This window comes from Pongo abelii, chromosome 5 (assembly GCF_028885655.2).
Source record: "Pongo abelii isolate AG06213 chromosome 5, NHGRI_mPonAbe1-v2.0_pri, whole genome shotgun sequence".
Taxonomy (NCBI): Eukaryota; Metazoa; Chordata; class Mammalia; order Primates; family Hominidae; genus Pongo; species Pongo abelii.
In genome coordinates, this window is record NC_071990.2 from 122130936 (window position 1) to 122203024 (window position 72089).

The window sequence follows — 72089 nt, forward strand, 5'->3', positions numbered from 1 at the left end:
TTAATTACTGGGATGAGAGGGAGAACACAGGCCATCTGCATATGCTAGTTAGCTTTACCCAAAGGAAAAGTAAACTTGTTTGTATCTTCATAAAAAGAGGTAGTTTTACAACTTAGAGCAAGTACCCTCAGAAGTTAGGCTCCTACCCTCTCACAGAAACTGGGAGATAGATAAAACTGACAAGTGACTATTAAAAAGATTTACGTAAGTAAATTCATGTCATGGGGTTTAGCTGTACAGATTATTTCGTCACCCAGGTATTGAGCACATTATTATCCATTAGTTATTTTTCCTGATTTACATATATATCAAAGGGGCAGAGAAAGAATTTGCAATTAAAAGTTTACTAAAGTAAATGCTCTGAGAAAATGGAGGTCAGAGCCTCGAGTTGGGAAGAAGACTGTCTAAAGTTTAGCCAGGCTAAGGGAAATGCTTATACTGTCTTGGTAAGTCCTAGAGCTAGGGACTCTGGCATAAAATGTAAGACCTAAGGAGATAAATTTGTATCATTGGTCTTTGACCAGGGAGACACCTTAACAAACCCAAGTACTTTCCAAGAACAAGCCCGTAAGTCTCTAAGAAGGTAATGATGATATATTGTGGGCAACTATGACTCAAAGTTTCCTGAGTATGTTTTGAATTTGGGGTTTGGCCAACAGCTAAGAAACGCATTTTTCAAGAAGTGGCCAGTTACCAAAGGCACTATGTGTGCTTCAGTTATACCTTTAACTTTATTTTCTGTTCCTTACCCTACTTTTGTAAGCCAGTTCCCCGATTCTTCATCATTAACTGCTCTAGCTTTGGCATTTGCATTTTTGCATTTGGATCCCTTGACCTGGGATATGACTAATTACAGAGCACTTCCTTTCTTCCTTTCCTTTCCCCACCCCCACAATAAACCATATGACTCAGTGAATTCTTTCTAAGGTTTGGCCATTACACCAAGGCTACAATCAGTGCAAATGATCTCCACAGAAATATGAAATTAGAAATTAGTTTTCTGGGTTGACAGACAAGTAAAATTGGTGAACAGAAGGATAAGCAATTTGGGCTGACACTACCAAATGCATTATGGCTATGGCTAGGTGTCCCAGAAATTAAAACGTCGATTTGGAATTGATAGCATTAATGCTAACTGAGAGAAAAAATAAAAAGCTTTTAGCAACGCATTGATGTTCCATTGATGTCAAAATGCATAGATACTACCTGGAATGTTGATATAATCGTAATAACATTACAAAATAAGCATATTTTCAAACTGAAATAGTTTTAGTTAAGTGACTAAAGTTGATGGCAAATGCACAGCCTCATTATCCCCCTTATCATGTTTCCCTATTTTCACTCTACCTTTATTTGTGTCATCTAGTGTCAGAGACCATAATCTCATTCCACATATTTGAGGTAAATACCAAAATCTTTTCTGTCACACTGCTCCAATTTATTTACTCCTTAGTGACTTGTTCCAGTCTCTTTCCTTTTCGTCTACCAATATATTCAGGATTCTTTTATCTTTAAAACCTTAACTTAAGGTTGTTACCTACCCTGTTACCTACCCACAAACTAATATCCTGTTTATTTTCTTCATTTCACAATGAAAATTCTTAAAATGTATACCACCCTCACCACCCCACCCCTAACCTTTTTCCCACCCTGCAGACTCTTTAATCTGCTATGTTAGAAATGTGTTCTAATTCCTCTACCAAACTGGTTTTTGTAGAGATCACCAGTGACTTCCTGATCTTGAAATGCAATGAGCTTTTCTTATATCTTATCTTGTTGAGCTCTCTGTAGCATTTGGCATATCAGCCACCTCCTTCCTTATAAAAACACACCGGGCCTGTCATCGGGTGGGGGGACAGGGGAGGGATAGCATTAGGAGATATACCTAATGTAAATGACAAGTTAATGGGTGCAGCACACCAACATGGCACATGTATACATATGTAACAAACCTGCACATTTTGCAAATGTACCCTAGAATTTAAAGTATAATTTTTAAAAAATCAAAAAACAACAAAAACAACAAAAAACTTCTATTAAAACAAAACATTTTCTTATGTAGAGTTTTATCACTTTGCAGTATTTAGTTTCATCCTATTTTTAATAGCAAGCTTACAAAAACACAGGATTAATATGTGTGCCTGTTGATCGTTGATCCAGTGCTTTTGTCACAATTCCATGCTGTTGAGATAGTATGGTTCAGTAGATAGGACCTCAGCTTTGTAATTAGACCCAATTTCTCATTCTAATATCCAATTTTACCTTAAATTCTCTGCCTTTCAGTTTCCTTATGTGTGGAATGTGAGTGGCTTTGCTCACATTCCGAGATTATGCTTGAGATTACAATATGACATAAGTAAAGCCCCTAGCTAAATTATTTAATATATGGCACGTAGTAGGCATGGCTACTTCCATCCCCAAACATTTGCCACATATTCAACAACTTAGTAAGTAGTAACTGGGTGTCTGAATCCACAGAGAAAAAACAGAGATGAAGTAGAAATAGAGCTTTTAGAAGTTTGCACTCTGTCAACTCCTTCCTCTTCTCTTCACTTTTTTGCCACTATACCACCCATATTCTCTCCCACTGTTTAGTTAGTTCATTGCATTTATACTTTTCTCTTTTTTTTTCCTCCTTCTTCTATTCGTCCATAGCCCAGAGTCAGTTCTCAGATATCTGTTATTCTTTAAGCAATCTCTCCAATAGGGGTGCAAAACTTCTCATGGTCCAGCTGTAATTATAGCTTCGTACCCTTTCCTAAATTCCAATTTTATTGCACAAACTGCTTGCTGTAAATCTTTGTCAATCAAAACCATTCACCTTCACCTCTAACCAAATTCATCTTAAAAACTTGCTTATGTTTATGTTTCTGCCAGCCCTGATGCCCTAGAGAAATTTCAAACTCAGCATTTATCAGTCATCCTACCTTCTCATAAGTCTGAATATCTTTTTATATTCCCTATTAGTGAGACCACCATCCCACCAAACTTCTAAAGCCAAAACCATGTTGTTACTGCCCCACCTGTCCGTGACTTACATGTTACTTTCTTGATATCAATTTCATCCATCCCCAAACCTTAATTTAGGTGTTCATTATCTTACACCTGAAATACCAAATAAACAAAAAGCAAAACAAAAAAACTCCCTAAAAGCCTTCTTGTCTTATACTCATTCTCTTAAACCTCTCTTGCTCCTGGTATGCACTCAAATGCACTCAATTCATGCCAAAAAAAAAAAAAAATCATGTTTGTATATTTCACAGCAGTGTCCAGAAAAAAAAACTCATAATTATCTCTTCCTTGCCTCACAGATGGAGCAAGGCATTGAACATGTGTTTAAGAACACCCTTCATGAGCATTGTCCCTTCTCCAAAATAAACTTCAGGCAACCAGACTCCCCTGCCATTTGTTTCCAGCCTTACCCTGTGCAGACAGTGCCACACACCCTGTGTACCTTTCATATCTCTGTGCCTTCACACATGCTGTTCATCTGCTCAGCATGTTCTTCCTCACTGGTGTGCCTAGAAAAGTCCTAAGATTCCTTCAAAATCCTGTTAGTTAAATATTTATGTAAATATTTAGCATATATGTGAATAAATAAAATATAAAAAAGAAACATAAGTATTTACTAAATTGGATATCGTTGTTCAATGGCTCCTATTTTTTGAAGCACTCACTGTGGGTTCAGTACTGTGAGCACTCACTAACCAGTTAAAGTCTCAGCAAAATCTGTTCAAATAGGAGCTGTTATTATTTCCATTTTATAGATATGGAAACTTCGGCATGGAGAGGCTAAGTCACTCACTAAATATTGGCGGAGTTGAGATTTAAAACAAGTCTATTTCATCCCAAAGTTATAATAAGCTATGCTGACCCCACACTATTTATTGCCTCCTTAATGAGGCCTTTCCTTTTCCTCCCTCCTGTCATTGCCCAGTTCTAATCATTTATGATTTTCTCTTCTGGGGGCTTCTATACCTTGTCTGCACTCTCATTTTCTGTATTTTAATAAAAATAAAAGCTACAAACACACACACACACACACACACACACATATATTTGGCACTGTACAATGTGCTTTTGTAGTATAATTTATTTAATCTTTGCCATAACCCTATGAGAAAGAGTTTTTCATCATCCTGATTTTGCTGATGGGGAAACTGAGGCATAGAGAAGTAATTTGTTCTGGGGGACACATAATTACAATTCCACAAGCATTTTGAGAAGAAAGCCATCTTTTCCACGATCTTTCCTTTATGATCTAGAAAGCACAAGTCTCCTGGAAAGGACTTCACAAATATTTACTAAATTGGCTTCCATGTTCATTCCTGGCCACTAACCCTTCCATGACATTTAGACAGTCTACAAATCTGAATTTGCTTTTGGTACTTGTTGCTCATTCCCCCAGCTGCCACCCTTGTCCATGTTCTCATCTCAATAGTATTGTTTACTGTAATCCAACTAAACAACAGTATTTGTCCCTGATACCTGTATTTTACATACCCACTCCTCAATCAAAAAATTATCAAGGCATTCTATTTCCTAAAGAATACAATTGAAACTCTAGAGCTTTGCTATCCCTAGTAAACTCCAAAATTCTCTCTATAACGTTTTTTATACTATAGAAAATAAGCCATGTATTAAACACTTACTCTGTACTCAGTACTCTTAAGCACATCACATACATTATCTAATTTAACACTTTAAAAAGCCACTTTATTTTATAATAAGGAAGCACAGACTCGAAGGAGCTTTTTATATCAGTCAAAGTGGTTCTTGATCCCCCAAATTTCCATATCTGTTTCTGGGCTGGAATGTCCTCCAATGACTTAAGATATCTCAGATCCAGAAATCTTTCAAGGATTATTTTCTAATTTCTTTCTTCTTGTGACCCATTCTTCAATTTTCCACAAACAAAAGATTAATGCCTATTAAAGTTATTCTAACATTTGTTATTTGTTGATCACCTATCATATTACCATAGGAGATGTCCTTTATTGTTATGTTGCTTGTTTATTTATGTTTTGCTTCTGGAAACCAAGTTTAAGCCTGCTTAATGCAGGAATCTTGTATAAACATCATTTTATCCATATAACTTTTACAATGCCTTGTAAATATAATATTTATAAGGACCAGACATCAGATATAGAGGTTGGTTCAAAGTTTTTATTCTCTGTTAATTACAATGTACATTGGGAATATTATGTAATTTAAATATTCACATCAGGAAAGAAATTGCAAATAGATGTAATTAATTCACAAGTCTCTCATGAGAGGAAAAGTAAATAAGAATGTTTGACAGAGAACAAAGTTTAGTGGAGATGGGTTGCCAATTTAAATAACTTATTTTTTTCTTTTTTTGATCTCACCCTGTTGTAATCCCACAGATATTTCTGATGAGTTTTTTATTCTCTGAAATTTTTAGACAATTTTTGAGATGTCAATTAGTACATAAGTTTTCAGTGAATACAGGTCTGGTAAATAAACATGTTCATTTTATTACATTTCAAATTTTCAATGAACAAAGTATTTTCTTTCTGTGTACTTTCTTAGGTCATCATTTCAAGGGCAGGAGAGAGGAGTGAATTGTCTAATCCAACCTCAGCAATTTCCATCATCTGAGAAACGAAAATAATAATCTTAACAAAATATAAGTGAATTAGAAGATATGTCATTGAAACTATCAAAACTTCAAGTGGTCAAGTGATGTCAAGCCACATGGGCCTCATCTTATAACAGAAGATGAGGGCAGGATAAGAATAACCTTTCTTTATTCTTAATTTTAAAATCAAGAAGAATGGGTCAATTATCATAAGAAACAAAAGGGTTTCTAGCATGTATAGATTAGAAAAAACCTCCTCTGGAAAACTAAAATCTCTTTAAGAATTCAATCAAAAAGAAAAACTGAATTGTAAGTAACCATAAATTTGCATTTATGCTTTTGATTCAAGAAAAAAACTTGGTCCATAAGAAATACTTCAATACTCCAAGTGATATAAAAGCAATCCACCTTTTTTTTAAGTAGCATTTTCTTTTTGTATAATTGTAAAAATGTGTGCTGAATTAGCCCATCTATAAGGTGGACATTTAATTTTTTAAATTGAAATTAATAAATTTTAATCATTGACCAGAATACTTGCATTTGAAATATGACCATCCAAAATTATGAAGCACTATCTAATGAAGACATTATATCATTAAAAACAATAGTTTGCATTTTCAACAAATAATATGAATCTTAGAATTTTAACCTGGGAAGAATGCATAAATAAAGTAGGTAGTCAGACCGAGTGATGTGGCTTATGCCTGTAAGCCCACTACTTTGGGAGGCCGAGGCAGGAAGACTGCTTGAACCCAGAAGTTTAAGACCAGCCTCAGCAACACAGTCATACCCCATCTCCACAAAACCACATAAAAAATGTTTTTTCCAAAAAAATTAGCCAAGCATGGCAGTGTGCACCTGCAATCCCAGTGACTTGGGAGGCTCAAGGGGGAGGATTGCTTGAGCCTGGGAGGCAGAGGCTGCAGTAAGCTGAGATCACTCTACTGCACTCCAGCCTGGGTGATAAAGTGAGATTCTGTCAAGAAAAGGAAGGGGAGGGGAGGGGAGGGGAAGGGAAGGGAGACAAGGGGAGGGGAGGGGAGGGGAGGGAAGGGGAGGGGAGGGGAGGGAAGAGAAGGGAAGGGGAGGGAAAAATGAAAGAAAGAAAGAAGAAAGAAAGAAAGAAAAAGAGAGAGAGAAAAAGAAAGAGAAAGGAAAGAAAGAAACAAACAAACAAAGAAAGAGCGAGAGAAAGAATGAAAGAAAGTCACATAAGAGAAACTCCATGATATCAAACTTTGGTCGGCTAGTACTTTGTGCACTTTTCACAAATATGTGAGATATCCTATTCAAACTTTTGTTATTTCAGCTATTTTTTATCTTGTTTTTATAATGCTGATATACAAAAACAAGTAATTCTTTGAGGTTTTTTACTTGTTATTTTGGGGAATTTGAGTTGTTTTTTAATCTAAAGTAAATAAAATATGTGATATTGATTGGATTTGGGGATAAGAAGGGAAACATATTTATTTGATGATATATAGCATATGGAAATGTGCTCTTCATTTGAAAAATTTATTGAAGCTTGTCAGTAGCTTACTTCCATTGTTTATAGCCTGCCTAACCTATTGGGAAAGGGGCTTGATGGCCAGTCTGAGCAGATAAAGAATACACAAAAGTTCAGCATGAGTGAAGCTTAGTTATAACTCAGTTCCAGCACACCACAATGTCCTTATGACATTGGGAGTAAAAATTTATTTTCCATAGTAGACTATAAAAAAAATTATCTTCATAAATTTCTAGAACATTTTGAAATGCCATCAACATGTTCATTTGCACTTTTTTGACCTTCTTTCTTTAGATACTGCTCCCTTAAGGGCTGACTGTTGGGCCTCCGAGCAAATTGTTCAATCTCCGTACTTAACATTAAATTTTCAATACGTATTTCAGATAGCAAGTCAGTCAACTAAATGCTTTCTCAGGATGTTAGTTTAAACCAATTAATAAGTTTCTGTCACAATTTTTTAAGTCAGATATGATTTTCTTAACCCAAGTAATATTTTCTTAGCCTACGTGAATGAAAAGAATAAATAGCAATATATTAAATAAAAACAGGATTGTTAATATTAAATAAGTTTGAATTTGCCTTTTAATTTTGACTTAAAAATAGAAAAGAAATGTAGAAAACATTTTGTGAGAGTTTAGAATAATGTATGAGAAAATTGTTTGAAAAAAAAAAAAGGCTGTGTTTCTTTAAACCTTCCAGCATCTTTTCTGCAATTTAAAACACTGCTCACCTATAGTCCACTTTTGTCAAATCATAGAATATCTCTGAACCCATAATAACTTATCAAAACTTACAACTTAAAGTGTAACCTTTCAAATTACTATTTAAATGGCACATAAGATGAATGGATTCAAAGAACAGCATAAAAAGATAATATTTCTTTTAGTGGAACCTCATTTTTCAGTCCTTGTTTTGCTATAAATTGTTATCTTTAAACCAAGAAAAATTTGCCTGCACCATGACACACTGCACATCCTTTTGTCCTCAAAATGTCCCATAGAAATTTCATGTGAAACTTTCATTAAACATTTAGCTCCATATAAGTAAATTATGACTAACAGATACACTTTGAATTAGTGATCCTCTGGGAAATTATAAAAATAAATTTTGGATGCAATTTATTTTCTTTCTCCTTGATAATTTACTAACACTGAGTTTTCAAAGGTTTGTCACACACTTCCTTATATTCAGCTTGATGGCAATCCTTCCTTATATCAAAATAACTCTGTTGAATTGCCTTTATAGTTAATGATACATACAATGGAATCTACACTCATATTGACTGTAGAAAAGTATAAATACAGTGACATTTATATTAACTTTAGACACACAGGTTCTTCAACCTGAAAATACTTTGAGAGTTTAGTAGCACTTTCATGGATATACCATCGTGAGGGGGACTCTAAGCTGGAAGGATTTTAAACATTAATGATTTAATTTAAACAATGCCCGATCAACAAACTCTTTTATTAACTGTAAGCACACCTGGACAATTTTGGTGCCACTTATAAATGGTTCAAGACTGAATGTGACCTATTTAAATCAGTTCCCTTTTGAGAAAAGTGTTCTGGCAATTTTAGAGCATAGCCATCATCTAATAACTAGGCAGCAATTATTAGCAAGTTAAAATACAGTAATGCTGAACCAGGAGCACAGCTGTGCCTGTGCTTTGCATTGGGCACAGGGGTTAACAGAGACATGGATGCAAAACAAGAGTTGGGAAGAAAAGAAATCAAACTTCATCTACATGTTTTTGTTTCAAGATTTAATGGCATATATATGTTTACCTTTATGCTGAGGTATTTGCCATGTTCTCTTTAAGAATTATGTTAAAGAATAATTAATTTTAATGATTTTATTACAATATAAAAATATACATTCTTTGCTAAATTTGGAGCAGCAAAGTAAATTATAAAAAAAGTGGGCATTAGAGAAATATCATTCTATACACCTCCTTATACATATAAAGAGACAAAATAATTAAATATATAAGCCATAAAAATGTGTAAGCAGTATCATGTTATAAAGGCTATTAATTTTGTCTGAGTTTCATAGAATAAAAATTTAAGAAAACTGCTAAACTTAAGAAAATAGTTTGGATAGCATTAATAATAATTCTTTCTTGATCAAGGAGTTTTCTCCTAAAAGATATTTGTTAAGTTTGTATAAAACATGAATATATGGAATGTTTGTGTTAACACTATTCATCAGTTTTAGACAGTATTGGTTGGCCCTCTACTGAGAAAAAAAATATGAAGAAATGCATCCCCCACTCAAATATCTTCTATTTTTGTTTTCACTGTACTTGGTCTCCAAATGTTCTTCCTACATTTTTTTTTCTTAAATTTACTCCAGTTACACTTTTACTCTCATCAGTGCACTGAAACTACTTTGTCAATAACCTTTGCATTGCTAAATTCCATAGTCAATTATTTGTTTTTATTTTACATGAACCATCAGCAGCATTTAATACAATTGATCCCTCCTTCCTCTTGGAAACACTTTCTTCACTTGGCTTTCAAGACACTAGATTTCAGCCATCTTTGTTTCTACCTTCACTTTGAAATTTTAGTATTGTAGAGCACCAAGGCTTAAGTCTTTGGACCTCTCCTATAATTTCATTCACATCCACTTACATGGATTTAAAACCAAGTATGTGTTGAGAATGCCCTGATAACTCAGGCCCTGTGCTCTTGCCTGAAATTCCAACTCACATATCAAATTATATGTTGATATCTAATAGACGCTTCAAATCTAACATGTGCAAAACAAAACATTTGATTGACTTTTAATCAGCCAAAAATCAAAACAATAAAACCTTTTGTTTTATTTGCTCCATTCACTGCCTTTTACATTTCAGATGATGATAATAACATCCATTCAGAAACTCAGGCAAAAAACAAACAAACAAACAAACAAAACCTGGGGTTTGTTTAACCCTTTAACCCTTTTCTCTCATGGCCAATATCCACTCCATGAGAAAAGTCACGCTAGCTCCACATTCGCAGTATCTCTAGAATTTGACTTATTCCATCATCTTCACTCTTACCACCTTGATCTAAATTACTATTATTCCTTGCCTGAATTACTACAGACACTTCCACTTATTTTTTCAAAAAGATGTCATGGATGTTTGCTGATTCTTTCATAGTTTGAATTGTCTTATATCTTTATAATTGAACAAAAAATAAGTACTATTTCTCTCAAAACTGAAATTGCTCGTTGTCTTCTTGTTTTGACTATATTGTACCTATTAATGTTCTTATTAATTGACTTGCTTTACTAAACCTGAATGCCTGAAGGGTTCTTTATCATTATGGTTCAATAACTTAAGAATATGTCTTAGAGGTGGAGCCAAGATGGCCGAATAGGAACAGCTCCAGTCTACAGCTCCCAGCGTGAGTGACGCAGAAGACGGGTGATTTCTCCATTTCCAACGGAGGTAGCAGGTTCATCTCACTGGGGAGTGCCAGACAGTCGGTGCAGGACACTGGGTGCAGTGCACTGTGCATGAGCTGAAGCAGGGCGAGGCACTGCCTCACCTGGGAAGTGCAAGGGGTCAGGGAATTCCCTTTCATAGTCAAAGAAAGGGGGGACAGACGGCACCTGGAAAATCGAGTCACTCCCACTCTAACACTGCGCTTTTCCAACTGGCTTAACAAACGGCACACCAGGAGATTATATCCCACACCTGGCTCAGAGGGTCCTACGCACACGGAGCCTTGCTCATTGCTAGCACAGCAGTCTGAGATCAAACTGCAAGGCGGTAGCGAGGCTAGGGGAGGGGATCCCGCCATTGCCCAGGCTTGAGTAGGTAAACAAAGTGGCCATGGCCAGGAAGCTCTAACTGGGTGGAGCCCACCACAGCTCAAGGAGGCCTGCCTGCCTCTGTAGGCTCCACCTCTGGGGTCAGGGCACAGACAAACAGAAGGCAGCAGTAACCTCTGCAGACTTAAATGTCCCTCTCTGACAGCTTTGAAGAGAGTAGTAGTTCTCCCAGCACGCAGCTTGAGATCTGAGAATGAGCAGACTGCCTCCTCAAGTGGGTCCCTGACCCCAAGTCACCTAACTGGGAGGCACCCCCCAGTAGGGGTGGACTGACACCTCATATGGCCGGGTACTCATCTGAGATAAAACTACCAGAGAAACGATCAGGCAGAAGCATTTGCTGTTCAATATCTGCTGTTCTGCAGCCACCACTGCTGATACCCAGGCAAACAGCATCTGGAGTGGACCTCCAGCAAACTCCAACAGACCTGCAGCTGAGGGTCCTGACTGTTAGAAGGAAAACTAACAAACAGAAAGGGCATCCACACCAAAACCCCATCTGTACATCACCATCATCAAAGACCAAAGGTAGATAAAACCACAAAGATGGGGAAAAAACAGAGCAGAAAAACTGGAAACTCTGAAAAGCAGAGCGCCTCTCCTCCTCCAAAGGAATGCAGCTCCTCACCAGCAATGGAACAAAGCTGGACAGAGAATGACTTTGACTAATTGAGAGAAGAAGGCTTCAGAAGATCAAACTACTCCGAGTTAAAGGAGAAAGTTGGAACCAATGGCAAAGAAGTTAAAAATCTTGAAAAAAAATTAGACGAATGGCTAACTAGAATAACCAATGCAGAGAAGTCTTTAAAGGACCTGATGGAGCTGAAAACCATGGCACAAGAACTATGTGATGAATGCACAAGCCTCAGTAGCTGATGCGATTAACTGGAAGAAAGGGTATCAGCGATGGAAGACAAAATGAATGAAATGAAGAGAGAAGAGAAGTTTAGAGAAAAAGAGAAAAAAAGAAAAGAACAAAGCCTCCAAGAAATATGGGACTACGTGAGAAGACAAAATCTAGGTCTAATTGGTATACCTGAAAGTGACAGGGAGAATGGAACCAACTTGGAAAACACTCTGCAGGATATTATCCAGGAGAACTTCCCCAACCTAGCAAGGCAGGCCAACATTCAAATTCAGGAAATACAGAGAACGCCACAAAGATATTCCTCAAGAAGAGCAACTGCAAGACACATAATTCTCAGATTTACCAAAGTTGAAATGAAGGAAAAAATGCTAAGGGCAGCCAGAGAGAAAGGTCAGGTTACCCACAAAGGGAAGCCCATCAGACTAACAGCGGATCTCTCGGCAGAAACTCCACAAGCCAGAAGAGAGTGGGGGCCAATATTCAACGTTCTTAAAGAAAAGAATTTTCAACCCAGAATTTCATATCCAGCCAAAGTAAGCTTCATAAGTGAAGGAGGAATAAAATACTTTACAGACAAGCAAATGCTGAGAGACCTTGTCACCACCAGGCCTCCCCAAAAAGAGCTCCTGAAGGAAGCACTAAACATGGAAAGGAACAACCTGTACCAGCCACTGCAAAAACATGCCAAATTGTAAAGACCATTGAGGCTAGGAAGAAACTGCATCAACTAAAGAGCAAAATAACCAGCTAACATGATAATGAAAGGATCGAATTGACACATAACAATATTAACTTTAAATATAAATGGGCTAAATGCTCCAATTAAAAGGCACAGACTGGCAAACTGGATAAAGAGTCAAGACCCATCAGTGTGCTGTATTCAGGAAACCCATCTTATGTGCAGAGACACACATAGGCTCAAAATAAAGGGATGGAGGAAGATCTACCAAGCAAATGGAAAACAAAAAAAGGCAGGGGTTGCAATCCTAGTCTCCGATAAAACAGACTTTAAACCAACAAAGATCAAAAGAGACAAAGAAGGACATTACCTAATGGTAAAGGGATCAAGGCAACAAGAAGAGCTAACTACCCTAAATATATATGCACCCAATACAGGAGCACCCAGATTCATAAAGCAAGTCCTTAGTGACCTACAAAGAGACCTAGACTCCCACAAATAATAATGGGAGACTTTAACACCTCACTGTCAAAATTAGACAGATCAACGAGACAGAAAGTTAACAAGGATATCCAGGAATTGAACTCAGCTCTGCACCAAGTGGACCTAATAGACATCTGCAGAACTCGCTACCCCAAATCAACAGAATATACATTCTTTTCAGCACCACACCACACCTATTCCAAAATTGACCACATAGTTGGAAGCAAAGCACTCCTCAGCAAATGTAAAAGAACAGAAATTATAACAAACTGTCTTTCAGACCACAGTGCAATCAAACTAGAACTCAGGATTAAAAAACTCACTCAAAACCACTCAACTACATGGAAACTGAACAACCTGCTCCTGAATGACTACTGGGTACATAAAGAAATGAAGGCAGAAATAAAGATGTTCTTTGAAACCAACGAGAACAAAGACACAACATACCAGAATCTCTGGGACACATTCAAAGCAGTATGTAGAGGGAAATTTATAGCACTAAATGCCCACAAGAGAAAGAGGGAAAGATCTAAAATTGACACCCTAACATCACAATTAAAAGAACTAGAGAAGCAAGAGCAAACACATTCAAAAGCTAGCAGAAGGTAAGAAATAACTAACATCAGAGCAGAACTGAAGGAAATAAACACACAAAAAACCCTTCAAAAAATCAATGAATCCAGGAGCTGGTTTTCTGAAAAGATCAACAAAATTGATAGACTGCTAGCAAGACTAATCAAGAAGAAAAGAAAGAAGAATCAAATAGACGCAATAAAAAATGACAAAGGGGATATCACCACCGATCCAACAGAAATACAAAATACCATCAGAGAAGACTATAAACACCTCTATGCAAATAAACTAGAAAATCTAGAAGAAATGGATAAATTCCTCAACACATACACCCTCCCAAGACTAAACCAGGAAGAAGTTGAATCTCTGAATAGACCAATCACAGGATCTGAAATTGAGGCAATAATTAATAGCTTACCAACCAAAAAAAGTCCAGGACCAGGTGGATTCACAGCCGAATTCTACCAGAGGTACAAGGAGGAACTGGTACCATTCCTTCTGAAACTATTCCAATCAATAGAAAAAGAGGGAGTCCTCCCTAACTCATTTTATGAGGCCAGCATCATCCTGATACCAAAGCTGGGCAGAGACACAACCAAAAAAAGAGAAATTTAGACCAATATCCTTGATGAATATTGATGCAAAAAACCTCAATAAAATACTGGCAAACTGAATCCAGCAGCACATCAAAAAGCTTATCCACCATGATCACGTGGGATTCATCCCTGGGATGCAAGGCTGGTTCAACATACGAAAATCAATAAACATCATCCAGCATATAAACAGAACTAAAGACGAAACCCACATGATTATCTCAATAGATGCAGAAAAGGCCTTTGACAAAATTCAACAACTCTTCATGCTAAACACTCTCAATAAATTAGGTATTGATGGAACATATCTCAAAATAATAAGAGCTATCTATGACAAACCCACAGCCAATATCATACTGAATGGACAAAAACTGGAAGCATTCCCTTTGAAAACTGGCACGAGAGAGGGATGCCCTCTCTCACCACTCCTATTCAACATAGTGTTGGAAGTTCTGGCCAGGGCAATCAGGCAGGAGAAGGAAATAAAGGGCACACAATTAGGAAAAGAGGAAGTCAAATTGTCCCTGTTTGCAGATGACATGATTGTATATCTAGAAAACCCCATCATCTCAGCCCAAAATCTCCTTAAGCTGATAAGCAACTTCAGCAAAGTCTCAGGATACAAAATCAATGTACAAAAATCACAAGCATTCTTATACACCAATAACAGATGAACAGAGAGCCAAATCATGAGTGAACTCCCACTCACAATTGCTTCAAAGAGAATAAAATACTTAGGAATCCAACTTACAAGGGATATGAAGGACCTCTTTAAGGAGAACGACAAACCACTGCTCAAGGAAGTAAAAGAGGATACAAAAAAATGGAAGAACTTTCCATGCTCATGGGTAGGAAGAATCAATATCGTGAAAATGGCCATACTACCCAAGGTAATTTATAGATTCAATGCCATCCCCATCAAGCTACCAATGACTTTCTTCACAGAATTGGAAAAAACTACTTTAAAGTTCATATGGAACCAAAAAAGAGCCCGCATTGCCAAGACAATCCTAAGCCAAAAGAGCAAAGCTGGAGACATCCCGCTACCTGACTTCAAACTATACTACAATGCTACAGTTAACCAAAAGAGCATGGTACTGGTACCAAAACAGAGATATAGACCAATGGAACAGAACAAAGCCCTCAGAAATAATGCCGCATATCTACAACTATCTGATCTTTGACAATCCTGACAAAAACAAGCAATGGGGAAAGGATTCCCTATTTAATAAATGGTGCTGGGAAAACTGGCTAGCCATATGGAGAAAGCTGAAACTGGATCCCTTCCTTACACCTTATACAAAAATCAATTCAAGATGGATTAAAGACTTAAATGTTAGACCTAAAACCATAAAAACCCTAAAAGAAAACTTAGGCAATACCATTCAGGACATAGGCATGGGCAAGGACTTCATGACTAAAACACCAAAAGCAATGGCAACAAAAGCCAAAATTGACAAATGGGATCTAATTAAACTAAAGAGCTTCTGCACAGCAAAAGAAACTACCATCAGAGTGAACAGGCAACCTACAGAATGGGAGAAAATTTTTGCAATCTACTCATCTGACAAAGGGCTAATATCCAGAATCTACAATGAACTCCAACAAATTTACAAGAAAAAAACAAACAACCCCATCACAAAGTGGGCGAAGGAGATGAACAGACACTTCTCAAAAGAAGACATTTATGCAGCCAAAAAACACATGAAAAAATGCTCATCATCCCTGGCCATCAGAGAAATGCAAATCAAAACCATAATGAGATACTATCTCACACCAGTTAGAATGGCGATCATTAAAAAGTCAGGAAACAACAGGGGCTGGAGAGGATGTGGAGAAATAGGAACACTTTTACACTGTTGGTGGGACTATAAACTAGTTCAACCATTGTGGAAGTCAGTGTGGCGATTCCTCAGGGATCTAGAAATACCATTTGACCCAGCCATCCCATTATTGGGTATATACCCAAAGGATTATAAATCATGCTGCTATAAAGACACATGCATATGTATGTTTATTGCGGCACTACTCACAATAGCAAAGACTTGGAACCAAGCCAAATGTCCAACAATGATAGACTGGATTAAGAAAATGTGGCACATATACACCACGGAATACTATGCAGCCATAAAAAATGATGAATTCATGTCCTTTGTAGGGACATGGATGAAGCTGGAAACCATCATTCTCAGCAAATTATTGCAAGGACAAAAAACCAAACACTGCATGTTCTCACTCATAGGTGGGAATTGAACAATGAGAAGATATGGACACAGGAAGGGGAACAGGAAGGCTGGGGGGATGGGGGAGGGATAGCATTAGGAGATATACCTAATGCTACATGACGAGTTAATGGGTGCAGCACACCAACATGGCACAGGTATACATACGTAACAAACCTGCATGTTGTGCACATGTACCCTAAAACTTAAAGTATAATAATAATAAAATTTTAAAAAAAGAGTATGTCTTAATATTGATGATTTTATACCAAGATTTCATAGCATAATACAAGTTCCTTTGATTTTCAAGCTCAGCTCTCCTTTTACTTCAGGGAACTTTTAAAATTACATTTTTGTTCATAGTTTTTCTTAATTTGGGGGGATTTTCTACCTTGGGGACTCTGATAATCATTATTTGCCTGCTCTGTTTTCTTTCTAACTTCTTTAATCACTTCACCTCTTTCTTCTTAATTTATTCTCGATATTCATGGCTTTCCTGCAAATTAGGGATTCAGTTTTGAGCAATATGTAATCTATTCTATCATACGTCAAATGTGTTTGTCAGATCTATAATTAGGCCATTCTATAATATTATTACATCACTGAGTTATTATATTAAGAAGAGTTTTATAACTTTTTCTTTTTTTTTAAGACAGGGACTTGCTCTGTCGCCCAGTCCAGAGTGCGGTGGTGATCACGGCTCACTGCAACCTTGACCTCCTGGGCTCAAGTGATCCTCTAGCCTCAGCCTCCCAAGTAGCTGGGACTACAGGCACAGACCACCACACCGGGCTAATTTTTGTATTTTTTGTAGCGATGGGGTTTTGCCATGTTGTGCAGGCTGGTCTTGAACTCCTGGGCTCAAGCCATCCTCCCGCCTTGGCCTCCCAAAGTGCTAGGATTACAGGCGTGAGCCACTGTACCCAAGCAAGCTTTATAAGTTCTAAGCAGAAATAACCTACACATATGTATTTTACTTTTCTTTGGGTAATGCTCACTTGCACTCTGGGATCTCTGTGTTTTTCTTTTCCTCATTTTTCTGTAGGAAGTTTGGGCCAGGCGCGGTGGCTCATGCTTGTTATCCCAGCACTTTGGGAGGTCGAGACAGGCAGATCACGAGGTCAGGAGATCGAGACCATCCTTGCTAACATGGTGAAACCCCGTCTTTACTAAAAATACAAAAAATTAGCCAGGCACGGTGGCGGGCGCCTGTAGTCCCAGCTACTCGGAGAGGCTGAGGCAGGAGAATGGCGTGAACCCGGGAGGCGGAGCTTGCAGTGAGCCGACATAGCGCCACTGCTGTACTCCAGCCTGGGCGACAGAGCTAGACTACGTCTCAAAAAAAAAAAAAAAAAAAAAAAAAAAAAAAAAAAGTAAGTTTGTTTAGTTGCTAGGCTACGTATTTTCTTCTTCAATGCTTAATATTAGCAGCTTTATCCAGGATTTCTATTTTCCCCTGCAAAATGTGGTGAATTTTTCTTGTCACTGCTCAGGCTTACATGATATCTGGGTGGCACTCTCTCTGAACTACAGTTTGAGAACTGGGGTTTTGCTATTACATGTACTTTTTAGATTTTTTAGGTTGAGCAGTTTACAGAAAAAAAGCTCTATTTGTTTGAGTGCAGTCATTTTCGGATAGCCAGGTCTCTGCTCTCTCTGCTGAGATTGTGTTAAGTGTCTTTTAGTAGAATTGATTTCACTGAGTTCAGGTGTATATTATTCCTACGGAAGATTCCATTTATGGTTTTGACTATTCTCCTGGAACACAGTGACCCCTGGTGGTTTCTCCTGCCTTGGCTAAGAACCTGAGATCTGCTGTTGGCATAGAGAACTGTCTGTTTTTAAGGGGCTTTTCAGAAATTTTCTCCAGGCTACTTAATTGCCTTATTAATCTGCATTTCTCTAAATTGAGAAATATTAATAAGAATTCTCAGAATGTTTTCAATTCATCCTCTTTCCACTTTATGGCATTGGAGAGGTACAGAAGGAAATAAGGATTAAACTGCAACATACCAGAACCAGTTACTTTTCAAAATGTGTATTATGTGGTTGAATATCTTTCCATGTTTGGATGCTGCCAGAGAGTTCATTGCTTGGTTGTATCAGAGAATAGTGGTTGTCTACACTCATTATATCTTCTTTCTTTCTTCCGTAGATATTTGTTCTATCGCTGTGTACACGGCTGCTCAGAATAAAAATTCCATTTGCCAGTATCTGTTGTAAGCAGGTGTGTGCATGTCACTAAGTTTGGCCATTAAAATGTGGGCAGAAATATTTTCTGGCATTTTCTACTAAATATCCTTAAAAGATAGCAGGCATGTTCCATTTGCTCTTTTCTCCTCTTCATTCTGCTGCTGGCTTAATATAAAAAGGTAATGGATAGAACTCCAACCACCATCTTGGAAAATGAGAACAAGAATTTTACTACAGGAATAAAGGAGTCAAAATCTGGGATAAGCCTAGGTCACTGACAGGGTGACCTTTTACTTCCTAGGTCAAGGAAGTAAAAGAGGATCATGACAGCTACATGATGCCACCAGGATTCCTTTATTTGGAAGAAAAAAAGCAGCATATTCTTAAACTTACTACTCTTTGGGGATTATCACATGGAGTTAAACTTGACCCAAATGGATACTCTAGTTTTAATAATTTCTGCTCACTGTGTTAAGTATTGGATGAGGTAAGAGTCTATGATTCAAACTTTTCCCTACACTATATCCAGTGCCTATTTTTAGCTAATACTTTAGTGGCGACTGGTCACTTAAAAAGTATTTTCATATATAGAGATGTAGATTTAAATTACACATATGTAAATATAATTTTGGTACATTTTCAAGAGATTTATCATAAAGTTGGTCATAATATTCCTTTATTATGCTCCAATCTCTTCTATATCTGTACATCTATCTCTTTTTTCATCCTTAATATTTCAGTTGCACCTAGTCTCTTTTTCTTTTCAGCAATGTCACAAAATTTGTCTATTTTTATGTTTTTCAAAGAAACAGCTTTTGGTTTTTTACAAAGTATTTTAGCTCTCTTTTATTTTATTAATTTTAGTTCTTGTCTTATCCCTTTCTTCTATTTCCTCTGCATTTATTTAGCTGTTCACCTTTCTTAATTTAGATGCTTAGCACATTAATTTTTAGCTCTTTCCTTTCTAATTTTACTACTTATGTTCAGAATTTTTCTCTAAGGTATTAACTTTGCTGTCTCCCACATATTTTGATATGGTCTATATTCTTTATTAGTTATAATTGCTTTAAATTTTATTATAATTTATTCTTTTACCTATGAGCAGTTTAAAAATGTGTTTTAATGCCCAATTTCCAAACTAATGACTGTGCTCAGAAAACACCCCATAGTCTAGTGTTATATAATAATGCTTTCTAAAAATACATTGATGCTTGACTGTGGCCAAGTAAATGGTCATTTTTTAAAAAATGTCCTGTGTGTGTGTTTGAGAGGATTGTTTCTTCTATAATTATTAGAGAGCAAGTTCTATAAAGGTAAGGGTTTCCATGTGATTAGTTGCCCTACATTAATCCCCAGTTTATGCTTACTGTCCCAACATAAGAAATTGTGGCACTCCTCTTGCTCACAAAAGTATGCCATAAATTATTTTGCCTTAAGCATTACATTATTACTAAGTCAAATATTAACTCATGCTTGGTAATTGCATAACTCAAGTGGTCTCTATCCTAACTCATGTTTTGATCATTTGATCTCTTGATTAATGAGAAAAACCTGCTGAAATATCCCACAGTGATGGTACATTCATAAATTCCTTTCTGCAGTTTCATTAATTTAATTTATACTAAAAGTATTTTATTAGGTATATATATGTTTACAATTGCTATAGTTTCTAAGTGAATTGAATCTTTTTTTCCAGTGACTTATTTATTTATTTTTACTAATTCTTTGTCTTTGTTAGCTATTTTAACTTAACCAAACAAACAAAAAAACTAGTCACATAGCTTTCTTTGAGTTTGTATTTTCCGGGTCAACATTTTTGTTTTCTCTTTTACTTTTTAAACTTTTTGCTTTATGGCTTACATGAGAAAGCCAAGGCAAATCTGAAAGGGGCACTTATCTCTCAAGGTCACCAAATTAGCAAGATACAGAGCCAGAACTCAAAATCAGGTCACCTATTCAAAATGTCCTATTGTGAAGGATAAGCACAGACATCGACTCAATGCCTACCACATCTGTGCCAAGTGCTTTATATGCCTTATCTCCGCTATTTCTATTAAACTCTAGTGCCTCTTCAGGTCGTATATGACGTAGTATGCCAGGAATGTTCTAACATATATTAAATAATAAAAAGAATAACAAGGGAATCATTTGAAGGTATTTTGTTTTTTGTACTAGATAAATGGTGCACTATGAAAGCAGAACAGCTTTGAAATTGAAGGAAAAATTAATGGTTTTAAATCTAGGTTAGACGTGCATGTGATTTCTTCCCTTTCCAGCTGTTGTTAATGAACACTTCAGGTCAGCCTGTCTGCACTTTGGCTCCTCTTAGATGGAAGTAACATGTGTGTGTTGCTATTTTTGAAACCTCAAAGAGTGGTAGGCACAGTCCCCTGATGTGAAACTCATCAGAAATGAACTCCTTTATTTAACCTACAATCTCACCATTTATGAAACTGCTGATTTGATATCAGAGCCTCAAGTGATACTTCTCAGGAACCTGCTCCAAAGGCCAGATCCCGTGGAAGTAGAAGGGCTCTTTACTTCTTTCTTTCTTTCTTTTTTGAATTCTCTGTTTAGATTAAACCTGATTGTAATTGCAAGATGCCCAAGTCTCTTAGATTGACTCTTTTCAACAGTTACACAGAATACCACAGCTCAGGGTCCCTTTGAATAACCTTGACACTTATTTACCTTGACTTTCTGTTGGCAGCCTCTCAAGCCTAGTTTTGATCGGGACTACTGCGAAAAAAAGAAAGGGGAAAAATTCCGTGCTGCAGAAGAGAATTGCATCCTTGTTTAGCTTAGTTTATTTCTCTCTGGAAAACAGTCATCACATTTATTTTTTTAATGGCACAGCAGGTGTTACCTCACATGGCTACTGGGTGACAAGCTCCCGGTACAGGCCCATTGTACCCCAGAACCTGAGACTTCACCTGCCCAAGACAAGGAGGCTACAGGAGTTTTTCGCTAGCTTATCACTGAGGTTGTTTTGTTAGGATTCTACTTTGACCTTGCTAACTCATTCATTTATTCAATAGACTTTATTTATTGAGCACCTTCTATGGGCTAAGCACTGATCATAATCTACTAAAAAGACAAGGAATCGTAATGATTAAAAAAATAGAGAAGCATAATATCATAGGCAACACTGGGAAATTTAAAACACACAGTGAATCCTCTAAGTTTCTCCCTAATATATCAGTTCCCGTATATATGAATATCCCCTAATATATGAGTTTCCTTCCTATTATTGTTCATGCTCATTTCTGGTACCCCCATTGCAGAAATTGCACTACCAATTTTTGCATGTTCCCATTTACCTTGCTGGATCTGAACTGATATTCTCCATCACCCTTACTCTAAGATGTTCTTGACAGTAATCTCTATTAGGGGAACAACCAAGTCTGTCTTTTTTAACACAGTCCTCAGCAGTTAGCAAAGTACCTAGTACATAGTTACATGTTTAATAAATATCTACCAAGTATATAAATTAAAGGACAATTTTGCAACTGGTATGAACCATTGCTAGGTATTCAAAACCCACCTATTTCCCAGCCCACGCCTCCGTGTCTGCAAGTCACAAATCTCTACAGCTGGAATACCATTCCCTGACACACTTCCTCCTTTCCACTCCCTGAATCAATTGTTCCTCTGGAATTCCCATATCTCTGCTTCCTTGGTTTGCTCCATCCTGCTCTTACCCCATTTCTGACTCTCACAGCTTTACCTGACTCTGACTTCTTCCTTAAAGATTCAAAGCTTTAAGAACACAAAGCATGCTATGGAAGATAGCCAGATCTTCTCGGAAGAAAATAGCATACTTGTGGGTATTTGACAGTGATGCCTTCGTAAATAATAAGTTATTTGACATTTAAGACCATTTAAGGAGGTGTGTGTGTGGAAGAAGAGTCAGCTGCCAGGGAGGTTGAATTAGTACAAAGGTCACGGTTGTGCTGCACATATTTTTGTAAGATACCATATCTAATTGTAAGGCAGTTAGACTGTGCTTATTTCAGACTGTCTGGGTTTTTGGTTTAATGAGACAGTGCATTGTGTCTTCACAGATCGCTGACCATTGTTTGAAGCATTGTGATGATAACTGCATTTAAAGTTATTGAGCTTGGGTTTAAATAAATTACACAGAGGTCAAAGAGCATGTATTTGGTGTTCTATAAAGAGGCAGAATCAGTGAATCGCAGCTTCTGACGGAAATTAAAATCTTTATTTTAAAAATCACACCCCACATCTCTCTACTAGGAGTTTTTTAGACATTCCATATTTTGGAGAGTATAAATGACTCTGAAATTTCTCTATAGGTTATGTAACAAATTTGCAGATGTCTTATGTAACTAGATTAAAACTAAGTAACATGCACTAAAACTCAGCTGGTTATGTACTTTGAACTTATGGCTAAACATTAAGAGTTTTGAATTTATTTTCAAATAGATGGAGAGGGAAGTCTTTTTTGAAACAAACACACATGTTGTTGGTTTCTGTGGATTTTATAAAAAATCTGTAGTTTTGTGAAAATCATTAGTGTCATTTTTGTAAACCTTGTTTTGGTATCGTCTGAATTTTGATAGTAAGCACATTTAAAATAAATACAGATTTTATATTTAGATGAAATAATATATTAGATAATAAATTTAAATAAACAGTACTTTAATGAAAGAAAAATAGATAAGCGGGTAAGTGAACTCAAGCTATTTGCCAGGGTTTATTTTAAGAGCTTCCATATATTATCATATCTACTCTGTGCCACAACTTTACTGTACATGGGCTACCATCCCTATTTTAAATATGAGGGAACTGAAGCACAAAGAAATTAAGCAACATGCCTCAAATTATACAGCTAATAAAAGAGAGTTCCATGATTTAAATTACAAAATGTATACCACTACTTTATCCCATTGTCTAAATTTTCAAGTTTTACTTAACATTACATTTAGGAACTACTTAGATATGTCCACTTAAACAAGATATAGTTCAATTATTTACAGTAATACAAATACTGTGATAATCAATGGCACAATATAGTCTGTTATTTTACAGGATAAAGAATATATAGGCTGGGCATGGTGGCTCACACCTGTAATCCCAGTATTTGGAGAGGCCAAGGTGAGACAATCACTTGAACCCAGGAGTTTGAGAACAGCCTGAGAAACATGGCGAGACCCTGTCTCTACAAAAATTTAAAGATTAGTCAGGCATAGTAGTGTGTGCCTGTGGTCTCAGCTACTGAGGAGGCTGAGGGGAGAGGGTCGCTTGAGCTCAGGAGGTAAAGGCTACGGTGAGCTGTGTTAATGCCACTGTACTCCAGCCTGGGTGATAGGATGAGACCTTGTCTCGTTAAAAAAAAAAAAAAAAATCTATATATATAATAGGCTTAACAAAATGTTACATACAAATTTGTGGCAGATTCTGTAAATTCTTTCATTAAAAATCTGTTTCAATTCCTTTTCCCCATGTCCTCTATAATACAACTGGCTAAAACATTAAAATATTTAACTTCATGGTGTCCTTTTCTGGTAGAAATAGTCATGTGATTCAGTTCTTGCCAAAGAAACATAAGCACAAGTGTGAGGGTCCTGCAGTTTCTGCATCCTTTACCTTCTTGCCTGGGAGAGAGGCATGAGACTGAGTTGCAGCCATCACCACCAAGAACAGTAACCCTGTGAGAGAGAAGGGGCTTACTTCCAAAATGGCATTGGTGAACTCTACCTACCATAGAGGGCTACCCTACACCTCTAGATCCATAATATAAATAAACTTCTATATCTTTAGATGGTTGGAATTGAAATAATAAGACAAGTGTCATCTATTGTTTTATGTATTTTATATAGCATCTTAAGGACGTGGGTTAAAAGATTTCTTTTTCTTTAATGGGCAGAAATGTAAAAAATTCAAACAATAGTATGACCCAGTCTTTCAGTATGTGTCTCAGTTCAAGTGTCTGGACAGTCTCAAGTCTCTGAAGAATATTAGATTGCTAGGAAGACAGTTAAAAAATCAGATATATTTCTACCTGGGGAGTTAGAAAGAAAAATATTTTTGTATTGTTTCTAAGTGCTTTTCATAATAAAAAAGTAGCTACGTTGATAATAGATTACCTTTGTTATTAATTACAGATTATATTAAAAATATGCATGATTACTAAAAACTCTAGAAGATAACACTGCTCTAACCACATTAATCAATAAGAGATTATTGGTTAAGGATTAATCTAATACTTTGGATAGCTAGATTTTAACTGAAAGATATAAGTAAATTAAATCTACTGCTATCTACTTTGAATGTACTTTTAAAAATCTGTATGATTCAAGAATATTCTCTATTGCTGTTATTGATTATTAATAAGAACCACATCACTAACTCCATATATTACTATTTTTCATTTCATATTAAAAACAAAAAATAGCTGGAGTAGCAGCCTGTGTTCTTCTTGGCTTGCCTTTCCTGGAAAGGAACCTCCACTATATAAGTGAATGAAGGTGAGAGCAATAGGGCACCAGTGTTCTTGGCTTTCTCAGCCTGGAGCAGCACTTCAACCCTACATGTGGGAGCTGGATAGAGAAAGAAAGTCCTAAACCTCTCAGTCATTCATGCATGGAATAGAGCCTCTGAAACACAGAGATAAAAGCTTCAGAAATACTAATGGCCTGCTCGTCCTCAAGAGATACTGAATCCTTCTACTGGGAGCCAGAGTGAAGTGTGGCATGTATTCAGGGGGAGAGGGAGCCCTGTGTTCTTGGCTGCAACCTGAAGTGGAGTTCCTACCATGTGGAACTGAGATATGGAAGGGAGGAAATAGCTGTTGTGGCTCAAATGCCACAGATTCTTGCTGTTCATAGTGAGATATAGTAGAGAAAATTATATATAATTTTCAGCAGTTATGGTTGTCTCACTGGAAAGAAGGTCCATGGAGTTCCTCACTTCATCATTCTGGAGGTCCTATTCTTAGTCTTAAGTCATGGGCCTGGCCTCTGGTTTTCTCTGCTTTCCAGATGTAAGAGATGAAAGCCTCTATATAAGTACTAAGGAGGCCATCTGGCTTTCACATTTGACTTGTAATTGCCTTTTAATTGTTCTAAGCCTTTCTTTATATTTTTTAGGACTTCCATCAAGCTCAGCAATAGACATCCAATTCCATATTCCTATTTTCCCTATACTTTTTAAAAACCTGATAATATCACCAGCAAATGCAACCTCTTCCATTGGAATATCATTCTAATTAATACCAGTGAAAGTTTTAATAATTGATCTGCCACTTTGGGTTAGGATCTATCTGTGTTTTACCAATCACCGGTGATGAGGTTCACTTTGCTAGCTGAGTGACTAGAAGATGATCTAACACAATGTTCAGGACTCTATTATGAAAGTCCTTGGGGATTATACCTGTGGAAAGGATATGATGGGGAAGAATGAGGCAGAGGGAGAAACTCAGATGAAATGGTCTCAGTCAACCCCAAGGTGAGTTATGAAGCTGAAATGTCCATTAGAATTGCCTTTCAATGGGCTAAAATATCCAGCCTTTATACTACTACTTTGTTCATCAATTCATGTGGGCCATGCCTGAAAGGGCATGACATTGGGTGAAGAGACTCCCTGCAGCTAAGGCAGATTCATAAAGGGGTTGGCATTTGGAGGCTTTCAACCACTAGGTCTTCCAGCAGCTGAGAAAACAAATCCTTCATTGAAGGTAAATCAAAGTGATACATCACCACGTCCAGTTCTAACCTAGTTCCAAAGATTTGGGAGCTTTAAGACTCTCTAGAATTTGGACTTAATATAAGCACTGAACTAATTCATGAACTTACCTTTGAAGATTCTATCCCTCTGTATTAGCCTCAGTATATTAAAGGGCTTGGGAGTAATATGCAAGTAATTCTTGTATACATCTTAGAAGTGGCAAGACTTCTCACACAAGTGTACTCTGTACACTGGCCAGGGAGAACTCTATTTCCCTTTGCCAACTCCAACCTGAGTTTTCATTCCAAATTCACTGTTGATACAGACCTATGTTTTACTTTATGATTCAAAGTTTCGAGAAACCTCAGGTAGCTCAACCCCATATTCAAATCTATCTTTTCCATCACTTGAATCCATTGCCACAATTATAACAAATTATTAGAGGGAAAAACAGAATCAAATGCAGGTCTTCAAATATGACATGGATATTGAGCCCAAATATTAAGCATTTTAACAGAAATAGAGTTAGTTTCATAGGTTAGGTTTGAGGAAAAATAAAAGAAATAGATATACTCTCTCTAAATTTATTATTCTTTCTGAGTGATTTACATTTAATATGTAAGTTAAAATTTTCTTTTTATTAATAATATGACAATAATTTCAGAGAAGATGTCTCATTTTTTCTCAACATATTCTTTTAATCTACCTACACATTCACTAAATGAAAGTTGTGTCTTAGCCTGGCAAATACAGTCATTGTCTTTCGGATTCCTTGAGCACAACTTTGTATAAGCTGTAATGTTGGCATCATCTGGTTAACCTCTGGTTAACTTCCAGTGGGGAATCTAAGGTTCCAAAGAGTTCACTTAGCAATTTTAAGGCAAAACAAAGACTGGAATCCAGGCATTTGGATTGCAGTTTCTGTAGACTTTTTGTTCACTTGCCTTATAAAGTCTAAAATTCTCACTTTCATCTTTAATCATAATTGTAGTTCCTTTTCAGACTTGTGTATAATATCCCAGACTCCTGTGTGAAGCATTTTTATTATTTGTTTCTTGGAAAAATATATAAAAACTAAAATAACTATCAAAAAATAAAATCCTTACTATTTCCCTTGAAGCTATTATTCTATTATAAAATAGTAGTTAAGTATTTACTCTAAATGAGGTTCAGTTCAAGAGATGGGAACAAAATATCCCTTACAATCTAATTGCTGAAGCAAGTGAGTGAATGCATAATTATGGTATAGCATGTTAGATCCTTTACAGGAGAAAATTTCAATATGTTGCAGAGATCTGTAGGCTGAAGAACAAAAAGTAGGAAAAAGCTTCCCACAAGAAACAACATTTAAGCTACAACTTAAATGATGGAGAGAGGTTTACTTAGAGGGTTGGGAAGGACACACCATGCATGAAACTTAGCACAAATGTGAAACTGTACTTGCTTTAAGAAGGAAGGTAGGAGATCACAAAGACAAATAAGTCTTATGATTACTTACTAATTATCTAAGATGACATGGACATCTTATTATACTTTATCAAAAAGGATATTGAAGGCTAAAAGATACAACACATTACCAATAGCTTCACAGTTTAGTATAAGCTAGAGATGGTACTAGAAAGGAATGGAGAAGATAGGAATGGTGCAACTGTGTAAAATGTGACCTGAAAGGAACCTAAAGACTCACTTGCCAAGGACTGTCTACCTCACAGAGCTGCCACAGGGCTCCTGGATGCAACTTCAAAACAAAGCCCTAATAGGATAATGCATTTTCATCAATGAAGAATGATGACATTACTAGAGCAACAGAAACAAAGACTGTCTGAGCCCAAAGGAAAGGAACAGAGAGGATGGCTGAGGCTGAGTAGGGTGAATCTCAGAGGATACCTGTAGAAGGACAGGAAAGTCCCTTGATCATTAGGGATGGGGGCACCAAAAGGGAATAAAGTCTATCCAAGTTATTTGGCAGGGTTTAGTCCCTGTAAGTAATCACGGAAAGAAATGGGTGCAAAGTGGTTGGTTTGCATTTGTTAATACAGAAAAATTTAAGGGCAGACAAGGATTTCCTATTTCCTTGGGTAACGCATTAAAGCATAAATAAAAATATCTGCTTTCCAACAGATGGTGTTTTTTTAGGAAAAGAGCAAGATTAGGAGAATGCTAAAAGCAGCCATATCTTATTTTTGTGTTACATTTCTGGTTTTATGGCATAAAATAAGATAGACCCCTACATTTTGAAATAAAGAAGGACAAAATGTAAATTATACAGCTGACCCTGCAAAATCACAAAAGGAAAAATGAGTCTTTAACTGAAAAAGGTTTGTTAAGGTTGGGAGTTGGCCAAAGCATCTTCTCCTAGATGATTTACAGTCAGTAAAAGGTTATCTGCAATTCTAAAATTACAGAGCTCTGTTTTCTAATCTGAATAAGAAGTAAAGTTTGTCATAAGTTTTGGAAGAAAATCACTGTTTCAGATTAAGGCTTCTCATTTATATTCACAGTCCTGTGGTTGGCGAAGCTTAGTGGCTACAAAACTGGAATGGTAAGAATAATAAATGATAGCTCATTAAGCAATTTATCCATGTTAGGTGTTGTTCTAAGTTCTTTGGTTATATATTTTTTCACTGTATCCTCCTAACAAGACTATGAACTAGAATTATTATTATCCCAAACTTACAGATGGGATGCATTGGGCAGGTGTCTCCTACTCAACAACATACAGTAAGTGGCAGAACAGGACAAGATCCCAGAAGGCAGATGCAGCCTATTCTCCGACTGCCAGTTAAGTAGAGATTTCTTCTTTGTCTGCTGCATTATGATGTCACAAGAAACACAGCAAAAGCTGTAACTGGGGTTAGGGTATATTAGCTAGGACATTTGGGTGGAACTAGACATCAAGAAACCTGGGTACATGACCTTGTTCTGACCCTGAAGTGCCATATTCTCTTTGGGCACGTTCTTCAAATCCTCTGTCATTAGGTTTCTCATCTGTGCTAAAAATAAAAGATGTAATAATCTTTACAATACTAATGGTTCAGAATTTTAGAATGATACTAGTTAAACTTAACTACTGACAAGACTCTTAGCTTTCAGAGCTCAAAGTCAAGTATGTGTCTGTCATTCATGATTTTCCCACCCTTTTCTGACATACCTCAAGTAATCACAGAGAACCATGTGTTATTGGCACTGAATTGCAGCTTGCCTTCAGTCTTTTTATTCCTTTACAACTGGGTCAGGTTTAGCTCAGTGTGATTGCATCTAGTGTCATAGCAGATACCATGTTTTCTCTGATAGTGTTTTCTGAAGTAAGATGTATCCCCAACATACTAGATCTTCAATGAAAACATACTGAATTGTGCCACCCTTTGACAGCTTCAGTAGAATCATGAAATTAAAAACAAATCATTCAACCAAGGATTTCTAGGGGGTTTGCAGAGTATTCCAGGGCTATTCTTATGTTTGGGCTATAAATGCCACAGGAACAGGGAAATATTGGAGGACTCTTGAAGGAAAGTAGTTCTATATTCCTCAAAGGAAGCACATAGATTTCATAGGCTGGCCTTGAGCAGCTACTAATTAATCATGGCCCCAGCAAATATACATACGTATCATTAGAAAAAGTATCAGTGGATATAGTATATACCATATCCATATCTATATACACACATACTATATATATATTTTGTATATAAACCAAATATGTAGGACTGTTCATTGATGACCATGTTTTAAATCTTCTATTCAATCACCAGCCTGAAGGTCTCCCTTTTTTCAATAGGAACAGTTGTTTATAAGATGTATAATTTGATTATGGAAGTTGCAATTATTTTTCATGTGTGTTTTTTCTTGGAGTTCAGGCCACCTGTCTTCTTTATAATATAGGCCACTTCCTGTGTGGATTTGATTAGTGCCTGAGGGAAAAGAACCCTTTATTCTTTTCTTTCTGGGCACTTCACACCAGGCTTTCCCTCAGAGTTTTTATGCACTTTGCTTTGAGCTTTCCCTCAGAACTAGTGACTCCCAGGTATAATCTCCAAATTCTTATTCCAGATACACTGTTGGCATTCAGTAGCTGCCTGTGGTTATGTTTCTCCACATGTTGGTTGTTCTTGGGCTTTCTTACTGTTGTTTGCTTTCAAGTACTCATCATAACAGAAATGTTACAGCTGCTTCTGAGATGCTGCAGCAAGCATGGCTTGGGGCTAAAATGTGACAGACGTGTATTGACTTCCTGTCACCTAAGATTTCATTTATAGCTAGTGGCAGCCTCCAAGGCCTCTGGCTTCCCTCTTGTATTCATATGAATGAATGCAATATCAGCCCCCCAAATGTAAATACTAAAGTTTTGAAACCCAGGTTTAAGTTACTAGAAAAGCTTCTCCTTTAGCATCATCACAGAAATTAATTGACAAATGACAGCATTTCTGTAGCAACAGAAGTAAAATTCTGGGTATATATACAGTATGTTGGCAATAAAAATTCATTCATTCCTACTATCAGATATGCCTCTAAAATGTTTAAATGTCTTCTTCTCTACCTATCTCAGACCCAGCTTACTTCTCATGATGATGACTATGACCTCTTACTAAACAAATTCAGCCATATTGATTGCTTTGCCTACTGGATTCTGGAAGTACTCAATATTTCAGTCCTATAGCTTTACCCTCAGTTATAATATTTTATATATATACATTGTTTTATACTTAAACAGTGTTACATGTATGGATTCTTTCCCTAGTGAGAGTAAGAGTGTGAAAGTAAGTACTATATCTTCTACCTCTTCAGTATCCTCTATATTATCTTGCATGAATCTAGGAAGTGTAGAAAACACTCACTGGTTCAGGAATTTTATCTAATTGGAACACTTTAATAATTTTTCACACTCAGAATCAGTGAGAATGTAGAAAAAAAGAAACTCATAAATTTGGTGTTAATGTAAATTGTTGCAACTTTCATAAGGCATTTTGACATTAGCTGTCAACATTTTTAAGTATGAATATATTTGAATCAGGAATTTCAGTTCAAGAAATCTAGGCTATGAATATTATCACAAGCAAATAAAGATACATTAGGGCATTTCATACTAACATTATTTATATTAGCAATAAAAGTGGTGTCAAACATTGATCAGTATGAGATGGGTTAAATAATGGCTTATCAATACCAGAGACCATGAAGCAATGCCTCAAAAAAGTAGACCTCAATATCTAATCAAAAGAAAGTTTCTGCAATAGCATTAACAATAACCAAAACCACAAATAGACAACAAACCAAAAAACATTTAAAAAAACTATGTTGCAGAATATAATGTATAGAACAGCCCATTCTGGTAGCACAAACATACAACATGTGCCAGCTGTGGGTATGCATACCAACTGGAGAAGGAAAAAGGAGTCATTTTCACTTTGACTAATATTTTGCATAAATTTATTTAATTAATAACTTATTTGAATGCCTGTTATGTTCCAGATACTGTGCTACATGAGGATTTCATTTTAATGCTTTCAACTGTATTTCTTTAGTCACTTAAAAATATTTGTTTTTTCTTTAAATACATATTTTTAACAATAAATATTATCATGGTTCATCACAAAATTTATGTTTTTAAGAGTAGTGAAATTTGTTTAGATAGGTCACTCAAGAAAAATGGCAAGATTATGTTCTAAACAAGTCAGTGCTATAACCATGTATAATTTAAGCTTATCAAAACTGCATTATGTGAAAATCCCTAAAACAAATTCCTGTATGTGCATACCGCATACATATAGCTGCATATCACGTTTTTGTTGTTGTTGTTTGCTTGTTTTTGTTTTTGTTTTGAGACGGAGTCTCGCTCTGTCGCCCAGGCTGGAGTGCAATGGCGCTATCTCTGCTCACTGCAAGCTCTGCCTCCCGGGTTCACGCCATTCTCCTGCCTCAGCCTCCAGAGTAGCTGGGACTACAGGCACCTGCCACCATGCCCGGCTAATTTTTTGTATTTTTAGTAGAGACGGGGTTTCACCGTGTTAGCCAGGATGGTCTCGATCTCCTGACATCGTGATCCACCCGCCTTGGCCTCCCAAAGTGCTGGGATTACAGGCGTGAGCTACCACGACCGGCCATATCACGTTTTTAACAGGAAGTACTGAAAGAAGTGTTGGTTTTTTAGATAGACCACAATGAAAAGGAACTAATTGCCTTAAAAGTTGTCTCACAGTTCTGAGCATTACATGAAACCATAGCACCTCCAATTGGACATGACTTGAGGCATCACCTTGCCATCTACTCTCTAAAGGAGACTTTGAGAGAGATTGAGAGAAAATCTGTTTTTTTGCTTGTTTGTTTGTTTTGCATTTTCCAGGTTTTAGAGGATACCTACATTTCTTGGCTCATGACCCCTTCCTTCACTTTCAAAGTTAGTCATGACTGGTCAAGTCTTTCTCATACTGCATCAATCTGACACCCCGTGTTTGTAGTCAAATAGTCCCTCTCCTTTCCTCTAAGAACCATTGTGATTACATTGGGCCTATCTGGATAATACAAGCTAATCTCCCTGTGATGGTTAATATCCAGTATCAACTTGATTGGATTGAAGAATGCAAAGTATTGTTCCTAGGTGTGTGTGTGTGAGGATATTGCCAAAGGAGATTAACATTTGAGTCAGTGGACTGGGAGAGACAGACTCACCCTCAATGTATTGTTCCTGGGTGTGTCTGTGAGGGTGTTGCCAAAGGAGATTAACATTTGAGTCAGTGGACTGGGAGAGACAGACTCACCCTCTATCTGGGTGGGCACCACCTAATCAGCTGCCAGAGTGGCTAGAATAAAGCAGGCAGGAAAAGATGGAAGAGCAGACTTGCTGAGCCTTTCAGCCTTCATCTTTCTAGTGTGCCGGATGCCTCCTGCCCTTGAACATCAGACTTCAAGTTCTTCAGCTTTTGGACTTTTGGACTTACCCCAGTGGTTTGCCTGCCACAGACTGAAGGCTGCACTGTTGCTTCCCTACTTTTGAGGTTTTGGGACTCGAACTGATCCACCACTGGCTTCCTTGCTCCTCAACTTGCAGACGGCCTATCATGGGACTTTATCTTGTGATTGTGTGAGTCAATTCTCCTTAATAAACTCCCTTTAATATGTACATCTATCCTATTAGTTCTGTCCCTCTAGAGAACCCTGACTAATACACTCCTCATCTCAAGATCCTAAATTTAGTCACATCTTCAAGGTCCTTTTTACTACATACAGTAACATAGTCACAAGGTTCTGGAGATTTGGATGTTGACATCTTTGTGGGGCCATTATTCAGCTGGCTACAACTAGTAAATAAATTCAGGCCAGTTTGAATAAATTCTTAAGATTTCTGTTTCAATAGCAATGAATTGGAAACAGGCTACATCACTGAAAATGCGTAGCATAATTCATCTGTTACTGAGTGGGGTGGTGCGCTAGCAGAAAAGAACATGGAGTGACAGGACACTTTCATTGCCCTTAAAGAACTCCAGGAGACAGACAGACAAAGAAATATTTACAGTATGATGTATTGCAGTGAAAAGCAAAAGAGATTTGATTAGGGAAAGCTTCGGAGAATAGACAACCCTTACAGGAGCAAGGATTAAAGTAATATAGAGTCGTCAGGAAGGTAAAGCAGGTAGGAGGAAGAAGACTGGAGGCATAGGAAAAGGAAGAAGCATACACAAATGTGGACAAGATTTATGAGTATGGGATGTTCTGAGAACATCAGTTTAAATTTGGCTGCACCAGAAGGTTCTGGTTAAGGAGTGGGGAGAGAGAAGATTTGAACATTTGTCAAGAGCCAAAGAAATTTGAAATGTGTCTTCAGTCTCACCATAATTACTCCATGAGACGGACAGACTGTACCTGTCTATCAGTCAGCAATTAGTCAGTACTCATTGAAGTAACAGAATCAGGGGATTCTCTCTCAACTCCCATGAGAGAGTTTGTAACTTCCTGCTTAACCTCATAATGGCTATCAGAAATCCTCAGAGACTATGGAGAAATTCTGAATCTGTTTTTTTTTTTTTTTTTTTTTGAGATGGAATTTCACTCGTTTTGTACAGGCTGGAGTGCAATGGCACTCTCTCAGCTCGATGAAACCTCCACCTCCTGGGTTCAAGTGATTCTCCTGCCTCAGCCTCCCAAGTAGCTGGGATTACAGGTGTGTGCCACCACACCTGGCTAATTTTGTTTTTTTAGTAGAGGTGGGGTTTCACCATGTTGGCCAGGCTGGTCTTGAACTCCTGACCTCAGGTGATCTGCCCACCACGGCCTCCCAAAATTCTGAATCTCATAGGTGGTAAAAGCTAAAAATGACCTTAAAACCATCTTTTTAAGGATACTGCCAAGTGCGTTACATAAAATGTTAGATCCGGAAAATATAAATTAGAGACCCCTCAGAAAAAAATTTGATGGTCAAAAAGGTTTGAAAACCACTGTATATGATATATCCCATTTTAAAATTAAAGCTTCACAAGTACATTAGCATATTAATTTACCTGAAATTGTGCAAAAAAATCATTATTCATAATTTAATAGATTTTATAATCACATAAAATTTATATTTCCCTTTGGTTTGTTTGTTTTCCCAGAGGATCTTTGAAAGGGGGTCCATTGAATAATACTCTGGAAAAATAACTAATCCAGTGCTTCTTAATGGTTGTTTCTGGCCTAGCAGCAACAGTACCACGAGGGAACTGGTTAAAAATGCAAATTATCAGGCCCCTTCCAGACCTACTGAATCAGAAACTTTGGGGGTGGAACTAACAACCTATTTAAATAAGTCATCCTGGTGATTTTCATGCCACCCAAAAGTTTGAGAAACACTGCTCTAATCCAATCTAGTTGCACAGGTGAGAATCTTCAACCCCAGAAAGGTCAAATGCCCCTTCTGCCCCTGCAGGTCAGAATTTCACCTTGTTCATTGTCAGATCTCAGGCACCCCAAGTTTCAAATTATTCTGCCAATTAATCATCAACTCTTCCTGATGCTCCACAGTGATACACATTTCCAGCATCCACCTTAGAGCAACAGATTGTACAGTTGCCCTCCTTGCAGAGGATTTACTTTCTTATGCTTTGATTCCGTATCTCTACGGAGTGTTTATAGCTTGAATGGAAATAATATGTCTTAATACTGCCTGGGCCCCTACTTTAAAACAAATATGAATAGCAGATCAAATTATAGCATCTTTGTGTACAAAATCTTTTGCTATCTTTTATTTAAGAAATTGTTTAGAAAAGCCCCATGATTCTTCTCTGTAGGCCACCTTGTCTTTCTGAAGTGCTCTAGAAGTAATCTAGTATCATGAAGTATTACTAACAAATTATTAAAGAAAGGCTACTTAGCGAAGCAAAAAAAAAAATGAGGGGACTAAGTTTCATAAAATGCGGAAAAAACAAATTTAAGTTTTGATTAAGAAAAATAACTGATAAATATTAGAAAAATATAAGGTAAAGTGATAAAGGACAATTTCATTTGGGTCAGTTTTGCTGTTTTGGTAGTGTTGGTGGTGGTGGTTGTTTTTAGCTTTAACATTAGAAAGAAGATGAGGAGAGAAGTAAAATTTGATTTGGAAAGCAAAAATTGAAACGAAGCATTCATTTAGAATTTGTAAATTTTTATTCTATCAGAGCCATTGGTGTTCTCTGCCTTTCTAATTATATACAATTTGAGCAGAAGAAGAAAAGCAAGTCTTCTTTAGCCATTTATGAGAATGTATTTCCACCAGTGTGATTTCCCCTCCAGCTGTCACGAGCTGGGATGATATATTCCCTCTGTGTAAATTTAAAGAGCCTGGCGGTAACATGAGTGGATGTCAGTAAATAACATTGCCACCTGCACTTAAATGGAATTTCTGATGTCTTGTTTTTCATTGCTGTCAGTAATGTATCTTGCCTTAAAACAATATTTCATCTGACTTATAATGAAAATGATAATGTGGCCATGGTTTATTTATGGCATGCATTTCTATTGGCTGGGTTGAGTTTTGTTGTAGTCACGTTAATCAAACACAAAATTGATTTTGGTTCAGCACTGAAACTCTTCAAAATTACTTTTCAAAAGTGATACTTTTTAAAACACAGAGAAAGACACATTATAAAGCCACAAAATTTTTTCAGTATAAGATCAGCTTGATAATGTATTTTCTTTTATTAAGAGTTTTTTTAATCAACAGTTTTCCAGGAAAAGAGTTTGTTTGTTTGTTTTCAGGAAAGATAAGACAGCATGGCTACATCTACCCAGATGAAATTACAATTTCACTGACGAAATTTTCTGATTTTAACAAAATAGGAGTTTGTCAGATACATTTACAATAAGTTATTGGAAGACGTTTCTTCCTCTCATACATGCCGAAAGGCCGATCAAAAAATCCCATTCTGAAAAGTGAATGCAAGCTTGCTTACTGAATGATTCATTGTTAACTGTTTTCTTTCAGTGAATGAAACAGACCAAGAGAACTGAATCTCTAAGCCACTACCCATCTTCATACAGGGTGGAAGAATATACAAGACAGAAGATCTCATTTAACTGAAAATTTAACTTTGACTTTAATATTCCTAGAGTTTTTCTACACATGAAATATTAGAAAACATGCTACCTTGTATGTGATAAAATTTAAAAATGACATACTGCATGTTTAATATTGAATTTATACTCATATTGCATATTCATGATTCATTACACAAATTTATATTTTACAGGTATATAACAGACAGAGCCAATGAGAATTACTGGCCATAAAAATAATTTATAGAGTAAAAGGCAAAGTATATTGTTAGTACAGGGGAAGAGCATGCATGTGAATCAAGCTGCAGTGCTTATTAGTTGTATGAACCTTGGGCAAATTATTTAAACTTTGTTATTCAGTGTTCTCATCTGCAAACTAGGTATAATAAGTAGTGTCAACTTCACAGGATTGCTATGAAGATTAATAAATTAACATTTATAAACTATTGAAATAAGGCCTAGCATATAATAAGATATAGATTAGTGTTTGTTAAATGAAATAAATAAATCCATTGGAGCAAAAAAAATTGAGTCATTTCTTCCCATTAAAATTATTTCTAGTGTTGTCTCTAATAATTAAGTACTGTCATCAATGACCAAAAATGTCACTTTTAGAAAATGCATGTATATAACACAAATTTTAATGTTAATAATTTCATTGAGAAGTGCCTTGGTACCTAACTGATGACCTCATGGATTGAAAGATTATGAAAGTGTGAAAGTGAAAAAGTATTATATTTTTAGAAAAATAATTTTTGCATTCCCTGTAACCAAAACATTTTTCAAGCTGAAAGTTGTGTTAAAAATATATTACATTTTCATGACACATAGCAGAGTGAACACTAAAGCAAATACAAAGTATGCATAAGAGATAATGTGAACTCTCAAAGGACAAAAATAAACAAATAAATAGATTAACTAATTAAATAAATAAATAAAATAAGAACTCAAGTATGTAAAGATGACCCCAACTTAAGAAAATTGAAATTAATGTTTGTACATTTTAGCTTTTCAAGTTGGGATCATCTTTGTATATTTGAGTTCTTATATCATTTATTTATTCCTTATTTCACATTAACCTAAGGATGTTACCTACCACAAATTTAACCATTTATTAGAATTACCAGAAAATCTTAAACTAATGTGGCTATGTGATTGGGGGTGGTGGGGAGAGACTCTAAGTGGATTTTATCATATAATCAATTTTTTTTTTTTTTATTTTTTTTATTTTTTTTCTTTTCTTTTATTATTATTATTATTATTATTATTATTATTATAATAATACTTTAGGTTTTATGGTACATGTGCGCAACGTGCAGGTAAGTTACATATGTATACATGTGCCATGCTACCATGTCATATTGTGAGAAACAGAATAAATAACACACTAAAAGAAATATGCCTTGCTAAAAGGCAATTCTACAAGTGATGTATTTACTTCATTTGCGGATACCAGAATCATGACTGCAAGGTCAGTCCAGATGGCAATGTCTAGATGACAATGCTAGGAGAGGTCCTTGACTTACAATTTTAAAAAGCATCAGAAGTGACTACTTAAAAATGTCTGTTTCATCCAGCCTGGCTGTGAGCACGGAAAATGTCTATAAGTGGTCCCTTCTGGGAATTGATGTTTTGATACGCCTGTAAGGACAATGGAGCTTAGGACGTTGGCAAATGTAGTGAAGTGATGGACAACAGACTCTATAAAGAGGAATTTCTACATTTGAGAGAGTAATTCTATTCAGTCTGTACTTGGAAAATATTTGGTCTAGTGGAATGGAAAAGTTTTTCCCTGATATTTTGGCATTTGTTGAGATATTTTCTAGGCAGTGATTCTTCAGCCACTGTGTCACATTGCTGTGGGTTGCTCTGAACAATTCAGAGGTATGTAGGCATATTTTAACCAACATGCACTATTTTTTAACTGTTACTGAAGACACAAGTTGTTACAGTGATTTCCTTCAGAAAAATCATTAAGTTAAAGAAAGAAACAAAGCATGAGTTCAGTTAATATGAAAAAGAACATGTTTCTGATTATAGACAAAAACTTTGACTACTAACCTTTTTTTCATTTTTGAAACGGAGTCTTGCTCTGTCACCCAGGCTGGAGTGCAGTGGTGCGATCTCGGCTCACTGCAGCCGCTGCCTCCTGGGTTCTAGTGATTCTCCTGCCTCAGCCTCCTGGGTAGCTGGGATTATAGGCGCATGCCACCATACCCTGCTAATCTTTGTATTTTTAGTAGAAATGGGGTTCATCATGTTGGCCAGGCTAGTCTCAAAACTCCTGACCTCAGGTGATCCACCCACCTCGGCCTCCCAAAGTGCTGGGATTACAAGGGTGAGCCACTGCACCCAGCTGACTACTTACCTTTTAAGATAAACTCAGGGTAGTACAGTTCTACTAAAGCATCATCAGAGTGTTGAAGGTAAGCAAATCAAGAAAGTGATCATTTTTGATCTTTTTTTTGATCAAGAATGCATATTGGCATCTATTAACAGCCAAGCAGGTATGTTGTAGGCTGTTAGGTGAAAACACACAGTTCAACCTACTTTTTAAGCTGTTTTCTTGAAATCATCCCTGCCTCATTTATAATTGTTTTGAATTTTATATAATGTTATGATTCTGTATGGTGGTAAATAAATTCAAATATTCAATAATTTGCTCCAAATACAGAAAGGATGAAAAAAAAACAGCTAAAAACAGGCCTTGTGATTTCTTCAAATCCTGAAGAGAAAGAATACTATTAACACTTTATGTTTATAGTAATCATCATTGCCTTCAATATAACAACACATAAATTTGGCCTTCTAAGATTAAAATTGTGTCTCCTAAATTTCAATTTTGCTTATGCAATGGCCTAACACCATAATTATTGGCATTCTAAGGTCAAAATTGTGTCTATCAAAGTTAAAGTTTACTCATGTGGTGACCTAACACACACCATAAATCCTTTTTTAAAATTTTTTTCCATTTTTTGTTCTTTTTGTTACTTTTAAAGGTTTTTAAATTTTTAATTATTATGGATACAGAGAGTTGTATGTATTTATGTGGTACATGTGATATCTCGATAAAAGCACAAAATGTATAATGATCAAATCAGGATAACAAGGATATGCACCACATGAAGCATTCATTTATTTCTGTTAGGAACATCCCAATTCACTCTTTTAGTTATTTTGAAATATACAATAAATTATCTTTAGTTATAGACACCTAATTGTGCTACTGGACACTAGATGTTATTCTTTCTACCTAACTGTATTTTTGTACCCACCAACCACCCCCCCCTCTTCCCCTCCCCATCCCTAGAACCTTTCCCAGCCTTTGGTAACCATACCTCTCTATCTTCATGAGTTTATTTTTACCTCACACATATGAATGAGAATATGTGGTATTTTTCTTTCTGTGCCTGGCTTATTTCACTTGACATAATGTCCTCCAGTTGTTGCAAAAGACAGAATTTCATTCTTTTGTATGTCAGAGTAATATTCCATTGTGTATATGTATCACATTTTCTTCATCCATTTTCTGTTGATGGACACTTAGGCTGATATCTTATCTTGACTATTGTGAATAGTGCTGCAATGAACATGGGAATGCAGATATCTCTTTGCTATACTAATTTCCTTTCTTTTGGATATATATCCAGCAGTGAGATTGCTGGATCATTGCTGGTAGTTCGATTTTCAGTCTTCTGAGAAACCTCCATACTGTTCTCCACAGTGGCTTTACTAATTTACATTCCCACCAGCAGCATGTGAGGATTCCCCTTTCTCCACATCCTTGCCAGCATTCATTATTTCCTGTCTTCAGATAAAAGCCTTTTTAACTGAGGTTAGATAATATCTCACTATAGATTCGATTTGTATTTCTCTGATGTTTACTGATTTTTAGCATTTTTTCATATACCTGTTGGACATGTGTATGTCTTCTTTTGAGAAATGTCTATTTCAATCTTTTGATAATTTTAATTGGATCATTATTATTATTTTTTGCTTTTGAGTTGCTTGAGCTCCTTATATATTCTGGTTATTAATCCTTTATCATATGGGTAGTATGCAAATATTTCCTCCCATTCTGTAGGTTGTCTCTTCACTTTGTTGATTGTTTTATTCCCTGTGCAGAAGCTTTTTAGCTTATGTGATCTCATTTGTTCATTTTTGCTTTGGTTGCCTGTGCTTTTGAGGTCTCATTCAAGCAATCTTTGCCCAGACCAATGTCCTATAGAGTTTCTCCTATGTTTTCTTCTGGTGGTTCCATAGTTTAAGGTCTCTGATTTAACTCTTTAATCCAGTTTGATTCAATTTTTGTTTATGGTGAAAGATAGGGGTCTACTATGATTCTTCTGCATATAGATACCCAATTTTCCCAGCACCATTTATTGAAGAGACTGTCCTTTCCCCAGTGTATGTTCTTGGTCTTGTCCGCTTTGTCAAAAATAAGTTGATTGAATTTATTTCTGGGTTGTCTATTCTGTTCTATTGGTCTATGTATCTGTTTTTATGCCAGTACCATGCTGTTTTGATTACTATACCTTTGTAGTGTAATTTGAAGTCAAGTGATATGATACCTCCAGCTTTGTTCTTTTTGCTCAGGATTGCTTTGGCTATTCTGGGTCTTCCATGGTTTCATATACATTTTAGGATTATTTTTGGCACCATAAATCATTTAAATCCTGGTTCTATGAAAATTTGGCTAAAGGTAAAATACATTATTCCTTCTAATTAGTCAATGAGCAGACTGAAGAGGAGGAAAAGGCAGAAAAAAAAATCTTCTTCTATTAGCAGTGGCCTAAGCAACTACAAATGAACCAACTGAAAGTATTAATAACATTAAGCCTGAGGCCAAAAATCGCAGTAAATACCTGTGAAACCTGAAATTATAGAAGCTCACAATGCAAGTTGACTGGAAAACCATGTCATTTTATATCTTTCAGTATGCAATTTAGCTGCAATGGCAATTATAGCAGTTATTGATTTAATTTGCATTGTTTTAGTTTTAGATGAGGTTTGGCTAGTAATACCTGATTCTGTAACACAATAGATGGTCCATTTAATCAATATTTCAGTAAGGCTATGGGAAACTATAAAAATTCTCAAAGTCCTATGACTATAGTTAAGATATATCAAAGTTAAAATATATTAATACACATGACCTAGTTGACATTTAGCAATGTCAGAAATTATTTTTGAACACTGTAGGAAACATAACGAAAAGTAATACAATTGTACAATTGAGAAAATAAATTCTCAAGGAAACTGAAGTAAGTATACAGCAAAGATATTATTCTTGCATTCATAATGCCTTTGTGACTAATGAAGATATTAATGGTTTAAGTATATTTTTATGAGTAAGTATTTTTAAATCACTTCATAAAACTGTGTCAAGAATGAGAATTATCTAGACTGCACTGACTTATAATCCAGTAGCCAATGATGAATTAATGTTTGAACAATTCTATTTCAAGTTATAATTAGCTTTATTGCCAGAGTTCTAAACAGCAACATGAACAATAAGAAGCATTAATAGAAGTATTAAAAATGTGCCTCCTTTTCTATTTCCTCATTTCATGCAGGTGAAACTTTTTTTCACTTTCTTCTTCCCTTCACCACATTTACCCAAAAATGGCTCAGAGAGAAAGAAGTACACCATCTAAGACACACATAAAACTTTTTTCTGTTCATCTATTTATCTTCGGTTTTATTTCTTTATGAATATAGTAGTTTTTAAATATGGTCCAAAATTATTTGACACTCCTCACTCTGTCACTACTTGATCAACAGAATCCAGCAGAAGTGACACAATGCCAATTTTCAAGTCCAGGGCATTAAGAAATTGGGAGGTTTTACTTGCTGGCTCTTGAGACACTCACTTCTAAAACCAAGTCACCATGTTATAAGGAAGCCCAAGCACCCCAGGGAGAAGCCCACATAAAAATGTCCACACGGAATCCTCGGCCCTCAGCGCTTTCTGAGCTCCCAGCCAAACAATCGCCATCAACATGACAACCATCAACACATGAGTTAACCATCTGAGAAGTGGGTTCTTCAGTTCACCATCAAACCTACCCAGATGATAACTCCTGGAGCAGACACAAGCTTTTCATGACAAACGGCACAAGCACAGATACATGCACTAAATACACCATTGTGATTGTTTTAAACCACTAAAGTTTTGGGGGGTTTTGTTGTTTGTTGCTTTTTTGTTTGTTTAAGCATAACAATCAAAAGATATGTATTTGTATCTGTATGTGTGTCAGGGCAGGGGGGTCTTTAACAAAAATATAAAATATATGTCAGATAGAGAGAATTTGAACTACAGGGTGAGTGCATATTAGAAAGGCTTTGATAAGGGTTACTAAAAGAAGACTAGAGGCTGTGAATAGAATTTCAATGGAGGTCTAAACTGCCTTAACAAGGTTGTCATTGATGACTTAAAGAAACTCAAGGAAATATCTAGATATTAGCCCTTTGTCAGATGAGTAGATTGCAAAAATTTTCTCCCATTCTGTAGGTTGCCTGTTCACTCTGATGGTAGTTTCTTTTGCTGTGCAGAAGCTCCTTAGTTTAATTAGATCCCATTTGTCAATTTTGGCTTTTGTTGTCATTGCTTTTGGTGTTTCAGACATGAAGTCCTTGCCCATGCCTATGTCCTGAATGGCATTGCCTAGGTTTTCTTTTAGGGTTTTTATGGTTTTAGGTTTTATGTTTAAGTCTTTAACCCATCTTGAATTAATTTTTGTAAAAGGTGTAAGGAAGGGATCCAGTTTCAGTTTTCTACATATGGCTAGCCAATTTTCCCAGCACCATTTATTAAATAGGGAATCCTTTCCCCATTTCTTGTTTTTGTCAGGTTTGTCAAAGATCAGATAGTTGTAGATGTGTGGTATTATTTCTGAGGGCTCTGTTCTGTTCCATTGGTCTGTATCTCTGTTTTGGTACCAGTACCATGCAGTTTTGGTTACTGTAGCCTTGTAGTATAGTTTGGAGTCAGGTAGTGTGATGCCTCCAGCTTTGTTCTTTTGGCTTAGGATTGACTTGGCAATGCAGGCTCTTTTTTGGTTCCATATGAACTTTCAAGTAGTTTTTTCCAATTCTGTGAAGAAAGTCATTGGTAGCTTGATGGGGATGGCACTGAATCTATAAATTACCTTGGGCAGTATGGCCATTTTCACAATATTGATCCTTCCTATCCACAAGCATGGAATGTTCTTCCATTTGTTTGTATCCTCTTTTATTTCCTTGAGCAGTAGTTTGTAGTTCTCCTTGAAGAGGTCCTTCATGTCCCTTATAAGTTGGATTCCTAGGTATTTTATTCTCTTTGAAGCAGTTGTGAATGGGAGTTCACTCAAGATTTGGCTCTTTGTTTGTCTGTTATTGGTGTATAAGAATGCTTGTGATTTTTGCACATTGATTTTGTATCCTGAGACTGCTGAAGTTGCTTATCAGCTTAAAGAGATTTTGGGCTGAGATGATGGGGTTTTCTAAATATACAATCATGTCATCTGCAAACAGGGACAATTAGACTTCCTCTTTTCCTAATTGAATACCCTTTATTTCTTTCTCCTGCCTGATTGCCCTGGCCGGAACTTCCATCACTATGTTGAATAGGAGTGGTGAGAGAGGGCATCCCTCTCTTGTGCCAGTTTTCAAAGGGAATGCTTCCAGTTTTTGCCCATTCAGTATGATATTGGCTGTGGGTTTGTCATAGATAGCTCTTATTATTTTGAGATATGTCTCATCAATACCTAATTTATTGAGAGTTTTTAGCATGAAGGGCTGTTGAATTTTGTCAAAGGCCTTTTCTGCATCTATTGAGATAATCATGTGGTCTTTGTCATTGGTTCTGTTTATATGCTGGATTACATTTATTGATTTGCATATGTTGAATCAGCCTTGCATCCCAGGGATGAAGCCCATTTGGTCATGGTGGATAAGCTTTTTGATGTGCTGCTGGATTCATTTTGCCAGTATTTTATTGAGGATTTTTACACTGATGTTCATCAGGGATATTGGTCTAAAATTCTTTTTTTGTTGTGTCTCTGCCAGGCTTTGGTATCAGGATAATGCTGGCCTCATAAAATGAGTTAGGGAGGACTCCCTCTTTTTCTATTGATTGGAATAGTTTCAGAAGGAATGGTACCAGCTCCTCCTTGTACCTCTGGTAGAATTCGGCTGTGAATCTGTCTGGTCCTGGACTGTTTTTGGTTGGTAAGCTATTAATTATTGCCTCAATTTGAGAGCCTGTTATTGGTCTATTCAGGGATTCGAGTTCTTCCTGGTTTAGTCTTGGGAGGGTGTATGTGTTGAGGAATTTATCTATTTCTTCTAGATTTTCTAGTTTATTTGTGTAGAAGTGTTTATAATATTCTCTGATGATAGTTTGTATTTCTGTGGGATCGGTGGTGATATCCCCTTTATCATTTTTTATTGCGCCTATTTGATTCTTCTCTCTTTTCTTCTTTATTAGTCTTGCTAGTGGTTTATCAATTTTGTTGATCTTTTCAAAAAACCAGCTCCTGGATTCATTGATTTTTTGAAGGGTTTTTTTGGTCTCTATCTCCTTCAGTTCTGCTCTGATCTTAGTTATTTCTTGCCTTCTGCTAGCTTTTGAATGTGTTTGCTCTTGCTTCTCTAGTTCTTTTAATTGTGATGTTAGGGTGTCAATTTTAGATCTTTCCTGCTTTCTCTTGTGGGCATTTAGTGCTGTAAATTTCCCTCTACACATGGCTTTAAATGTATCCCAGAGATTCTGGTACATTGTGTCTTTGTTGTCATTGGTTTCAAAGAACATCTTTATTTCTGCCTTCATTTCGTTATGTACCCAGTAGTCATTCAGGAGCAGGTTGTTCAGTTTCCATGTAGTTGAGCGGTTTTGAGTGAGTTTCTTAATCCTGAGTTCTAGTTTGATTGCACTGTGGTCTGAGAGACAGTTTGTTATAATTTCTGGTCTTTTACATTTCCTGAGCAGTGCTTTACTTCCAACTATGTGGTCAATATTGGAATAAGTTCAAAGTGGTGCTGAGAAGAATGTATATTCTGTTGATTTGGGGTGGAGAGTTCTGTAGATATCTATTAGGTCTGCTTGGTGCAGAGCTGAGTTCAATTCCTGGATATCCTTGTTAACTTTCTGTCTCATTGATCTGTCTAATGTTGACAGTGGGGTGTTAAAATCTCCCATTATTATTGTGTGGGAGTCTAAGTCTCTCCAGAATCTACAAAGAACTCAAACAAATTTACAAGGAAAAAAAAAAAACCCCATCAACAAGTGGGCAAAGGATATGAACAGACACTTCCCAAAAGAAGACATTTATGCAGCCAATAGACACATGAAAAAATGCTCATCATCACCGGCCATCAGAGAAATGCAAATCAAAACCTCAATGAGATACCATCTCACACCAGTTAGAATGGCGATCATTAAAAAGTCAGGAAACAACAGGGGCTGGAGAGGATGTGGAGAAATAGGAACACTTTTACACTGTTGGTGGGACTGTAAACTAGTTCAACCATTGTGGAAAACAGTGTGGCGATTCCTCAAGGATCTAGAACTGGATTTACCATTTGACCCAGCCATCCCATTACTGGGTAGATACCCAAAGGATTATAAATCATGCTGCTATAAATGCACATGCACACGTATGTTTATTGTGGCACTATTCACAATAGCAAAGACTTGGAACCAACCCAAATGTCTAACAATGATAGACTGGATTAAGAAAATGTGGCACATATACACCATGGAATACTATGCAGCCATAAAAAAGGATATGTTCATGTCCTTTGTAGGGACATGGATGAAGCTGGAAACCATCATTCTCAGCAAACTATCACGAGAACAAAAAACCAAACACCACATGTTCTCACTCATAGGTGGGGAATTGTCTCACTTATGGACACAGGAAGGGGAACATCACACAGCGGGGCCTATTGTAGGGTGGGGGAAGGCGGGGAGGGAGAGCATTAGGAGACATACGAAATGTAAATGACGAGTTAACGGGTGCAGCACACCAACATGGCACATGTATGCATATGTAACAAACCTGCACGTTGTGCACATGTATCCTAGAACTTAAAGTATAAAAAAAAAAAAAGAGAAAGAAAATCAAGGAAATATCTAAACTAGAAGAAAATAGACTCTTGTTATGTAGTGGCAGAAATTTAGCAAAACTGCCACCTGCAGTAATGTGCAGTATAGGAAATTTACATACTTATGAAAAGATTACCAAGCAGAATGTTGCAACTGCCTCCTGGATTTTTCCTGCTGTCTATGATAAAATGTGGGAGAAGAGAACTAAGCTAAATAATATCTTGTTAAATACAAAGACAGAGATCACTAGGCTCAAAAATAAAACTCTTCACATTCAAAGACTCTTCAGATGACAGAATATTCTCAAAGTAAGAACATGTCTCAAGCCAAAGATAAAATCCATGGTGAGACAATAAAATCCTTTGCTAAAATCGCAGAAAGAACTAAAATGGTGCCTCATGGAGACTTTCAGTGAGATAGCATCCTTTGAGTATACCTCTCAATTAAACAATGGCCGTTCTTTGAATTTCTAAGTATCCTAAGGACATATCTCTTCTTTAAACGATACTCAGCTTCAAATACAGGCTATATTTTACAGAAAAAGAAAAATAGAATAATAAGAGGATGAAACCAAGACTCCAGAGAGAGAGCCAAGATGTGGGGAATCATTTTCAGGAAGCAGTACTAGATCTCAACAAGAATTAAGATTAGGATTAGTTGGATTTCAGAATTACTACAGACCAGTGACTCATGTGTGCCTTTTGTTTTCCACTTTTTAAATTAGAATGCCTATTGAAGTTATACAATACTGTTGTAGCATTGTATGTTGCATATGGGGATAGAGGGTGTAGATAATTTGTCTCTGTAGTTCACAGGTCTTCGAATCAAGAAGGGGCCTTGAGGAGCTGCACCCAAAGAAATGAACTCAAGTATTGTCATCTGTACCTGCCTTCATTGAGATGACGAAGCCTTAACTTGTTGCTTTAGCAACATGAGACTTTGGGGATGTCTTGGGAGGAAGTGAGTACATCATGTATGTGGAAGAAATGCAAATAAATTTTGGTCATTTTAAAACCTGACCTAGAAATTCTCTGACACTCCTCTCATCAAAAACTGGGGCCTATATAGCACCCCATTAAATTTTATTTCTGTGACTATTTGAGCAATAGAATATAGTGGAATTGATGTTTTGCTAGTTTTGGCGCCAAAGCCTTAAGAAACTGGCAGCTGCCACTTCCTGTTGCTTGGAGTACTTGCTCCTGGAACCCAGGCATCAATCCATGAGGATGCAGCCTGTGGAGGTGCCCATATAGTGAGGCCCATGTGGAAGGGAACCAAGCAGCCCCTGCTCTCAGCCTGAGTTGAGCTTGTGAACAATAGACAGCACCAAATTGCACCCCATGTGAGTAAATCAGCTTAGAAGTGGATCCTCCAGTTCCCAGTGGAGTGGCTCCTGCTGACACTATCTTGAAAAGGAAAGAGATAAACTTTCTCTGCCTGATCCCATTTCATACCATAATAATTGTGATTTATCTATGCAGTAACAGACAACCAAAACATAACTATCACAAGATAAATAATCTTGAAGAAAAGGAAGATGTTTTGGTAGTAAAATTATGAGTGCTACAGAGGCTTAAGAGAATTGTTATTTTAAGAAGTAATCTCTCTCTCTATAGATTTATACTACCCAGACCAGGTGTCTAATAAAATAATCTCTGAAAACCAGCTCTTTTTCTTTTAAAAGAAAAAGTAAGTACTAGAGAATTTTTAAAGTTTATTCAAAATTCAAGCTGAATCATTAAAATAATGAACAAAAAATAAGAAATATTGATCCTTATATTCTTGTTGCTCAGAGAGATTGAGTCTGACATACTTTTTATTAGAATAACTAGTACTGGAAATCAATTGCATTCATACTGGTAATATTCAAACAAAATATTCATACTAATTTTAATGACCAGAGGTAAAACAACTGACAAGTTCACCTCTATTTGAGTTTTCTTTTCTGACTATGTTATGAAATCAAAGGTAATTTCTCTTTCTCATAAAATGGTGTAAAGGAAACAAACAAGGTTACTCTCCTAGTGCTTGCCCTCCTTCTTCTCCTCTTCTTCCAACTTTTTAAAATGTTAAAAATAACTATATATCCTCAAAATCTAGTTAGAAAGTAATTCATTTGCTCTTCAGTATGTTGCCTTTTATAATTAAATTTCAGGTAGAGATTATGCTTTGAGGATGTAAATGTATTATTCAACTAAAGACTATTCTACAAAAATGTTAATCTTACCATTTTTAATTGAGTGTGGTATGTTTGCCTTGGTCTTTGTGGAAAGTGTGTTTCAAGTGAGGCAGGGAAATCAGTTCTCAATGAGCAAGAATATGTGATATGCTTCTCCTAGGAGGTGTGCAGTTTACCAGTTCCACTTGGAGGACACTGCAGCTGTAGTGTGATTTAGGTTATAGTCTCAGCCATTTGACATCAACTCTGCTGTTGACCAGACCTTCAGCAGACGTGACAAGAACCACTTGATTTAAAACCCTTTTTTTATGATGCTCCAGTTCTTGAAGTATAGATTACACTAGATGAAAGGACATTATTATTTCCCAGTGTAATTCTCAAAGACAACCACTCTGCATTCTCTAAGTGGGCTCAGTGTATGCTTGAGGAAAAGTGAATTAAGGTTGATGTAGGAAATAGGCATCAATGTACACAATTCGGAAATTCAGGCAAGCAACACCAGTGTTTCTTTGATTATTCTAAGCATCCTCCAAAACAGAAACAATTTGCCTTCTAAAGCTCATATTATACTGATTATTGGATAATTTAGCTAATGCCTAACATACTGCATTATTGACATAATTGGTCCACTAAGGCACTTTTATGAGTTATTTTGAAGTGGAGTCCACACACGTTAAAAACTGAAGAAGTCACTTAAATTCTGAGTTTCAGTTTTCATATCTACAAAATAAAAATAATATCAAATATTTTTATTTTAAAAATTCGTAATGAGGATTAAGATAGGTTGGTAAATGAGTGCAAAAACATAGTTAGATAGAAGGCACAAGATCTAGTATTAGAAAGTATTGAGTATATCTCAGTGTCTGAAGTAATGAATGTCCCCATTACCCTTATTTGATTATTACATATTTTATGTATGTATCAAAATATCACATGTACCCCCAAAATATATGCAACTATTACGTATCAGTAAAAATAATTAGTGAGGATATAATGAATATAAAAAAACCGATAAAACATCTGATACCCAACAAATAGTAGCTATTATTATAATTACATGTAATATATAAGGAAAATCTTAAGCTTGTGCTCTAAATCATAGTTCTGAGCAATTTTTTTTTGCTATCACATATCTGTTCTGATATAAATGTTGATAAAAATTACAAGATAAAAGTAAATGGGAATAAATAAAAAATTATATTTTTATATAAAAATATCTGAGTGATTACTACAGGTTGAATAAGAATGGAACATTTATAGTTAGTGTGAAGAAGATTTTAGAGGTTTTACCTGACCTAAAATTCAACATGAGTTTATGATATGCTTTCTAACATAGTTTTAGCCTTGTTAATAGAAAAAAATTCAAAATATTTGAAATACGATGTCATCATCATGGACAAAGATGAAACACCAGTTTTACTATTGCATTTGTTATGGGTACCAAATCCTAAAAGAAATTTTGACAAATAAGTGTCTGCAGAGAAAGTGAGGGATTTGAAAGTCATTTATAAAGAAAGATGAACTTTTGTATACTAATATTACCTTGAAGTTAAGAAAAATAAAGGAACAATGATAATAACTGCCTTTAAATATAAGACACAAGAACTGATTTTCTTCCAAACAGGCATATCAACAATCAATTGGTAAAAGAATATAGAATATGGTAGGGGTCAGTGATCTTGGGATGATATGATGATAAATAAATAGTGGGCATTCACTGAGAAGGAAGAAGGTGGTTATGCACATGCTGTGTGGAAAATCTCAAGCACGACATGGATGGGAGAAAAATGAAAAAAAACTAGGGAACCTTAGGTGATCTCTATGGTGCATTTCACCTCTACAGATATGAATATTCAAAGGCAAGTCTTTTATTTTTCTTTACTTATTTATTTACTTATTTTAGAAAAGAGAATGAGAATGTGAAACAGATATAGGCACATTGAAAAGTAATAAGCTGCTATGAAAGAGCAAGCATTTGGAGTTATTTAAATCTCTGCTCTGCCTCTGATCAGGCAAATGCCTTACTTTATTTTTTTAAATCATCAACAAAAAAGAGAAATTTAGCTTATAAATTTATCTTAACTATTAAATTTGTTACTTTTTAAAGGTATGTGGTATGCCTATAAATATTGTTTATTATAAAAGTATAGCTCCAATGTAAAAGTGTTTGTAATAAAACTATGTGTGTATAAATACATATACATATGAAATACATATTTTCAAGAGATCAACTTAAGAGAAAAAATTATTTAACCTTTCTATAGAAAATAAGCTCTACAAGTTGAAAAATTAGCATTAGCATTATAAATATATTTAAAATATACTTGGATCATAAAGAAGATTTACTCTTCTATTCCTTCTATTTAATAAATAATTCACCATAACCTATTTAAAAGACATTTCCTTTACTATCTTATATATACCTTTAAATATATTACGTTGTTTTTCTTACATAAGTGTTTGGAATATTTAGGTAATACATCAACATGATTTTTAAGCTCTCGCTGATTTATGGAAACTGAACAAGTATTGTTCTAACTTTTGTCCAAACTTATGCTCAAACATATTATTTTTAACCTTGCATAGAGATAGGAAGATAATTTTGCTAATCAAGACTGTGTTTCTTCTTTGCCCTTCCATGAATTCAAAATTCCCATTTTCATCTATATAATTAACAATCATTCCCATTAATCATTGAGTTTGATCATTCTTATATTTCAGAAAATGCATGAATATATAAAATTATTCATATGAATTCCAATGACAATGTAAAAAACCCTCATTTTAGAATAAAAGTATTTAGAAATTTTGTTTTTTATGTAAATATCCTTTATTTGAATTTTAAAATTAAGTTTATAAAACAACAGTAAGTAAACAAAAAGCCCAATTTAAAAATGAACAAACTATCTTAACACCTTACCAAAGAATATGTACAGATGGAAAATTAGCATATGAAAAGATGTTCACTATCTTATGTCATAAGGGAATAACAAATTAAAACAACAATGAAATACCACTACACACCTATTAGAATGGCCAAAATCCAAAACAGACAAATCCAAATAACAAGGAGCAACAGGAATTCTCATTTACTGCTGCTGGGAATGCAAAATGGCACAGCCACTCTGGAGGATAGTTTGGCAGTTTCTTACAAAACTAAGCATAAACATACTATACAATCCAGTAATCTGCTCCTTGACACTTACCCAAAGGAGTTGAAGACTTATGTCTACACAAAAACTTGCACATGAATGTTTATAGTAGCTATACTCATAATTGTTAAAACATGGAAGCAACCAAAATGTCCTTCAGTAGGTGAATGATAAATAAACTTTAGTCATCCAAACAACAGAATATACTTCAGAGCTAAAAAGAAATGAGCTATCAAACCATGAAAAGACATGGAGGAAAGGTAAATGCATATTAGTAAGTGAAAAGAGTCTATCTCAAAAGACCACATGTGAAGAAAGATATACTTTGGATGGGAGAAGGAGAGTAAAATGAACACCTGATTTTTCCTCAGTCCCAGCATCAGGCTCAGCTCATTGAAATCTGGTGCTAGCCTAGCCCCCAAATATCAGATTCCAGACTGGCATCTATAGATCAAGCCTTTAGGCCACTTTCACAGCTAGGCCAGCCTCCACAACCTCAGGCTCCAGAATAGTAGCTGTGGCCCTAGTATTCAGGCCTGCCACAGAGTCAGGTTAGCCCTGGTATCCCCAAGGGTAGTTCCCACAAACTTAGGTTCCAGTCCAATGCCAGGTTCCAAGCAGGCCTTCATGACCCCACGATCCAGAAGAGTCAAGTTCAGGCCTACCCCACTAGACTCCAGCACCAGACAGGTCCCTCAAGACCTATGGTTCCTGGCCCCACCACACCTTTAGGTACGTTCTCCATGGCCTCAGCCTCAGATCAGAACCCCCACAACCTAGCCTCTAGACAAGAAACCACAGACCCCAGCACACAGACCTGGGATAAATGCCCTCCCAAGAACCAGGCTGGTCCTAGGTTGGAGTTTACAGGGGCATTTCTAAAACCTGTGCAAACTCAAGCTCAAGAACTACTCAGTACCAGGCCAGCCTCCACGGATCCAGGTTGTAGACATACCCCTGTAGAAACAGGCTCCAGGCCCATCCCCATCGACACAGGCTCCAGCCTCAATACCAGGAACCCAGTTGACAGGCCCACTCCAGTGGACCCCAGCACCAGGTCTGTCCCCATAAACCTAGGATCCAGGCCCACCGCAGTGGACCCAGACTAGCCTTAATGAACTCAAGTTCCCAGACAACCCTTGTAGACCCTGGTGCCAGGTCTGCCCACCTGCTGACCAAGGCAACAAGACAGTCAAGCTAAGGACTCAGGCATTAAGCTTGCTCATGAACCTTGTCAGATGATCCACCCAGAATCTCTGTATGGTCTGACTAGTAAAAGGCTTTCCCTGCAGAAATCAGTCCACAAAGACTGAAATAGGTGCCTATTTCTTCAAATGCATCAACAAAATGTAATCACACAATGATCAAAAACATTCAGGGTACATACAACCTTAAAAAACAAAAGCACATGTAACCAACCTTAAACAAATAGAGATTTAGGAACTGCCTGACAAAGAATTTTTAAAATTATATAGAGAATCTCAGTAAGCACCAAGAGAACACAGAAGAACAATTAAACTAAATCAGGAAGACAGTACACAAACAAAATGAGAAGTTCAACAGAGATAGAAACCATAAAAAAGGACTAAGTAATAACAGAAATGAAAAATTCCATAGAGAATTTTAACAGCGTATTTGATCGAGTAGAAAAAAAACAATAAATGTACATGAAGACAGGTCATTTGAAATTGCCCTGCCAGAGGAAAAAAAAAAAGAAAAAAATGATAAATAATGAAGAAAGCTTATGAGACTTATGGACAACATCAGGTGAAACAATATATGAATTATGAGAGTTCCAGAAATACAAGAGGAGAAGAGGAAAGAAAGTTTATTTAAAGAAACCATGACAGAAAACTTCTCAACTGCGGAGTGGAAAATGAGCAAGCAGATCAATGAAGGCCAAAGACTCCTAATAGATGAAATATAGAGGTCTTCACCAAGAAATTATGATTTAACTCTCAAAAGTCAAAAACAAAAAAATAATTTTGAAAGGAGAAAGATAAAAGCAACAAAGATTTCTCAGCACAAACTCTACAGGCAAGGAGAAGATGGGATGATATATTTAAAGAGCTGAACAACACAACAACAAAATGCTAATGTTTACCCAGTGTATTAGTCCATTTTCACACTGCTATAAAGAGACTCCATGAGATTAGACAATTTATAAGCAAAACAGGTTTAACTTATTCACAGTTCCACATAGCTGGGGAGGTCTCGGGAAACTTACAATCACGGCAGAAGGTGAAGAGGTAGCAACACATGTCTTCGCAAGGTGGCAAGAAAAGGAGAGAATGAAGGAGGAACTGCCAAACACTTTTAAAACCATCAGCTTTTATGAGAACTCACTCACTATCAAGAGAACAACATGGGAGAAAGCATCCCCATGATCCAATCACCTCCCACCAGTTACCTCCCTTGACATATGGGGATTACAATTTGAGATGAGATTTGGGTGAGGACACAAAGTCAAATCATATCACCCAACAAGGCTATCCTTCAGAAATGAAGAGATAAGGATTTTCCCAAACAAAAGCTGTGGGAATTCATAAGCAGTATACCTTTCTTACAATACTAAAGGTAATTCTTCAAGCTGAAGTGAAAGAACTCCAACTAACAACACAAGCCCATAGGAAATTATAGAACTCACTGTAAACTTAAGAATATAGTCAAATTCAGAGTAGAAATTTATGGTGGTATGTAAATCTTTTTATATTTTTTAGTTGACATAAAATTGTATGTATTTGCCATGTACAAAATATTGTTTTGAAATATATATACATTATGGAATGACTATATCTAGCTAAGACATGCATTATCTCACATAGTTATCATTTTGTTATGAGAACACTTTACATCAATTATCTTAGATTTTTTCAAGAATACAATAAATTGTTAACTATAGTCACCATGTTATACAATAGATCTCTTGAACTTACTCCTCCTGTATAACAAATTTTGTATCCTTTAACCAACATCCCCCCAACACCACCCCAACAACCTCAGCCTCAGGTAATCACCATTCTACTCTCTAGTTCTATGAAGCCAACTTTTTTACATTCCACATATTAGTGAGATTATGCAGAATTTGTCTTTCTGTGCCTAGCTTAGTTCACATAACATAATGTCCTCTGGTTCTATCCATGTTGTCACAAATGACAATTTTATTTTTTTAATGGCTGAATGGTATTTTTTGTGTACATATATCATATTTTCTTTACCATTCATTTATTGATGAACACAACACTTCGGCTGTTCATATATTGGCTATTGTGAATAATATTGCAATAAAAATGGAAGTATAGATACCTCTTAGACATATTGATTTTATTTCCTTTGAATATATATCCAGTATGAGACAGTTGGATCATATGGTAGTTCTATTTTTATTTTTTGTAGGAACCACCATACTAATCTCCATATGGCTACACTAATTTACATTCCCAACAACAGTGTATGAGGATTCCCTTTTTTCCACCTCCTCATTAACATTTGTTATCTTTAGTCTTTTTTATAATAGCCATTCTAATAGATGTGAGGTGATATCACATTGTGGTTTTAATTTTAAGGTTAAGTGACCAAGTATTGAAAACAATAACAGTTATAAAAATTTTAAGGAATATGCAATATAAAAAATGTAAATCATGAAATTGAAAATTAAAAATGAGGGGAGAGTTGAGTGAAGGTACAGAGTTTTTCTGATCAAATTTGTCATCAGCTTAAAAAAACATGTTACAAGATGTTATTTGAATGCCTCATGGTAACCACAAAGTAAAATTTATAATTGATAAAAAAAAAATAAAAAGCAAAGAATCAAAACATACCACTAGGGAAAATCACTTAGTCATAAAAGAAGACAGCAATAGAGGAACAAAGAAATAAGAGATCTACAAAACAACTAGAAAAACAATTAACAAAATGGCAGCAAACAAAATCAATAACAAATCAAATAACAAATCAATAACAAATCAAAAACAAACAAAATCAGTAGTGTTTCTATACACTAATAGTGAACTATCTAAAAAAATCAAGAAAACAATCCCAAGGAGGTTTCAACATATGCAAATCAATCAATGTGATACAACGTATTCAACAGAATGAAGGATAAAAACCACATGCTCATTTCAATTAATGCTGAAAAAACATTTGATAAGTTGTTATCTAATAATAATACCTTTGTATTGGTATTATGGATTAAATTATCTAATCTAATGACATAAAGTGGGAGAATGGATTAAAAAAAATAGGACCCATTTCTTGTTTTTGTCAGGTTTGTCAAAGATCAGATACTTGTAGATATGTGGCATTATTTCTGACGGCTCTGTTCTGTTCCATTGATCTATATCTCTGTTTTGGTACCAGTACCATGCTGTTTTGGTTACTGTAGCCTTGTAGTATAGTTTGAAGTCAGGTAGTGTGATGCCTCCAGCTTTGTTCTTTTGGCTTAGGATTGACTTGGCGATGCGGGCTCTTTTTTGGTTCCATATGAACTTTAAAGTAGTTTTTTCCAATTGTGTGAAGAAAGTCATTGGTAGCTTGATGGGGATGGCATTGAATCTGTAAATTACCTTGGGAAGGATGGCCATTTTCATGATATTGATTCTTCCTACCCATGAGCATGGAATGTTCTTCCATTTGTTTGTATCCTCTTTTATTTCCTTGAGCAGTGGTTTGTAGTTCTCCTTGAAGAGGTCCTTCACATCCCTTGTAAGTTGGATTCCTAGGTATTTTATTCTCTTTGAAGCAATTGTGAATGGGAGTTCACTCATGATTTGGCTCTCTGTTTGTCTGTTATTGATGTATAAGAATGCTTGTGATTTTTGCACATTGATTTTGTATCCTGAGACTTTGCTGAAGTTGCTTATCAGCTTAAGGAGATTTTGGGCTGAGACAATGGGGTTTTCTAGATATACTATCATGTCATCTGCAAACAGGGACAATTTGACTTCCTCTTTTCCTAATTGAATACCCTTGATTTCCTTCTCCTGCCTAATTGCCCTGGCCAGAACTTCCAACACTATGTTGAATAGAAGTGGTGAGAGAGGGCATCCCTGTCTTGTGCCAGTTTTCAAAGGGAATGCTTCCAGTTTTTGCCCATTCAGTATGATATTGGCTGTGGGTTTGTCATAAATAGCTCTTATTATTTTGAGATACGTCCCATCAATTCCTAATTTATTGAGAGTTTTTAGCATGAAGGGTTGTTGAATTTTGTCAAAGGCCTTTTCTGCACCTATTGAGATAATCATGTGGTTTTTGTCTTTGGTTCTGTTTATATGCTGGATTACATTTATTGATTTGCGTATATTGAACCAGCCTTGCATCCCAAAGGATTCCCTATTTAATAAATGGTGCTGGGAAAACTGGCTAGCCATATGTAGAAAGCTGAAACTGGATCCCTTCCTTACACCTTATACAAAAATCAATTCAAGATGGATTAAAGACTTAAATGTTAGACCTAAAACCATAAAAACCCTAGAAGAAAACCTAGGCATTACCATTCAGGACATAGGCATGGGCAAGGACTTCATGTCTAAAACACCAAAAGCAATGGCAACAAAAGCCAAAATTGACAAATGGGATCTAATTAAACTCAAGAGCTTCTGCACAGCAAAAGAAACTACCATCAGAGTGAACAGGCAACCTACAAAATGGGAGAAAATTTTCGCAACCTACTCATCTGACAAAGGGCTAATATCCAGAATCTACAATGAACTCCAACAAATTTACAAGAAAAAAACAAACAACCCCATCAAAAAGTGGGCGAAGGACATGAAGAGACACTTCTCAAAAGAAGACATTTATGCAGCCAAAAAACACATGAAAAAATGCTCACCATCACTGGCCATCAGAGAAATGCAAATCAAAACCACAATGAGATACCATCTCACACCAGTTAGAATGGCAATCATTAAAAAGTCAGGAAACAACAGGTGCTGGAGAGGATGTGGAGAAATAGGAACACTTTTACACTGTTGGTGGGACTGTAAACTAGTTCAACCCTTGTGGAAGTCAGTGTGGCGATTCCTCAGGGATCTAGAACTAGAAATTCCATTCGACCCAGCCATCCCATTGCTGGGTATATACCCAAAGGACTATAAATCATGCTGCTATAAAGACACATGCACACGTATGTTTATTGCCGCATTATTCACAATAGCAAAGACTTGGAACCAACCCAAATGTCCAACAATGATAGACTGGATTAAGAAAATGTGGCACATATACACCATGGAATACTATGCAGCCATAAAAAATGATGAGTTCATGTCCTTTGTAGGGACATGGATGAAATTGGAAATCATCATTCTCAGTAAACTATCGCAAGAACAAAAAACCAAACACCGCATATTCTCACTCATAGGTGGGAATTGAACAATGAGAACACATGGACACAGGAAGGGGAACATCACACTTCGGGGACTGTTGTGGGGTGGGGGGAGGGGGGAGGGATAGCATTGGGAGATATACCTAATGCTAGATGACGAGTTGGTGGGTGCAGCGCACCAGCATGGCACATATATACATATGTAACTTACCTGCACATTGCGCACATGTACCATAAAACCTAAAGTATAATAATAATAATAGTAATAATAATAAAAGAAAAAAAAAAAAAAAAGGACCCAACTATATGCTGCCTACAAAAGACTCACTGCACCTGTAAAAACACACATAGACAAAAAGTAAAGTGATGTGAACAGATATTTCATGCAAATGGAAACCAAGAGAGAATAGAAGTACCCATACTTATGACAGATAAAATAAACTTGAAGTCAAATACTGTAAAAAGAAACAAAGAAAGTCATTATATAATGATAAAGAGGTCAATTCATCAAGATGATATAAAAATGTTAAGCATATATGCATTCAACATCAGTGAAACTAAACATATAAAGTATTAACAGAATTAGATGAAGAAATAGAAAGCAATACGATAATACTAGGGTACTTTAATACCTCACTTTTAACTATGTGTAGATCATCAAGACAGACAAACAATAAGGAAGAAGTAGACTTGAATAATACTACAGATGAAATAAACCTAACAGCCTTATACAGAACATTCCATCCAAAAGTACTAGAATACACGTTCTTTTCAAGTGCACACAGAACATTCTCTAATAGAGGTCGTATGTTAGGCCACAAAACAAGCCATAGCAAATTTAATAAGACAGATCACATCAAATCATGTCAGGTATCTTATCTGATCACAGTTGTATAAAACTAGAAATCAATAACAAAAAGAACATGAGAAAATTCACAAATACATGAAAATTAAACATGTCCCTGGACAACAAATAGGTCAACGAAAAAATTAAAAAGGAAATTTTTAAAATTCTGGATACAAACAGATATGGACACACAACATAGCAAAACCTTCAGGATACATCAAAAGCAGTTCTAAGAGGGGAGTTTATAGTGATAAACACCTACATCTAAAAAGAAGAAAGATCTCAAGTAAACAACCAAATATTACATCTCCATGAACTAGAATAAAAAAGAACAAACTAAACCCAAAGTCAGCAGAAGAAAAGAAATATTAAAGCATAAATAAATAAAATAATAGATAAAAAAGAAAAATAAAAGAGCTGGTCTTTTGAAAAGATAAACAAAATCAACAAATCTTTATTTAGATCAAGAAAAAAGGATATTATATCAATAAAATCATAAATGAAAGAGGAGATATTATGCCTGATACCACTAAATACAAAGAATCATAAGAGACTACTTTGAACAACTGTATGATAACACATTTGATAATCTAGAAGAAATTGATAAATTCCTAGGAACATACAACCTACCAAGACCAAGTCTTAAAAAAATAGAAAATCTCAACAGACCAATAAAAGTAAAGGCATTGAACAAGTAATCAAAAACCTCCCAAAAAAGAAAGTCTACAACTAAATAGCTTCATAGCCGAATTCTAGCAAACATTCAAAGAAGTAATGCTCATGCTACTCAAAAATTTGAGGAAGAGGGAATATTTTGGAAGTCATTTTGTGAGGACAGTGTTACCCCAATACAATTCCAGAAAGGGATATTGCAAGAGAAGAACATTATACATCAATATCACGGATTAACATAGATTTAAAAATTATCACAAATACTAGCACATTAAAAGGATCACAAATCATGAACAAGTAGGATTTATCCCTGGATTGCAGGGATGGTTGTTACACATATGTACATCAATAAATGGAATACACCGCAAAAACATAAGAAGAAGAAAAAAACACAATCATCTGAATAGATGCGGAAAAAGTGTTTGACAAAATTCAACATCCTTTCATGACAAAAATAAACTTTTAAACTTTCAACAGATTAGGTATTTAGGAATGTATCTCAACCTGATAAAGGCCATATGTGACAGGCCAACAGCTAACATCATATCTCAACGGTCAAAATCTGAAAGCTTTTCTCTAAGATTAGTAAAAGACAAAGAGGCCCACCTCACAACTTCTATTCAATAGGATAGAAGACCTAGCCAGAGCCATTGGGAAAGAAAGAGAAATAAACGGCATTCAAACTGAAATAAAAGTAATAAAATTGTGTCAGCTTACTGATGACATGATCTTAATTAGAAAATTATAGACTGTACTGAAAAAACTGTTAAAACTAATAAATTCAGTAAATTTGCAGCATACAAAATCAACAAACAAAATCAATAGTGTTTCTATACACTAATAGTGAACTATCTAAAAAAATCAAGAAAACAATCCCAAGGAGTTTTCAACATATGCAAATCAATCAGTGTGATACAACATATTCAACAGAATGAAGGATAAAAACCACATGCTCATTTCAATTAATGCTGAAAAAACATTTGATAAAATACAAAATCCCTTCATGATAAAAAAAAAAAAAAACTCAAAAAAATTGGGTGCATACCTCAACATAATAAAAGCCATATAAGACATACCCACAACTAGTATCATACTAAATGGGAAAAAACTGAAAGCCTTTCCTCTAAGATCTGGAACATGACAAGGATGCCCACTTTCACCACTGTTATTCCAGAGTACTGGAAGTCCTAGCTAGAGCAGTCAGACAAGAGAAGGAAATAAAGGGCATCTAAATTGGAATTTTAAAAAGTCAAATTATCTTCATTTATAGATAATATAATATTGATATAATCTTACACTTAGAAAAAACTAAAGACCACAAAAAACTGTTAGAACCGATAAAAAAATCAGTAAAGTTGCAGGATACAAATCTACATACAAAAATCAGCAGCACTTCTGTATGCCAACAGTGAAAAATCTGAAAAAGAAATTTACAAATTGATTCCATTTACAATAGCCACACATAAAATTAAATACTTAGGAATTAACCAAAGAAGTGAAAGATCTCTGTAATGAAAACTATAAAACACTGATGAAAGCAATTGAAAAGGACACACAAAAAAAATTGAAAGATATTCCATGTTCATGAATTGGAAGAATCACTATTGTTAAAATGTCTATATTGCCCAAAGCGATCTATATATTCAATGTAACCCCTATCAAAATACCAATGACATTCTTCACAGAAATAGAAAAAAAAATCCTAAAATTTATATGCAACTACAAAAGACTCAGAATAGCCAAAGCTATCCTAAGTAAAATGAACAAAACTGGAGGGAATCACATTACCTGACTTCAAATTATACTACAGAGCTGTAGTAACTAAAACAGCATGGTACTTGTATACAAACAGACATATATGCCAATAGAACAGATAGAGAGCTCATAAACAAATCCGAACACCTAAAGAAAAATCATTTTCGACAAAGGTGACAGAAACATACTTTGGGGAAAAGACAGTCTCTTCAATAAATGGTGCTGGGAAAACTGGATATCCCTGTGCAGAAAAATGAAACTAGATGCCTACCTCTCACCATGTGCTAAAATCAAATCAAAATAGATTAAAAGCTTATATCAAAGTCCTCAAACTATGAAACTACCACAAGAAGACATTGAAGAAAATCTCCAGGACATTGTTCTTGGCAAAAAATTTGTGCACAATACCCAAAAGCACAGGCAAACAAAGCAAAAATGGACAAATGAGATCACATGAAGTTAAAAAGCTTCTACACGGCAAAGGAAACAATCAACAAAGTGAAAAGACAACCCACAGAAAATATTTGCAAACCACCCATCTGACAAGGGATTAATAACCAGAATATATAAGGAGCTCAAACAACTCTATAGAAAAATTCTAATAATCTGATCAAAAATGGGCAAAATATCTGAGTAGACATTTCTTGAAAGAAGACATACAAATGGGAAACAGGTATATGAAAGAGTGCTCAACATCATTAACCATCAGAGAAATGCAAATCAAAACTACAATGAGATATCATCTTACACCAGTAGAAATAGCTTATATTCAAGAGACAGGCAAAAACAAATGCTTGTAAGAATGGGGAGAAAAGGGAACCCTCCTACACTGTCGGTGAGAATGTAAATTAGTACAACCACTATGGAGAACAGTTTGAAGATTCTTCAAAATACCAAAAATAGAGTTACCATATGAACCAGCAATCCCACTACTGGGTATATACCTAAAATGAAGGAAATCAGTATATCAAAGAGATATCTGCACTCCCCCATGTTTGTTGCAGTGCTGTTCACAATAGCTAAGACAGAAAATAACCTAAGTGTCAATTGGCAGATGAATGGCTAAAGAAAATGTGGTACATATATGTAATAGAGTACTATTCAGCCATAAAAAAAAAAATGAGATTCTGTCATTTGCAGCAACATGGATGGAACTGGAAATCATTATGCTAAGTGAAATAAGCCAGACACAGACAAACATTGCATGTTGTCACCTATTTGTAGGATCTGAAACAATTAAACTCATGGAGATAGAAAGTAGAAGGATGGTTAACAGAGGCTGGGAAAAGTAGTAGTGGGATGGGAGAGAAGTGGGGATGGTTAACACGTACAAAAAATAAAAAGAATGAATCAAATCTAGTATTTGATAGCACAACAAAGGGTGACTATAATCAATGATAAATTAATTGTATATTTTAAAATAACTAAAAGAGTGCAACTGGATTTGCAACACAAAGTATAAATGCTTGAGGTGATGGATACCCCATTCTCTGGGATATAATTGTTACACATTACATTCCTGTATGTATTGAAACATCTCATGTACCATAAAATGTATATACCCACAAAATTAAAAATAAAAAAATTATAAAAATAAATAAACTATGAGCTATCACTTCACCAGTGTTAGAATATCCATTATCAACAAGATAAAAGATAAATGATTTAGATGGTGTTGAGAAAAGCTGGACGATATTATGCTAAGTGAAATAAGCCAGACACAGAAAGACAAATATCTCCTGAGCTCTCTTGTATGTGGAATCAAAACTAACTCATAGAAGCCTGGAGTAAAATGGCAATTTCCAAGGGCTTGTTGGGGAAGACGTGCATGGGGAGATGTTGGTCAAAAGACACAGAGTTTCATTAGACAGGAAGAATAAATCTGAAGATCTGTTGCATAGCATGGTGACTATAGTTTAATCATAAATTATTATATACTTGAAAATTGCTGACAGTAGATATTAAATGTTCTTACCACATACAGACACACACAGATTAAGTATCACGTGATGTATATTTTAATTAGCTAAATTAATCATTTCCCAATATATACATATTTCAAAATATAGCTTTGTACACTGTAAATCTATACAATTGTATCTATCAATTATATGTTATTAATGCATACATAATTGAGTGGAAAGAAAGAAATATAGAAACATTTAATAATTACCCCAACTCTAAAAGATATGATTTTATTTGGGCCTTAATATGTCCAATTGCAAGGCCTTAATATGTCCAATTGCAGCTTTGACTAAATCTAGCTTCACAATTCTCATTATTTGTTTTTTCCTTTTTAAACAACAGTTGGAATATTCTACTAATTGATCACCTATTTTGAATATGGCAATCTTCTCACTCACTTTATCATCTTAACTTGCTACCTGGTCAGGTGTTAATTAAACAGTGTGGCCATGCAAATGAAAAGCTAGTTGTTCTGTTTGGCAGCTTTTAACATACATCAAAAATAATGTTATGGAAACCCAAAGTTTAAGCAAAGTACTAGGTTTATATGCCCATCTGTTATTGTCCACAGCCATAACTGAGTTTCTTTCCAGTTTTTGCAACTTACTTGAGCTCAGAGTAACAATCAGAGACCTAAATAGTTTCAATTTATAGAAACTGTCATCTACAAAACAATCCATTTTTTTTCCATAAACTTTCCCCCCTCATCTTTAAATGTGCAAAAAAAAAGATGGGTTTTGAATTCAATAATCCTTGGATTGGAATTCCTCCATCTGTTAGCTAAGTATGTGGATTAGACAAGCTATTTACTCTCTGAAACTAAGTTTTGTCACCAGCAAAATAATGTAATAAGCAATTAAATGAGATGATGTATACCAAGCACTTAGCACAATACAGGACATATATGAACACTGTTAATATTTGCTATTTTTATTATTATTATATATTTCTTCCAACATGCTGCAAAAGTTGTAAACAAATATACACTAAGGCATATCTGTTCTCTTAGGGCTTAGGATAAAAAGTACATATGTAAAGTATTTAGAAATAATTATTTCAGTTGTATAAATGCCTTACATTTCTGTTATATTTCAAGAATTTCTATAAATATTTCAAGAATTATAAATATCACTGTCTTCATTCTACATGTGTGAATATTAAGAATTAGAGAGTAAATATACTGAAAATAGTGTTGCCTATCAATTATTCTTTCCACAGCAGTATGCTACTACTAACTCCTAAGAAAGAAGCAAATTATACAAGGCACATGTTTTCATTTGTAAAATAAATATTTGTTATTGGCATCTTAGATCACTGTGGGCTGAAATATAGATGGGGAAGATTTCATGGAAGAGGTGGCAAAGAATGTGCCTGGAAGTATCAAGTAGGTATATGAGAGAAACAAGACATACCAATGAGTGTTTAAAACATGACCAAAAGCAAAAGGGGAAAAAAACAAGGTGCCTGAAGCATGGGATAAAGAAGACACTAGATGTGGAGGACACATATTGATGAGTTGTGGGGAAAAAAAAGATAGTTATGTTAAAACAATTAGTGTATAACCTCAAATTTCATAGTATGAAGGCGATTCTACTAGCACAGAGAATTTTTAGTTTGGAGAAATGACTGACACGATGAAAGAGGGTGGGGTTAAAACTTCTATTTCTAGATGATGTCTTCAGTGTGTTTTAATGCACAATCCGCAATACTTTATATTGAGGACCATATAGACATGACATAATGTGATTATATTATCAGGAAAGAAAATAAAATGCTATCCAAACTAACTTTCCCTCTATCACTCCTTCCTTCTTCCATCATTAGATGACATATTCTTGACATTTAATTTATAGCATAAAGTAAGCAAATTTTCTTTGGTCACAGCTTATAAATGTCTGAGGATATTGTTTCTTATTAATTTTTTAAAGATAGTTTCCAAAAAAAATGCAAGCCACTTGGTTGTGAGAAAACTTTTTAGTCGCTTTAAATAAACCATGTTAGCGAGAAAAATGGCCACATACAGTCACAATTCCAGATCCTTCAGTGTCATATTGAGTCCAGCTTCCATCTCTCTGTATAGATTTCTGTTACATTCCTCCTAAGATTTCTTTTTTTTTTTGTAAGAACGCTAAAGAAGTAGCTGTGACTCCACTTGTCTTCTGAAAAACTCCTTAAAATACCTCACAATTGGAAACATATTTGCTATTGACAGAAAATAACTTTCATGATCCTCCCTAAAAGGAATCACTCTACTCTTATCTAACTTATCCAGTTTGTTAGGAAACATCTTTGAAATTCAAATTACCTGATGCAAATTATCTAGTAAATGTTGCCATTTTTTACAAGTAAAATTGATCCTGCTTTAACATAACCTTGAATTTTGAAATCACCCACAAATAACTATTTTATAAACTCCACTAAGACAACCATTTAGACATAATTCCCTTCACTTTGGAATGACCCCTAGCATTCTTGTTTAAACAAGCAAAAATAAAACAAAAAACTATATCATCCAAATAGAATATAATTTGTGTTCTTGTTAATCTCTGACAGGTAAATCAGGGTTCCTCTTCTAAGATCCAAGAAAGTCTTAGAGAGTGATGGGCATAAAACATTACCGGAGCCTTGAGTACTCAGAGGATACCATCTTATAGTCACTTATAATGTCTAGCAGGCTTGCTCAAACTTTTGCAATATTGGTGACATTACAAAGCATTGCAAAACATAAATGTTGAAATACTTGCACCAAAAAAAGTGATTTAAGAAACTCCAGCTCCCACAAATTTTGTAGGGCAGAGGAAGACCCTCATTCTTATACGAATTTTTCTTCTGCAAAGCTTTAAATCTAATTAATTACAGCAGATTAAATCCCTTATAAATATTAAGGTCATAAAACTAAAGCTGATAACCATGTTATACTTTGTGAATTCCCAACTATGTATTAGAAATATTTTGAAGTACGTCATAGGTTCTATTAACAATGGATAAATATATGGAATTGTTATACCTAGAAAAATTTCTGTCTGTGTGTTTGTCTATTTGTGGGAAGACAGGGTAGGAAACACTTAGAAGAAGAACACTGCATGGATTAAAAGAAGATATGACTATTTTGATATTCTTTTGTTGTAACAGGTGAATGGGGGAAATGGAATAAAAGGTCACTGGGCAGTAGAGTTGATCTTTTCCATTGCAGGTTAGATGGCAGGCATAGGCTTTGTTTTGCAATTCTGGCTACAAAACTAGTATTGAAGCCAATACTAGTAGTCAGCCAGAACTACTACCATTCAGGTAGTTGAGCAAAATCTGATTCTGCTCAAAAGCAGATGTTATACATTTTTTGTTTATTTTATACATGACTTACAGGCTATTTTTCCCATGTGGTGGTTGGGGAAGAAATAAAGACTTCTAATATCATTTCTTATCTCGACCAAATAAAAAAAATTTTAAAGGGAGATAATCCAGGACTTCATAGTGAAGAAAAGAAGGGCAATACCAGGCAATACTGCCTTAAATCTGTATCTATCTATCTAAATATCTATCTATCATCTATCTTTTCATCTATATGTATATCCCTTTACATAAGCACGTTTTAATTTTTAGTAGTTTGTAGTGCCCACCACATTTCCACACTCAAGTAAATTATATAAAATGTTTCATTAAATGTAAACTACTTTTATTCTCCTTTTGTTATATCCATTGCCTTAGTTCATTTTTTCTCCTAAAGCAAACTTGAGAGCAAGTAGTTTACTTTGGAGGCGACTGAGGAACTATAACTGAAGGAGTAGAAGAATTGAGAGAGTAAAGGGAGAAAAATCAATCAAAGGTATGTTAACTTATCATCCTGGGCAGATGAACTTAATCCCTCTAAGAATTCTATGAAGAACCATAGAGACTGAGCTTCAGAATTATACCACTACAGAATGAAAGCTGTTATCCACTGACTTCGTAACCTCATTAAAGTTTACTCCTAAGAAAGTTAGCTCTTCTTTATTTAACAAATTACATGGACACTGTTGAGTGGTATTGGTAGTGTCTGACAAAGGGAAGTCTGCAGTTTTCACATGGGAGCTAGAAAGTACAGGGAACTGTCCACCACAGCTGTGCTGAAATCCGGGAATGTAGTACAGTGCAGCACAAGTGCCTGCCACAACTGTTTTGTTGTTGTTGTTGTTGCCATTATTTATTTTTAATAATGATGTCTTTATATATGTCATTCAATTTCTAAGTATGTTCATTTTAAAGTTACCCAGATCTGCATTGAAATCCTGGTTTGGCATTGACAACCTATATGACTTTGAAAAAGTTACCAAATCTTTCCAAATCTCTGTTTCATAATCTGTAAAATGATGCTAAAAAATTGTGCTAACAATAGTACCCACCTGTTTAAAATTGTTGTGAAAAAGAAATGACATATCATGTAAACAACTCTCAATTCACTGTTTGGGAGTGAATAATTACTCATCATTATTATCCCATGTTATGTCTAAGATAGATGCAGGAGCTTCAAATCAGTCAGACTTAGTGTTAAATAATGGCTCATTGGTTGTGTGACTTTCAAAAAGCAATTTAACACTTTGAATTATTAACCCCTTTACCTAATTTCAAAATGCATTACAAAGCTATAGTAATCAAAATAGCATGGTACTGGAATAAAAACTGACATATAGACCAATGTAATAGACTATAGAGCCCAGAAATACATCCAGACATTTTCAGTGAAATGATTTTCTGCAAAGGTGCCAAGAACACACAATGGGGAAAGGACAGTTTCCTCAATAAATGGTGCTAAGAAAACTGAATACTCATAAGCATATGAACAAAATTAGATCCTTACCGCTCACCATACGAAAGATCAATTTAAATGGATTAAAGAGTTAACTGTAAAACTCAAAACTATGAAATTGCTAGAAAAAAAAACATAGGGAGAAAGCACCATGACATGGGTCTGGGCTATAATTTTTTTTGGACAACACCTCAAAAGCACAGACAACAAAAGCAAAAATAGACAAATGGGATACATCAGCATAAAAAGCTTCTGCACAGCAATAAAAACAATCATCAGACTGAAGAGACAACCTACAGGACAGGAGAAAATATTTGCAAACTATATACTGACAAGGGGTTAATATCCAAAATATAAAAAGAACTCAACTCGATAGCAAAAAAAAAAACCCCATAATTTAAAAGTGAAAAATACCTAAATAGACATTTCTCAAAAGACATATGAATGACCAACAGCTATATGAAAAAATACTCAACATCAGTAATCATCAAGGAAAAGCAAATGAAACCACAATGAAATATTATTAACCTCACTTTAGTTTAGATGGCTATTATGAAAAAGACAAAAGATAACAAGTGTCAGTGATAATGTGGAGAAAAGCAAACCCTTAAACACTGTTGATGGGAATGTAAATTAATACAGCCATTATGAAAAAACAAAAGGCTTTTTCTATAGAAAAAGCTGCAACAAAATCAAAATATAACTACAATATGATCCAACAATCCCACCAAAATGTGTAATAAAATATGAATTGTATAAGCCTGTTGTGACAAGTAGTTAAGATATTACAGATAACATTTTACATGTGAATCAAATAGCCTGGTCCATAGTGGGCAGTCAGTAGATGTTAGTTGTCTTTCTCTTTCCCTCTGCTGCAGTATTCATTAATTTGTACATTCGTACATTACACATCCATTCACTCTCTGGGATTATAAAGATGTGCTATTATTTACTTTTTAATTGGAAACAGTTCACAGGCTAGTGGGACGCATATAAATATAAGGAAATGATGGCAGAGGTGGTGCATCTGGAGCAGCCGCTGAGAGGATCCCAGCTGCAGTGGGAGAAGCATAGCCGGGGCTGCATGCTCTGCAGAACCGGGACTGGGAACAGGTGATCCCAGTGAGAGTCCCGCGCCCTACTGAGTTGGTGGGACAGGAGCCAGCACTCTTGGGTGCAGCTGCAGCTGCTCAACCGCAGCTCCAGACATGTGCTCTCTCGGCCCCGGAAGCCCTGTGCCCCTGCAGGCTCAGAAGTGCCTGCTCCTGCTCCCTGGCCTCTCCACGCTTCCGGTGCCCACTCTGGTGCAGAGCAAAGTTGTAGCTGAGCCCTCACTGTAGTGACCTGGCCAGATATGCATGCCCTGGGACATCGCTGACACGCCTGCCCATCTGCAGCCTCGGCCCCCTCAGGACTTTGGACCCCAAGTAGAGTGGGAAGGAGGCTGGGAGACTGAGGGTGGCTCAACTCGGGCTTACAGGCGCCTCTTGATGTGGACAGCCTGGGCACCGTGGATGGCATGTTGATGGCGGTTATGACAGCAGCACCCACCTGGAGTGGCTGCTGCAAAGACCAGGATGCAGTGGGGGAGGTGCAGTGGGAGCCTGCAGGAACAGGGAACCGGCAGAAACCCCACCCCTTCTGAGTTGGAGAGAAAGGAGCCCTGCCCTCCCGGGCACAGCTGCAGCCACCCAGCGGGTTGCAGATCTGGGCATTCCTGCACTCTCAGGGGCTCAGGAAGCCCCCCTTACCTCCACAGACTTGGAAATGGCTGCTCCCACTGCCCAGCCTCTCCTGGCTCCTGGGTGCCTGCTCTGATTTTGAAGCAAAGTTGAAGCCAAGCCTGGGCACTGTTGGGACCCAGCCAGGTGTGTGTGCACCCAGGGCAGCACCGACACACCAGTCCCCTGCGGCTTCCGCCTTCTCCAGACTTTGGGCAGCAAGGTGCACTGGAGGCGGGCTGAGAAGGGGCTGAGGGCGGATCAGCGCAGAGAGGAACATGGGAGGGAGCCTGAGACGCGGCTGAGGGTAGATCAGCGCAGGCCTGTAGGCGTCCCTCAGCACCAACAGCACGGGCACCAGGGTCAGCAAGTTGATGACGGTGGGAGGCAGACAGCCTCCTGGGCAGAAAGGGCAGGTCTCTGGTGAAGTGCCACCTTCAGGCCTGGGATGACCTGAAGCCTAGGGGTGCAAGGCTTATAATGCTTTTTCTGGGCCCACCCATGACCGTCCATGGACCAATCAGAATGTACTTTCTCCCGTTTGAACATCATAAAACCCCGGATTCAGCCAGACTCAGGCAGACATCAGAATGACCTGCCTGCAGACAGGGGCTACCCCCTGTGGGTCTCCCCTCAGGTGAGAGCTGAGCAGATGTCAGGACGACCTGCTTGTAGACAGGAGCTACCCAGTGTGGATCTCCACTCAGCTGAGAGCTGAGCAGATGTTGGGATGACCCGCCTGCAGAAAGGAGCTACCCACTGTGGGTCTCTTCTTAGCTGAGAGCTGAGGAGACATCAGGACAACCACCCTGTGGATAGGAGCTATCTGCTATGGGTCTCCTCTTTGCTGAGAGCTGCACACTCAATGGGACGACCTGCCTATGGATAGGCGCTGCCCACTCTGGGTCTCTTGAGAGCTGAACTGTCACCCAGTAAAGCACCTCTTCACCATACCCTCCAGTTGTCCACAAATTTCCTGCTTCCTGGACACAGGACAAGACTTGGGACCCACCAAATGGCAGGACTGAAAGAGCTGTAACACAAACAGGGCTGAAACATGTCCCTCACTTGCCATGTCACGGGCAACATGAAGGAGAGAAGAGCTGCATTCCTTTTAGGTTTGGGGAGCCCAAACCTAAAAGTTCCCTGAGCCAGGGCTGTGACACCCTCTGTGGGGCTCTGTGGTTCCTGGAAACTCCAAGCTTCTGGGTGCCACCATGTTCCCTGGTGCCAGCAGTGGAGGCCACTTGTAGTACGCCTGGTCCAGCCACAGCTTTGCAGGGAGCTGGCACCAATGCTGGCACCTGGAGCTTCCTGCCCCATGGCAGCTGGTGTGCCTGGCTGTGTGCAGCATCTGGACCCCTATGCTTACTTGCTCACTGCTCCATAACTGGCTGGGCCTTGGCAGGTGTGGGATCCAGACTGGTAGCATGAGCTGAGCACAGCCTCCCAGGCCAAGTGGGAGGAATGAGACGAGCAGGCCCGAGTAAAACTGGGGCAAAAGCGCCACTGGCCACAAAGGTTTCTGGCCTGCAAAGTGACACCCCAAGGATCCTGTGACAGCAGCAGGAGGCAGACAGGTTCCTAGGCGGGGAGGGGCAGGTCCCCAGTAAAACCCCACCTTAAAGCCAGGAATGGCCTGAAGCCTGGGGGCTGGGCTGCCAGTTCCGGGTGAAGTCCACAACCTGGAGTGAGAACTTCATTGATACCTCCCATCCAGTTGGATGGTGCTTTATCCAGGTCTGCCCATGGCCACCCATGGACCAGTTGGCACAGACATCCTCCATTCTGAGCACATAAAAACCCCAGACTAAGCCAGATTCAGACACTCATCAGGATGACCTGCCTGAGGATAGGAGCTCC

The 72089-nt window shown here is 36.5% G+C and overlaps 1 long non-coding RNA gene across 1 annotated transcript; it reads right to left on the reverse strand.

Moving 5' to 3' along the window:
• Nucleotides 1-5476: 5476 nt before the first annotated feature.
• LOC129059793 (uncharacterized) lies at nt 5477-29044 on the reverse strand. The gene is made up of 3 exons (XR_008525880.1): nt 28915-29044; nt 24159-24220; nt 5477-5618 (listed from the first exon to the last, which is right to left on the reverse strand). It is a non-coding gene; the product is annotated as an uncharacterized LOC129059793 (long non-coding RNA).
• Nucleotides 29045-72089: the final 43045 nt, after the last annotated feature.